General features: G+C 39.2%; 2 protein-coding genes across 6 annotated transcripts; one reads left to right on the forward strand and one right to left on the reverse strand.

The window, feature by feature from the left end:
• The first annotated feature begins 283 nt into the window (after positions 1 to 283).
• Positions 284 to 12,606, forward strand: PLAC9 (placenta associated 9). 2 transcript variants are annotated; one of them, XM_021526674.4, is made up of 4 exons: positions 284 to 579; positions 10,179 to 10,276; positions 11,155 to 11,275; positions 12,423 to 12,606. In XM_021526674.4, the coding sequence occupies exons 1-4, from the start codon at positions 522 to 524 to the stop codon at positions 12,431 to 12,433; spliced, it is 288 nt and encodes a 95-aa protein (XP_021382349.3). In that variant the 5' UTR covers positions 284 to 521; the 3' UTR covers positions 12,434 to 12,606. The 2 variants fall into 2 exon arrangements, with proteins under 2 accessions (XP_021382349.3, XP_085439532.1); XM_085583406.1 differs by lacking the exon at positions 12,423 to 12,606 and having other exon boundaries at positions 305 to 579; positions 11,155 to 12,416.
• Positions 12,607 to 13,530: 924 nt separating this feature from the next.
• On the reverse strand, positions 13,531 to 42,781 carry ANXA11 (annexin A11). 4 transcript variants are annotated; one of them, XM_085583405.1, is made up of 17 exons: positions 42,734 to 42,781; positions 39,449 to 39,571; positions 39,188 to 39,259; positions 25,402 to 25,462; positions 24,189 to 24,301; positions 22,674 to 23,048; positions 22,038 to 22,125; positions 21,593 to 21,687; positions 21,058 to 21,171; positions 20,780 to 20,870; positions 20,587 to 20,666; positions 20,373 to 20,429; positions 19,376 to 19,469; positions 18,622 to 18,717; positions 15,980 to 16,038; positions 15,309 to 15,431; positions 13,531 to 14,278 (listed from the first exon to the last, which is right to left on the reverse strand). In XM_085583405.1, exons 4-17 carry the CDS (start codon positions 25,451 to 25,453, stop codon positions 14,219 to 14,221), a joined length of 1,497 nt encoding a protein of 498 aa, XP_085439531.1. In that variant the 5' UTR covers positions 25,454 to 25,462; positions 39,188 to 39,259; positions 39,449 to 39,571; positions 42,734 to 42,781; the 3' UTR covers positions 13,531 to 14,218. The 4 variants fall into 4 exon arrangements, 3 of the variants coding, with proteins under 3 accessions (XP_085439531.1, XP_021382346.3, XP_085439529.1); XR_014956278.1 differs by lacking the exons at positions 39,188 to 39,259; positions 39,449 to 39,571; positions 42,734 to 42,781 and adding exons at positions 17,115 to 17,134; positions 31,375 to 34,222 and having other exon boundaries at positions 14,261 to 14,278; XM_021526671.3 differs by lacking the exons at positions 39,188 to 39,259; positions 39,449 to 39,571; positions 42,734 to 42,781 and adding an exon at positions 34,157 to 34,222.
• Between the last annotated feature and the right edge of the window lie 18,695 nt (positions 42,782 to 61,476).

Genomic DNA, 61,476 nt, shown 5'->3' on the forward strand with positions numbered 1-61,476 from the left:
CCCGAGGAAGATGTTTCTGCACACTTCAAAAAGAGCATAAAATGGTAAAAGCCCGATAAGCTCACAAGATCTGAAGATACTGTATTTTCCAATGCTTCTGCTTGCCCCAGATGAAATTCTACAGGGAAAGAAACATCCAGCACTCCTCTTTTCTCCCTTCTTTGCCTTGCCCCACTTGCTATATTTACAGGATCCAAACTTTTCATTGAATTCCATTGTAATCTGTGTAAATAAACACAAGAGTAAAAAAAAAAAACCACCTAATTTTGGAGAGCCTGGGCCACTTCCAGCTTGCCTGAATAGCTGGGCTGTGCATGGAGCTGGAAGGGTGTTTTTAAAAGGAGGGAAGCAGAAGAGAACAGCTTAAGAATCTTGGCTCAGGCTGGGCATATTTCCGCCTGACTCTGGCTAAACCTCAGCACGAAGGGCTGGACGAGGAGTCGATAGGAAGCCGGGCAGGAGGGAGGGAGGCTGCGGGGCTCTCCAGCACAGCCACGGCAGAGCCCGGGCAGGCTGGAACCATGCTTTTCCTCTGGGCACTGGCATTTGTTCTCGTCCTGCAGGAGCAAGATCCTTTAGGTAAGTGACTGTGAACTTGCGAAGCAGAAACTGGAGCTTAATCTCAGTATGGTCAAAGACTTTGCATGGGGTGGGAGGGGGAGGCAAATATTTGCTTAATTTCTCTATGGATTTTATGTGAAGGTGACACAGGTATCTGTCAAAATTCTCTGATTTGAGAGGTAAAACTTAATTTCTGTGACATTTAAGTCTGTCCTGTAGGCATATCGCTTTGGTAGATTTGAAGATTTTTTTACTTCTTACAGGAGATAGTATCACTCTACCTTCAGAAATTTAGAACCACATTAAAGTGCTGCAGACAGTGCTCTGAATTTCCATAATTACTGTTCTGGCAGCCATATTAATATCACACCAATCCACTCAGAAATGAGATTGAAGTTCAAGGTTATTAGAGAAAGATTCTCCTTTATTCAAAGCCGCCTTTTAAAATTTTCAGGTAAGAGCATCACCATTTTGTTTCTTTTGCTTTGGACTACTTATTCCTGAGATTTTGAGGTACATAATGAATTCTCCCAAAAGCCTTGGGAGAACAAAGAATAAACAGAGAACATCTCATAAGTCTGCATCTGAATACTTTCATTAACAAGAGATTAGCACTGAATAACCTGTAATCACATTGTAGTGTGACTGAAAGCGATTCAGTTTCACTAGTTCAAGGGTTTACAGTCCCTGTGTAACCACAAACCTGGCTTCCCAGCCTGTTTGCACTACATCTTTTCTGCTAGCTGAGCCTCAGGTTTATTTTCCCTCTAGTCCTACTTTCTTGACAAGACAATAGTTGTATTTCATGGCAGGGTAGTAAGAGCCTATTACATTCAAAACATTTCCTAAAAAACTGTTAGTCCCTTCTATCCCCAAGTTCTAGTCATTCTTTGTCTCCCTGACTCCCTTCTACTTAATTAGCTTTGTGATGTTTATCTCAGTGATGAACTGAGATATCAATGCAACACCAAGAGCACTCTGTTTTCATTCCACAAGAATTCACTGTCCTCTCACGAGTTTTGTGAGCTTCATTGGAATAAATGTGAAATAAAAGAAAATAACAAATGGCTTTGTCTATTCCCATAAAAGTAGGGTTTTGACCTAAAATAATTCGTAAACTCAGATAAAATTTGGTTAATTAGAATAGCACTTCAATAATAACTGCAGAGGAGACTAGTGCCCAGTCTCATGCCAGGTGGCAGCTACTCAGTCAGCAAAGCACGTTTACTGTCTTAGTGGTTTTCATGCAAAATGAGAAATTTTGTGTCTGTCATGGCCAGGGGAGCACCCTGCCAGACTGAAGGCTTAAAAAAGCCATCCCCACTTTCCCTCTGCTACCTTTGGGTTTGGAACATTTGATTTCCTTGTAGATCTCCCCATCCTAACTCCCACGAGTTCCTCTCAAAAATTATTCAGCCAAACTAGAATTCACATTTTAATCCAGCCATTAATATAAACGTTCTCACATTCAAAGAGCTCAGCCTCCAAATCATTCAGGGGGAGAGGCTGGCACGGGAGCCCTTCTGGATGCAACCATGTGCTCCTGGCACAGTTCCAGTGCTTTGCTGCCGGTGCTGGGTTAATTTGCGAGGCGCTGCTCAAACGCAGCGCACGGCGTAGCCTGGAGCACAATACCTGCCCCATTTAAGCGTGTTTCCAGGCGAACCGTTCCGAGGGGTGTGGCACCCCAACAGCGAAGATTTTGCTCCGTGTTTATGGTGGCAGAGAGGTGACCTGGAGTTCTGGGTAAACAAGTACCTGCCCCGCCACAGGGACCATTAGCGGAGCGCAGCAGCACCGAGCGCTCCGCCCGGCGCAGCCTCCAGCGCTGCGCCGTGACTCGCTGCCAACAGCGGACGTTTCCTTCGGTTTAACTACAGGTTAAAGTAAACCAAGTGTATGAATGGCTCTCTTCATTCACCTAACATTTTTTCAATTCCCAAGATGTTTTGAAACCTCTGATATTCACATGCAATATCAAAGCTGGGAAGTTCTATATGCTAGGCAATTATCTAGAAACTGGGGGAAAAAAATCATTTCAGAAGAGCCAGATTCTTCCCCAAATTGACCAGTTGCTTTATCAAAGAGGAGCACCTTTTCTCTAGGAGATTAAACCACTACATTGTAGAATTAAAGCCACTGTAAAAATTTATTATAGATATCCTATTCTAGGCCAGATTTGGACTCATATTTCTCTACTAACAAATAAATAACGTTTTAACCTATACTCCATGTTATAGGTATTTTCTGTCTTTACAGAAAGCTATCAGCATTATTGTCTCCAACACAAGGATTACAGTCCTTGTAATTACAGCCACCTTTGAGCTCTAACAAAGAAGGAGAAATAAAGTTTGAGACAACAAAAGTGCACCCCAAAATAACTGTGTTTTTTAAGATTGTGAGGTAACTGGAGATCAGGGTTCAGTACAGAAGTGAGCATTTTATAAAGTTATTTTATCTATCTGTAAAGTCCTATGTTTTCTTATGTTTAGTTAAAAGGAATTTAAGTTCTGTGGACTTTGTAACACCCAAACATAAAGCGAAAATTAGTATCAAACTCCCCCCAAAAATCAGGAGTTTAGAAATATAGGACTCCTGTTGTTCACCTGCAGGATGTGGCTCTATCCATAAATGCAGCTGATCCGCTCTGGCTGAAGCAGGTGTAAGTCCTTGGCCTGAATGTCAGGATCTACTATGTATGTATGTGTGTGCATATCTGCCCTTCTCTCACTATTCTACTTCCCGAGTTGTTGCAGAATGGATGAACTGTCTGCCAAGATAAAATATATCTTCAGGCAAGTTCTTAGATTTGTTCAGATATTAGAAACAAACCTAAAATTATATTCTTTCATTGTACTAATTTCTTTCTACTATAATGACTTAGACATAGGAAAACTACACAATCACAGAGCTGACTAAGAAGTCACAGACTCACCTCGCCCACTCCCCTGACAATCATTTCTATTACTAAACACAGACCAAAAGCCATGTCCTCATAAAATTGAGAAACTCTATCCCCTGATACCACTACTTATCCTCAAATTGCTGGTGGAGTCCATTATTTATGTATCTCACATCCTCCACTTTCAAGCCACCCTTAAGCTCTCTAATTCTGCACAACTTGGACTCTTTTATAGAAGAATATATATATATTATACAGTTCCTCTTCTTCCTAAACAGCTTCCCCTTCTCTACACAAGAATATGCCCTCTACAGCTTCTAGCTATAATCCTTCTAACATTTAGCCTTGGTTTCAATAACAAAGATACATTCACATGAAAATAAATACATAATAAAGACAAACTTTTCTGCAGCCCAAAGCATCGTAAGATAAAGCATGAAATAAGGTACCTGCTAATTACATAGCTTGTGTCTCTTATTAATCCAATTCCCTGTAGTCATTTTCCATTGCAAGAGAAGCAAGAGCAAGAGGATATTCTCTGTCTGCTTGTTCAGGAGACCAGCATGCTGAAAACACTCTCCAAGCCAATAGTTCCCTCACAGAAACATTTAATTACTATCCTTCTTCTTTTGAATTAAAATACACAAAATTTAAGTGCATCTTATAATCACAGATGTGGTCAAACAGCAGAAAAAAGAAAGTAGTTTTTCAAGTAGCAATTTTGCTTCTCACACATAGCCATGGCAGGGGCCCAGATTTTTCTGTGCCTTAAAAAAATACACCACCCACTGGGAGCATGAACTATCCCTGGTCTTGTGCACTCCCTCTTAGTCTCCACTGCTGGATGAGAGATGGATCCCTTTATGAAAAGAGAATTACATGGGTCACAATAGCAAAAGTTGCCTGTAAATGAAAAGTTTTACACAGAAATATCTGCTATCTAGTCAGGAACAATTGCTATGAGGTCCCATTTCTGGTTTTGCACATTTCACAAGCACAAGTGATGTGTGGTTGGACCAGAACACACTGTGACAAAGTCCCACACCCAGGTGGATGGGACACACCAGGCAGACATGAGAACTCGTGGGTTGGTACCTGACTCACCTTCATTAATATATTCCCCAATCCCCGAGATTCCCCCTTTGCTCCTTCTCTTTCAGGTAAAAAAGAATTAAAACAAGTACAATCTTAACTAATGTAGGATCTAAAATAATACTCACAGCAGTATATTCTACAGCTTGATAGAGTACGAACCAGGTGTGCAATTTTGGAACTTGATTTTCTGAAATGGTTATTTAGCTTCTAAAATTAATATTAAAAACAACTAATTTCATAGAAGAAACTTAATTCAGGATGCTTCCCTTATCAGAGGATCATAACTCTTAGATACCAGAGAAATCCCTTGGATTTTTTATTATGTTTGAAACCTTTCCAGGACTTGACATTTAGGCAGGAGTTGAAGTATTCAGTGAATGTACAGATTACAGATTAATCCCTAATCAGGCATTAAAAACTTTCAATGTACCTTCTTGAAATTAAAAAACCAACCAAACAAACCAGAAAACAAACAAACAAAAAAACAGCATTCTCACAACTCCTAAATTTCAGATCTTCCTATACTGTCAGTTTACTGTCTAATATACAATGCCCGATTTCCATTTCCCACTTTGGATAAATCATATTGACCCTGTATGAAATTTACCTTGTTGTTCTGCCATGAAGCTAGAGCCTAGTAAAGGTGTGTGCACACTTAAATATTTACATGTATATATATTTATATGTGTATATTCTTATGTAAATATAAGCATACCTATGCAGTTGCCTCCAGTGTGAAGCATATGGCAGTATGTAAGTTGCTAAGGAATTTTAAATATTTATTACAATTCCAGCAGTCCTTATTGCAATCACTAAAGGTAAGAATTCCCTTATCTTTAAGAAAATAGAGACTAAACTCAAAAAGAAGTTCAGAGGTATCTAAATCACAGTTAAGCATTATGAATTACAGCCAGAAAGATGCTCTATGTACAGTTAAAGATATGCTTCTGAGTGGCTAAGAACCTGAAGGGAATCTGTGCTCCAAAAAGCATTTTCAGTACAACACTTGCTATCCAAATAAATTATTTTTTATGTCCTAACAATAAAATTTGATATGGCTTGACTTATATAAAACAGCTTAAAATGAATTTAAATGTACTGGTGATAATAAAACTGGTAGTGACACAAAGTTAATTCAGTACTTCCATATCCAAGGATGCCAATGTAATTAATTAAGAGCTGACATTAGTAGAAACTAACTTTGATGCCTTGAAGAATACCCCCTAAAATTAAAGATTACTAAGTTTTAGCTTAGTCTGTGGTCTGAAAGCACTAGTACTGGTAGTTATTAGTATCAGTTCAGGTTCAAAGCAATTGAATCTTTCCTGAAATCAGCTGCAAGGCATCTTCACCAATCACTCAGAAAATGATGTGATTTCTTGAGCTAGCATTTCAAAATTACATGCAAATTTCCAAGTGGAATCCAGCACTTATATTTAGAGAAAAAATAATTTAAGCAAGGATCACCAAAATCCATTCAGAAGTGTGTTGCATTCCTCCCAAACTGGTTAGTGAATTAATCATTTGAACTTGATCCTCCAGTTCATTACCTTTTCCCTGTTGGAACATAAATCATTACTACTGCCATTCCTTTTCTCATCAAAGGCTGTCTGGCCATATGCTATGTTTTAGGAATAAAATGATACTACTAAACCTAAGGCAGTGCAAACAAAAACACACAGCACAGCATGTTTTCTTGAAGAATTAGCCATGTTCTCCTTTATTCCCCTTGCTCTATCACGTGTTTTCAGGCTTCCTCATTTGCCATCTGGTTCCTATTTCAATCTCCTATTTCTTTCACTTCGCTTGTGGCCTGCTTTGTTTTATGCCTCCTGCCCTACTAAGCACAAACAATAATTTTATAGGTTTTAAGACCAGTGGAGAACATTGTGGTCACTCACCTTGACCTTCTCTGTAATGCAGACCAAAGAATCCAACCCAACAATTTCTAAATCAAGTCTGTAACTTCATTTGGACCACCAATGTGTCATTAGGAAGGATAATTTAAAAGACCTACCAGATCTGTGTGGTCACATACTTCAGTTCTGGCCATTCTAATAACCACAGAAAATGACAGCAGAGAGGCAGTTGCTCAGGTTTATTCTAATGTTGACCATTAGCAACTACTTGGATGATCAAAATGAACCATTTTGAATAGCACCTGAATAGAAAAAGCCCTCACAGTCCTAGAAGGGAACTTCGTCAGGGAGCACAGAGAAGCAACATCTTGTGGAGTGGGGGAATATATTGAATGTACAGGTGGCAGAAGAGCTGAACTGAGGGATATTCTTAATCTAAGGCCTCTGTTCTTAACCTGTTTAGTAAGGCTGTTTTGATTCTCACTTCATTGCTCTTTCTCTCCCTTGCTATAAAATCAAGTTCTCTACAGTCAGGTTGACCATGATACATAGATCTTACTCTCCATTGTGCTACTTCTTTCAAACTTTAGGCATATTTTTCTAGGAAACAGATCCTTATTAACAAGCAGTTCAGAGATGCTCCATTTCCCTGCCAGGGTCTGACTGTATCACAGCCCAGGGTGGTTGGAACAACCCAGATTTATGGGCACCATCTATGTAGGACAGAGAACTTAATAAAGAGGAAAAAACGCATGAGCATTTTCTCATCTTGAACACAAGAGTTCTGGCTCTTGATGGAAAATAACCACCCTATATATCAAATAGAATAGATTTCAAGAATTTAACTAAACACCTCACTTGTAAGAAACATCAGGTGGAAATTTGCAGATGGGACATTAACTGAAAGGTAACGTTCTCGCTGCCATATTGAAATGTTACAAGTGCCTGCATGAAATAATCTATTAAATTTCAAATGAGAGAATTAAGACATTGAAATATACCTCCTACACTTGTCTAAATTGTCAGAAGTTGCAAGCACCCACACATTTTAAATATGTAATTTATATGGTATACAAAGAACACTTCACTTTTAAAAGTGGTTAGCTTCAACACTTACTACCAAAGTTATCTCTATTTACACATGTGCTTTGAAACACAGACAAGGAAAAATTCCAATTTAAAAAACATTTAAAAAATGTTTCTTCATTAACTTCAGAAAGTAAGTACCTGGAATTATCCTAAGAAGTCATTAGTCTTTCGCTTACATAGTTTGCAGCCTTCGCTCTTTGCTTCCTTTACATGGTGACTGTTATTATTTTATGCAGTAGAGATGCTGCTGGAGTAAGGTCAGTGCCAAAGGCAGATAGTGTCCCTTTCTTCTACCAGCTGCAATAAAGAAGGGCAGTGCTCATAAGCAACATTCCATGTGCTGTCTTTGAGCACATGGAAATTACTGCTTTGGCTGAATTGCCTGACCATGGTGACCCAGATATGTGCCATATTTACAAGGGACCGGATGTGTCCTGTGAACAGCCCATCCCAGAGATAAAGCTGGGCTTAAGACCTAAAGCCAAACAACAGAATAACAATGGGCATTTTGGGAAGCCAAAGCCTCAAGCTAGGACTCAGGAAAAAGAAGACATCTACACTGACAAAGCACTGGCTGCCCAGCCAGCAGCAGCTGAAATAGCCTGTTCTGGCATGGTGGTGAAGGGTCAATTACAAGAGCCTGAGCAGCTCTGTTCTAACAAGACATGGACATGCAGTCCTGAGAGGGTTTCTCCTAGCTCAGCCCTCTCACAGCTCCATACTGTGAGGGCTACAACTAGACACGCTTTTGCTTATACTAACCTTTAGCGTTGCTAACATCAGCTGTCAGGTGGTTTCTGAGACACTTAGGCTTGGCCTGTTTGTCAAATGTTTAGGCACTGCACTAATTCTGTGGTTCTGAGTGATATCTTACAGCCCTGTCAAACCCTGTTTGACTTGGTCCTCCTTCAGTACTCCAGCCCATTACACCTGCTAAGGCAGAAAAGTGCTTGGAGCGATGGAAAGCTGCCTCCCTCTGTGTCAGGAGAGGAACCCACTACCCCAAGGAACCAAGAGTCCTGTGGCTCACAGCAACCCCTTAACCTCATTCTCTAGATGCACACAAAGCTGTGCAGTGCTTTGCTAAGCTCACAAAAGATGCAACAACCTTATACTGGCTGTACTTGATATGTATACATGTCCTTTGAACAAATATCAGTCATCCACCATATCTAACCTCCCCACCTACAAACACCTGCCTAGAGAATCAACCACTGCAATTTCAGTATTTCCACACTGTTCCAGTCATGATGGAAAAAAAACATGTAAAGAAGCAAAAATTTTGAGAAATAGCATGGTTCATTTGACCACTAAGATATAACAACACTCACAAACCACCACCACTAGCAGCAAACAGGGGGAAAAAAGAGCAACTGCAAAGCAGCTGCTGTTGAAATACCTGCTGTATTTCAGCACTCTTCTGTAGTCTTTGGGATTCTGTCCTAACAGCACCACCTCCTGGTGACTGCACTAAAAAAACCAAACCTCTGCCAAACCAATTTCTAAATAATGCCCCAGTAAGTCAGGTCACTGTGTAATTGCTCCTCCACCCTCCAATTCCAAGGATGCCATTCCAACTGAGAGTACATCTCTCATCCACCCCAAACTGCAGGGATCCTTACTGACACGTTTGCCATCACCTGACGCCTACACTTCAGAAATCTTGGCACAGGCTTGAGATAAAGCACAGCAGCAGTTCCAAAACACTGCTCTGGCACAGCAACACTGAAGACAGAATTAGTTACTGCTCATGTGTCTTTCTTTACAACACAAGCTGTTTTGTCTTTGTTGCAATCAAACAATGACAGAATGAGTTACTGCTGCTTCCTCATTATCATAGCTGCTTCAAGCATCAAACAAGAGCAAAACCTAACTTTAAATACAGGAAGATATGTTATCACTTTAGCACAGTTTAAAATATTCCACTACAGCCCTCTGCACACATTTGAAAATTTAAATGTTACTGAATGCTGCACAGAAGTTACGAAAAGCAAATAGGCTCCACTAAAGCATGGACACCAGCAGCTACTGACCCTTCATGGAACACAGCCAGTATAATGAAAAGTTCAAAGAGCAAGAGCTCATGAGTACTAAGAGGTAAACACAGATAACTGAGTTATATGTCACACAGAAACATGTGACTCTGTGCATAGCACCACATACAAGCCAGCAAATGTGCTCAGAAATGAAGCATTTTTTATTGCTTCCCTTCCCAAAGTCAGACTGTTGTGGGACAACTTTCTGGCAGAGCAATCATCAGCATCTATTTAGAAAGTGGACAAGCTTAGCTTTACCACACCAGCTGCTTCTGAAGAAAGTCTATGAGGAACTGTTGTGTAAGGCAGATCTTCCCAACAGTTAGGTTTTACACTTAAGAGAGACAAGAGTCACAGCATATAAACTTACCCTACACAGATAGAAAAAATAGATTATGTAAAACAAACACAACATAAACAGAACAAAACAAACACTGGTGGCAAGAGAAAACACCTCGTTCCAACCAACATGACGTGCAGGCAAGTACTGACGCACAGCTGCAGTTACTGGAAATGTTCATTTCCTATATTTGGCTCATAAACAATGCTGTGTAGCATGCAAAATACCACTTCAGAAATCTCAAAGACAAGGACTGCTATTAAACTTCTGCTAATTAACTGTGTCTATATTTCCAGCTGCTGGTGATCCTATCAGCATGGTACCTGAAAGTTCAGAAAGAGGAAGCTGGTGTAATGAACATATGATCCATGAACGCTTAGATATTATTGAAGAGGTAAGAGGGATTGTGCTGGCTCTTGAACCTTACCAGACCTCTGCCCTATCCTTTTGACCAAATAAAAGGGGTGTTTCTAGACAGTGTCCCTTCTTGACTTTATTCTAGTCAAGGTTGGACTACTTTTTCCAGATGCCATTGTTTATAACTATCCATAAAGCTATTATCACCAGAAATATAGAATCTTGGTGAATTCCAAAAATACGATTAACAGTTTATCAGCCTTTTCTACAATGTTTATAACTGTGCCTTTAATCTAAAAATCTCAGAACTGGTATTTGTAAAGTTTCACATTGGCTTATGGGTAGATGCAAGTCCTGCAGGTGACTCCAAGATAGACAGATAAAGAAGTTTCTGTTCTGGGATTCCAGGAAAGCTGCAAAGTTTGATTTTTTTTTCCTGGTCTCTTAAGCACTTACAAGATACCTGCTATATATTCTCAGCTGCGTAGGTCCCAAACTTCATGCTGTGGTTCTCAAATGGGAACATTACCTCTCCTCTGCTCTAGTCCCAGCCCTCGTCTTTCCACTCCATCAGCTCCTCTCACTGTCCATGTAGATTCTTTTATTGCATTTAGTAAATTGCATTTCTCTCAGAAATGAGAAAGAATTAAAAACAAACTAATGAAAAGCTCCAAGAAGTCAAGTTCTTCTTTAGACAGGGGAGCTGTAACAACTCTTGCAAAACCAAGTGCTAATACTTGGTGCCACTAGAGGCCAGCAGAACAAAAGAAGTGTTTAAACCTGCAATGTGTATTAGACTAAAGTAGCTGTTGGCATTATAGGACATGAGGTTTGCATTTCCAAACACATCTGGTCCAATTCCTTCCACTTGACCCTCTACCTTCTTTCTCCATTTGTCTCCCTTGTTTCCATTAGAAGGTAATAAAAACAGTGGAGCACCTAGAATCAGAAGTCAAATCGCTCCTCAACATCATCAGTGAGACAACACTGAACATCCCCACCGTTCCAGGAACTCCACTTATAGATGTTTTTGATGGTCAGTATCTCATCAGGTATAACCTAAGTTGAAAAAAAGGGTTACACATGTTATTATTAAATATGCCATATTTTCTCTCTCAAGATGTGAACTAATTCAGCTCAGGGCAGCTAAGGCCTCAGAACTGGGGTCTCAGGACCCCAGCTGTGAGTCCAGTTTGGAAAATCAGATTTCAACAACCACTAGGTTAGGAGAAAAGGAAGCAACTCACCTTAGAACAGCAGGACAGATGAAGTTATCTCAAGGTCCCTTTCAGATTTAAGATCCTGTGATTCTTTAGCTTCATGTGTGACAAAATGAGGCAGCAACAAAAGTTTACAAAACTGGAGGTACTGCCACTTTGATATCCTAAATCCAACTTTGACATGTAAGCCCCTCACACAAAACATGCTCCTGGATAAACGTTTTTGGAATACATTAAACCACAACAAAAATTAGTTGGATGAGACCACCTATTATACCCACTTTCTTATAATGCTCTATGCTCTTCATCCTCTGCCTAAATATTTTCAACAGTGCACTTAAGAAGGCGAGACACTCTTGGTGGAAAATAAACCACTTGTGGATAGATGAAAGCATCCACAGACATGTTTATGAAGTCAGTTTTGTCAGTGCCCTGCTGTTTGTTCATTTAAGATAGCTGTACCTGGGCACACTACAGTGTACTTACATGATGGAAGTGGGCTTGAAGTAGACAGCAGTAGAGTTCATGCTGGTTTTTGGTTCTTGAAGTTGGCTGTATGGATCTGGTAACAATGACTGACACTGTCCTCACCAACTTTATTACCCATTGAAGTTTACAGTTTTCTGTGAGGGGCAGTTAACAGGTTACCAATTAAGTTACTCCCATACAATGGAAGGGGGTATTCCAGTAAACTGAAGAATATTCCAGTAAAGCATTGCAGTGAATTTAAAACAGAAATCAGCACAGTTGCAGCAAATCTATAGCAAGTACTACTCAGATCTTGCAACAACGGCCAAACTACTCAAGAACGACAGGTTGGACCTTCCTTCTATGATTTTGTGAATCAGTGTGACAAATCCCCACTTTAGAGTAGCAATATTCATGTTTTAAAAGAGATTTATCCACAAAGATTGATCCTGATCTCATAGCCCAAAATAATCACATCAACTCTTCTGTATACAGATACCAGCTGAGCACTGTGAAGACAGAAGACAGCTGAACGTAACAGTGTGGTTGTCATAAATATTTGCACTTGAGATCATTTAATAAGCTTGTGTTTCGAGAATGCATGCAGGGTGAACAATCCTCAGCTGTAGTTTGTCTTCTGTGTTGTTTGCTTTATAATAAAAACGTATTTGCTTTCAGACACAGTTTTAAACTTTGCATTCTAAATCTTTCAGGAGCCCTAACTTTATGAAAACCACCTTTCAAATACAGCATTGTCAGTAAGAAAACAAGATTAGATGGTGTTCAGGACTAAAGCACAGCTAACAAACTTCTCTTAATTCAAAAGCTTACTCATTCCCTTGCAAAGAAGTGAACTCTTGATATTGGTTTCAGCCAACAAAGATAGACTTCCAGCTGCAAATTCCTCTCAAGACATGATCAGATTTTCTGACAGAAATGAGAGGATGGTCTGCCTTTGTACATAGGACATCCTGCTGCCACTGGCCAAAATGGGAGTCCTGTAAGCAAGCCCCAGACAGAATCCATCATTTGGACACACACTACCATATTATTCTGTAATCGTTACATTCTCCTCCCTTGCCATGGTGACAAATGCAATCCAGAATTAAATCCAAGACATTGCCTTTTTCTTTCAAGACAAATGGCACTAGAACTTCTAGTAAAAAGGGCCTGCCTGACCCTTACACAACAGAGGGAAAACACTTAGATGTGTGTGAAGTAAGGTGAGTTAGCATGTTCTTGATTAACAAGCAGTCTACTTTCACTGAGCTAGTTTGAAAACCTTTCCCCTGCTTTGTACTTTTTACCTTTACATGTTTTTATTTTGAGAACAACAAGCTGAAGAGATGTCATCTGTGCTAGCAGAGAATAAAAATTCAGAGTTCCAAGAGTAAGAGAAATTAAAAAATGCAAAATGAAAATACTGATCAATAACTACAGATTACATGTCTCATGTACAGACAATTGCTACCAACAGCACACAACTCCCTAACTCCTACCAAAACAACAATTTTTGAATAAGCCTGTGGAAGAGAACTTCTATGGAAAAACTAAGTTAAACAAACTGAGTCATCACTCACATGTCAATATGAACACCAAAAGGCACAGTCTGCAAAGTCTTAGCTTTAATCTCATAATCTCTTCTTACATATATATATATTTAAGGCACAATCCAGAACATTTAAACATTAATGACAGAATCTTTACTACTGTCAACATTACTCCTGCCTTGTGACACTCTGCCTTAGCAAGAATGAAATGTGGAACACATCTTCCTTGAAAAGAATCAAGGTAAAAAAAAACAGAACTTGACAAAACTTCTTTAAAGCAGTCTTAACTAGATAGAAAACCTCGAGGCTGCTACCTCCACATATCAGGAAGTGTGCTAGCCCAAAACCAATTCTGAATACAACAGATATAAAACTTGCACTAAAATGGCACTTAATGTTTATACAAAATAACACCTTAAAATCATACAACTGTGATCTTTGTTTCATTAAACAAACATTATTTCAACATGATATAAGCAGAAAAGAAATAATGACCATTCATGGATTGCTGAGGGTACTATACAGAATCCTGAGCAGATGGCACATTAAGCTTGGTATTTTGGGGGGCTTGGCATTTATTACCTACTACTTTTGAACTGAAGATATATGCAGTATTATCTTTTAAAATGCAATTGCCTTGTAAGAAACAGGTCATTACATATTTACTTATGGAGAAAAAAAGATGCTCTGCAGCAAGTACATGAAAAGAGCAGCTTTTTAAAGAAAAGCTCAATGCTCCATTTAGTCATTTCCACCACACAACTTGAGTAGGATTTTCCGGTAGTCTCCTGAAGTATCACCCTGAAAAGGAACACAGAAAAAGAAAAGTTGAAGAACAACCAAAAGAGGTGAAGCTACAGTTGAAAAACTAAGAACTTCCTTTCCAGGGACATTTTTGGCTCTACTTATTTACAGAAATAAGCAGCAGAGTTTATATATACCTAACTGTGTATGTGCACACCCATATTTACTGAAGCCAGTCCATTAAATAGATATGGCCTGTTCTGCTTCTGAATGATAAATTATAATGCCAGATCAAAAGAGGAACAGGGGGAAGAAGCAATGCAGAGCTTTTCCACCAATGTCTCACTGCTTTTTATTCATACACAGGTGGTCACAGGGCATGCAATTACTGTAGAGGAAACATTTGAATATGCTAAACTCCAGAATCTACAGGATTCTTTCCAAACACCACCAAGTTACATACCCCTCAGTGTCCACAGCAGAAGGAATAAACAGGAGCTTAACAGGTTTGGCCCCTCATTACAAGGTAAATAAAAGTGGCACCACTCACTCTCCTTCAGCTCTTACTACCCTACCAGTGGCCAGGCATCTTCCTGGCTGTTGGTACATATAGCTCTTAAGAGCAGTAGGAGGGTGGATCAACTGCTAAAGAATCTGAAGTTTAGTCTATTTGCAAAGTCCTGTACTTACAAGAGAAAGAGGAGGCAATCCTTTAGAATATTTTTAGAAGCTTTACCTTCTTCCAACACAGATGAAGTAGAGCACCACTGTTACTCAATTGGAGGACTGAGTGGTTCCCACAAGATAATATAAGGAGATTGGGATAGAGGGGTCTCAGAAACCCCTCTGGACCAATTTCCCTTTCCTTCCTTGCTTGTTAGCTCCTCCCCATCTCTAGTTCATCTAGCCCCCATGCAAACCCAAGCGATCTCCACCCTGTGACCCTCAGCCTCCATGCTCCTGGCAAATGCAGCAATCCAACACAGCCAGCTACATCAGTGCAGGTAACAGCTGTTCAGCACAAGGGGCAGTGCTCTGCCAGCATAAGGGGTGTCATGGCAGGGCAGGTCGTGTCTCCAAGGCTTACACTGATATCTGTGTAGAGGGATCTGCCATACATCCGCTTGTACTCTGCACGTATGTCCAGCAGGTCAACCTCGCTGCGCGATACCATGATCCGGATCAGCGTCCTGTCCTTGGTTCCTGCTCCCTGAAACAAACAAAGCAGCAGTGCAAAGTATTGGAAAGTGTATGGTACAGCACTAATGAAAAAATAAAATGCCTATTTACTAGAATAACCCCACTGACTTAATAAGCTTGAACAGAATTTAGCCTATCATGCTAAAATAAATTAAATGCAGTGGTAGGAAACTAATTTCTCTCTCTCAAAAAAAAAAGGGGGGATTTACAGACATACAGGGGGGTCAGAAAAATTTGGTAAGTTAAATGGCCTACTTATTTATTTCTGCTAGAATTCCCTACTTAAAAAGTATCCATTTCAATGAGTTTCAAGCATATTTGTGTTTTACCAAGTGAAGATTATTGTTTTATGCATGATTGTATGCATTGCTCTGTTAAACTGGATCAAATTAGCTAGATTTTTCCATCCTTTCATAATAATGACTGCATCATGACTGTTAGTCATCTGCCCACTGAAAAATGTAATCCCTTCAGCTGCACAGTTCCTTCCCAAGAGCTGTACAAGCATTTTAAAAAGCTCCACACTGTAAGTTTATGTAACTTGTCACAGACACCTACCTTCATTGCTTTATGTAACCTCTCTGCAAAAAAAGCTGGTGTGTTCTTGAGACATTTAACTGCAAAAAGGAACAGAGGAACAGTATTACAGAAGTAAGGCACTCCTCAATAAGAAGTCAATAATTTTTTGCGTTTATCCGACATAGCCACATGCTTGAATTTTACATAAACATACTCTTGATATAATGCAGCTTCTACTCCTTCCATGAGTCACTGAAATTATTTTTAATCCAAACAGTAGCTGCAATACAGTTAAAAAACCTACACTGCATGGCTCAAAGCAAACATTTCTGTCACTAGAAACCATCTCGTGTGAAGCAGCCATAATGAATCTTTGAATTCTAATGACCAGATTCTTGTTTATGAAGGGACAAGAGGGGATGAGGAGGGGGCAGAAGACTTGAAGGAGTACATAGGTAGCAGTGCTCCTGGCTTCTTAATTCTAAATTTTTAGGCCATGCATCTGCAAGGTGTGACAAATGCAAGTCCCGCCCTAGTTCAAATTAGGAAACCACCTATGATAGCAGAGAATCTTAGGTGGTTCCTTCTCGTTAAGGGTGAGTCATCACAACCCTTATTTTAAAGTCTTATTTTAGCCACAGAGTTCATCAGGACTCCTGAAAAATTTTAAACATGTTCATTTAGTAATGACAGGATGTTATACTTAATTAGCATAGTGCATCAGAAATCTGAAAGAGCAAAATCTAAGTCAAATTACTGTCATGTTAATCAGGATAATGAAAGAATCCTCCATCACTGATCAGAATTAAAATCTGTATCTTGATGCAACATTGTTACAAGTAAACAATCATGCAAACTGTGGCAAACTACAGAGGAAACAGACCACACTTGACATTTAATAGCACAGTAAGGTATCAAAATCAATCACACAGAATCTAAAGGTGTAAACCCAGACATGTTTTTCATAGCAACACACATTCTGTATAGGAGTAAGTAATTTTCTCAGTAGGAAAATGTAGATGAGAGATAGCAGTTCACCACAAAACTGTCAATGATATGTACAATACTATTCAAAAATGAATGACAAAATGAAATGCATGTTTCTGTATCACTCTATTTAGCCAACACAACACAACTGCATTCTAAGATGCTTAAAGATATTGTTGTAAGTTACCAGTTGTACAATCCCGAAAGCTTTAAAGAAAGCAAAATTAAATATTTTCAATTAGAAACCCCTTTTTTCTTGCAAGTAAGGTTCACAGAACAAATGATATTAATATAATTTACTGATATAGATAAGTATGTATATACATCTAAATAAAAAACCCCACAGAATCTATTTAATAAAGAGAGTTATTCAGTGGATATTAATGACAAGCCCTGCTCAAAAGGCTATTGACTTGTCTGCCAGCTAGTCTCAGTTTTGAATCTGGATCTGCATGGAGACCTGTCAAGTCACTATGAAGCTCCACAAAGTCAAATGCCTTCTAAATGCTGAACAGTTTCTTTACCAAGGCAATATTTTTCTACAAACAGAGACATATCTTTTCCATGAGTTTGGTTTTCTAACAATAGTTTTTGAGGTGACAAAGTTTGAATCCTGGAAAAGGTTTGCAAAAGAATCAGACACAATGAGCTAGATCCAGTTTGTGTCATTAAAAGATCAGGGCAATTAAAAGATCAGTACAATTAAAGTGAGGTCAAGCAGAATAAGAACAATAGTTACATAGTCACACATGCACAAGACAGGAGTGAAAAAATGAGGCTTTTAAAATTGCTTTTCATTTTGCCAAGATGTTGTTACAAACTTCAATGAAAAAAAATCTGTTGTGGTTGAACCAAGTATCCTCTCCTATCTCATTTCCAAGTGATGCAAAGTCCATTTTTCCTATTTTAGTAAGAGTTTTTGGGTTTGGTTACATTACTACCATATTCAAAACCAAAGAACAACACTTTTAAAGCTGGAGCTTCAGATACCACAGTATATTTACAGTAATAAACAGAGAAAAAAACTGAGATGTAAAGACAAAAGACAGGAAAGTGGGTCACAGTTATATCTATAATAAAGCATTTTAAATAAAACTACTGCACAGCAACTTGAGGCCTTGTCCCAACCTCATGGAAACAAATGACTGCTTCTGAAGAGACAACAGTAGACCTGAGGTAATAGTTTTCACTCCTCAGAAGTACTGGGAGCAATTAAAAACAAAGTTTAATAAAATTGTAGCCACAGCAAATGTGAGGAAAAAAATCCTTTGCAATGAAATTTAAAGTTTCTTTCTTCTAAATAGAGGTAGAAGTAACTAATTAGAGGGTTAATGCCTGTATTTTAATTAATGCTGGATTTCCAAAATTGTCCCAAATATTTCATTCTCACTGACCCAGGAGTTGGTAAAGTTCACTTCTTAAAAACAGTGTCAATTATAGTTAATAATCTCTCCCCATTTTAACATGTGAAATTTAAATTCTGCAGTTGCCTGAAATATAAAAGCTTCATCTATCATTTTGAGGTGAATTAAGTGCCCCACTTTACTTATCACAAATGACTTCACAGAAAGCCCAACATAAAAAGCAGAAGACTGGAATTACTACTAATAAGAACATCCTTAGCTGAAGTCAGAGGTTCCACCTGAAGCAGCTGCAGCAGAACAGCAGGAATGAACTTGCTAAGTAGCACATACCTACTGCCAGCATGCCCTTCTCCAGGTCTCCAGACATCTCCCGGCATATGCTGCTTTCGATGTCCCGGTTACACATCCTCTGGTACTCGCTGAAGACTGCAAATGGAAAAGAAAAATTTCAGCTCTGCAACAAGAGGTGGCACTGGAATGTGCTAGGTGGCTTCATTTCAGTGGCACTTCTCAGCTGGACACTACAGTGTACTCACACCAGTCTGAACATCTCAAGGATTAATGCTGTGTTATCAACCATGCTCCTTCTAGCCTGCCCAGATATGACCTTCTCATTAAAGGGCTACACCAAGAAAGCATGGCAATTTTTTTAGGAAAGCTTTGCGTCTCAATAAAGTCAAGAAGAAAATATTCAGGTTCTCATATACACCCCTTTCCTTCATGTAAGTACCTCGCACCCCAATAGCACAATGTGAAAGTTCTACGTAGTTACTAAAACACTTCCACGACAGACTGATGTAGCACCTTACATTAGTAAGTAACAAGGGCAGACACAAGTACACAAGACTGAATTCTAGTTTTTCAATTCTTTAATCAGAGGATCATTTGAACAAGTCTGACCTCTACCTCCTCTGATACCAAGAAAGGTGACTTGCTTTTCCTCAGCAGAATTCACCCTGCTTTTCATTGGTATTCTGTTGGGCTCATTTTACAGATGGAGGAAATTCAGGCACAGAGCAGTGCTGTACATTTTTATCATTACAGACAACAGAACCAAGTTACAGTTTACGTAGGACATCATTACCTGCTCTAAGGTGGGCCCTGCTTCTTGCACACAGAATGGCATTGAATTTGGATTCATCAGTTCCTAGACGGTTCTCTCCAGCTGCATACAACTCCTGAGCACAGAAGGGAATTCACACTTCATTACTCAGAAAAGTAGTCAAGCTGAACAGCCAAGTTACAGATTTGCTTCCTTGCTGCCTCTTCTCCTTTTATATTTCTTTCTTAGCCTATGTACTACTGCAAAACAGGTGCAAGCAATAAATAGCAACTAGTTCTAACCTTCCTACAATATGCTATGCTTACAGTCTTCCTAGCTTGCTGATGCGTAAGGGCTCCAACACAAGAGCTCCAGATTACTAAAGGAAGGGACATTGTTCAAGAGGTACCTGAAAATTGTTCTTCCTAACAGTCCTTACATCTAGCTTTTCTTCTGCAATTTTAGGTGTGTTCTGGGATGTTTTTGTGTTTTGGCTAAGGCACACTACGTACAAAGCTAATGACATCACTATTTAAATGACACTAGTATGGCTAAAACAATCCAGGGTTTTCCCTTTGCTTTGTAGTGAAATGGAACATACAGAAAAAGAAATGGGGCAAGAATTACAAAGTCCAAGTGCCTTATTTGCCGCAAAACTCCAGACTTCCTTGAACAACATGCAAAGGCTAATGCAGTTGTTGAATAGTTTAAAATGTAATCCACATATCACCTCCAATCTCTTTGGTCAATTTCCTTAGAAAGCAGCACAATCCAACACTTGGAAAAGCCAAAGACCTGACAGAACGAGAGGTAAAATATCCTACAGACTGTACTCCCAAGAGCTTTATCTCTGTATTGCACCTACATGGCTCTAATGCTCTGTCACAGCTTTTTATATCTCTTCCATCCACTCAAATAAAAGCACTGCATCAGAAGTTGTCACAAGGTGTCCAAAACTAACAGTAAGCAGAATCCACAGAGCCAAATTTCAGCATATTCAGTTGACTATACTTAGAAACAGTGAAGCATTTCTACTGACCTGTACATCTCTTTGGACAACAGACATGTCAACATTTGTACTTTCATCTCTGTTTCCCTGAAAGAATCAGAAGATCCAGAAGTGTTACTGGTGAGCTTTGATGGACTGCCTTTTTTTAAAATAAAAAAAAAAACAACCAAAACCAAACCAAACAAAATCCACACCACCTACAGACACACAACAAAGAAATTTCAAAATCCCAGCAGGCAAGTACCTGAGCAAGCGAAATTAAAAGCCTCTGGAAGTGCCCAGATGTGTCACTTTTTATTGCCTCCTCCAGAGTTTTCTTATATTCTGGAAAAGAGATGATCATGAATCCTCATACAATCCTGCTCATATCCTAAATTCTTACTATCAATCAGTGATTGAGTAAGAAAAGGAAAAAAATTTGATGCAACAGATCAAACCTGCTTTATAGACCCTGCTGAGTTCCTGAATATGCTCATTGCTGCGGGAAGCTAAGATTTCAATGAGACAATTTTCATCTGTGCCAACACCCTAAAACAAAGGAGAAACACTTCAGAATCTTGATTTCTACAACCTAGTACAAAATAAATGTAACAAAATTATATAGAAAGTCAAAGCAAGTAATCTCAAATAAATCCAAACTTTTAAATGGCAACCAAGTATTTTATCAGCTCAGCTATTTCCTCTATGCTATAAAATTTGTATCTCCTATACAAACCTTTATAGCTTCCTTGATTTCATAAGCATCAAACATGACAGGTGTCTTCATCATTGCCAAGATTGTCCTCTCAAAGTTACCCGAGAGCTCAGACTTGAGATCCTTGATCAAATCCTAATGAGAAGGAAAAACAAGGGAAAAATAAGACCAAACTGGAAAAAAGCAAGCACCAAAACCACACATTTACACACAAGCACCAGTAATGTATGTTCAAAGTAAAGCTATTCAACTTAACACTAAAACCAGCATAATGGTATGTGTACATATTATTAAGGTCCAATTAAATAGACTGCACAGATCCAAGAGTCAAAGGAACCACTTAGAATACAAACTGCTGTACATGTTTCATCTGCAATACTGCATGAATAAGTCAAGCATCAGTAAAAGTAGCTCTGGCTACTGGCTATTACTTAAGAACCATCTTCCCCTAATGCACCTTCCAATCTTTCTTTCCCAGCACTAAGTCTTCTGACTGCCACTGAAGGCAGATGTAGGCTCTCATTTCTTCTTCATTCTGTTCTCACTACATACTTACCTTTCCATAAGCTGTTTTGAAGGACAGGATTATCTGCTGCCGTTGCTTGTTTGAACGACTTCCAAGACAATCAATGATCGCCTGCTCATCGGTTCCTGTACGCACACACCAACACGACAGAATGAGCATCACTTCATGTGAGCATTCAGCTTTCTATTTCATCCTGTTCTAAACCCAGCAGAAGGACATTAATGCCTTGAATTCATCTACAGTATCTACTCTTGTGTTCAACTACAGAACTTTGAGCTCACAAACACACTAAGAATACAAAGAAAGCTTCAACCAAACTCATTATATTGTTTATGCCCACGTGAACTTCCAGTAGTACTTCTGATAACCAAGGAGTCAGTCCCACTCAGTACAGACATAGCAATAGAAAAATATCAGTGCTGAATGGAGATGCAATTCTACTTTTTACTGAAATGTAAATTATCAGACTGCTCACCGAATCCTTTCATGGCCTTCCTTAAGACTTCTGCATCCTTCAGAGGGTCGAAACCTGGTGCATCAGTAATTGTACCTCGGTTTCCGTGCTAAAATGAGATCAACAGTGTTAAACAACAGTAGTCTTAACAGCATATTAGTGTTAAATACTGAAATACTGTGGTTTACTACTTAAGAAAGAGGATCACTGTTATCAGTTTTCTTTTTGTGAGAAAAGTAAGAGAGAAAACTCAAACCAACCTGCCTCAAGCAATTTATTAACTTCTAGACACAAATTACAAGAAAATGCAAGATTAAGGTTTGCTGACATTAAATCTGCTCTCGAACTAATTAAGGTTTGATGTTACTGTATATACAACTGGCAATAATTGGTAAAGTTAGGAAAGGCAAGATTAATTAATTTGAATTTATATCAAACCTTTTTTTTGGATACCATGGTAAAACATAATTTGTTTCAAGACCGTATGAGCCTATAGTGCTTGCATTTGAAAAGGTTCCATCTCTCTCTTATTACTCAAACTTTGTTTCATAACTTTCTTTTCAATTTTGTGATAGGTTTACACTAATACACACAAAGAAAATTCAGAGAAACATATATACAGTCACACCTCAAAAGAAAAGCAGTGAATGCTCTTACTGTTACAGGAGTGACTGCAGGCCCTGTAGTTCCTGAGTAAGAGGGCATAGACGGGTTCACAGATGGACCTGCTGGATAATTTGGCATGGGCTGCTGCCCTGGGTAAGTTGTTGGAAGTCCTGGGTAGTTCATAGGCTGCTGCCCAGGAGGTGGTGTGGGCTGGCCTGGCACAGGGCCGCCTGCGTATCCTGGGTAAGGCGGCATTCCAGACGGGGGATTTCCTCCAGGTGGAGCGTACCCTCCATACGAGGGCTGTTGTCCTGGTGGGGGCTGCCCAAAGCCACCTGGAGGAACTGGTGGATAACCCCCAGGTGTGGAAGGATACATGCTTTGTGGTACATTTGTCCCTCCAAAAGTCCCTGCAAGGTTGGATGCCTGCAATGACAGCAATAAAACAAGAGACAGGAAGGAGCACCAACAGCTGAGTTTCAGTAACATACTTAATACAATACAACCTCCCTCCCCACCAACACAGACAGCTCTTTATCTGCAAAAGATAGCAAGCAGGATGGAAAAATCTGCCTAAAGCTTTACACCAAATAATCCTTTGCCCATGGCTGCCTTGTGTGATCACAAGGGTGCACCTGGGTGCAAGTACTTCAAGCAACCTTTGGCTGTTTTATGACATGTTAGTAGTTTACAACTAGAAGTCCCTGGACTACATTTGGAAAGACTTCTGCAGAAACTGAAATGAAGATATTCCACTCCACATCAAAATCTTATCACTGAAACCCCTCTTCCAGAGAGAAACCAGAAGCGATAACGGATAACTGTCAGAAACTAGCTGCTGTGGCTGCAGCCTCATGCATCCTAGAGAGCTTGTTCAATTTGCCTGCTGGCTGCTAAATCATTTCATTTATCCACTGCCTCAGAAAAATATCTATAATGCAAATATCTTCATACAAACTGCATTCGTTATGCAGCATAACAGATTTCTGAAGACTAAAGTTGTCAGAAGTGTCACTCACTTCTGCTCTATGAAAAAAAAAATCACATTGGAAACGTCTACATTTTCTTCAGTTAATGTAAAAGGTTTTTACTTCCATCTGTTAAACATCAGTGTTTGTAAGAGACTGTTGATCCCACATTCTTTTCAAGGATGAATCATTGATACCTCTAATTGTACAGCTTTTTTCCTTACTCTGACTGGTCAAAATCCAGGTAAATAGACAAAATCCAGACTGTGCTTGCCCATGTGAATATATGAACAGTGGATATTCTGTTAATTAAGTTCCCTATTCCTCTACACAGCAAATGCCAAGTTGTATTAGTCTTATGTCCATAACTTTTGAAGTTAGACTGTTAATAACATTTAACTAGTGCTCTGTTTTCCTAATATAAGAAATAGCTTGCAGTAACCATTTTCCTCAATAGGCAATATTGAATGCTCAATACCTAAACAGATTAGACATACAGGCACAGAATTCAAGTGATGAACCTCTCAGTGACAATTCCAGAAGCACAATTTTGCCCTTAAGGACATCACAGTGGAACATTAAATGAAAGCAAACTCACCATTGCAGACATGTGGCTGGGATTGAACTGGTTGGCATAGCCAGCCACATTTTCCAGACCAATTGGAGGTGGATTTGAAGGTGGATAGGCAGCACCACCCCAAGGACTGCTACCTGAAATCAAACACAGATGTGCTGAAACAAGAAACTATGCCTTTTAAAAGTTCTTACTGCTTAAATTTCTAACGTAATGTATTTTCAACACTACCAGGGAAATCTACTGAAGAGGTGCATGGTAGCAGTGCAATTATTAAAAAGAGAAGTCTCACTGGGTATTTCTAATAATGTTAGTTAACACTGAATCTGTAAGTTCTCACTTAAAACAACTCTAAACCTATTTGAAGGTTAACACTTAAGACTCTTAACACTGTATTTTGATTTGAGTGCACCTAAACTACAAAGTTGTCTGGGTAATCCAGTAGGAAGATATTATTAATTCTACTTACTTTGCTAATTTGAGAGGTGTCCACAGACATTTAGAGGCACCAAAGCCATAAAACCTGTCTGCACATAGCAGTATAGTCTTAAGGCAGAATACCCAGCTGAGAAACAGGCTTTATCCTCCTAGCTAGTTGGGCTTTTCACTGTACACTGCTTCCGCTTCCTGAGCTAACCTGCCTAACTCCACATTTCACCATACCTGCATGACTCCAGTCCTTTCTTTCTGCCTTACAACAACACTAACAACTGTAAAGTTCAGCTTGATAACCAAGGAGTGGATGAGTATTTAATCAGCTTTATGTTATTATTAACTGCTACCCTTTTTAACAGCCCCCTCCCTTTTGTATGCAACCACTTGCCTAAGAATAGTGAATTAAGGATAATTTCCTATTTCTTTGGGGGATATGGTTGTCAGCTGTTGAATGACTTCTCCCCATATTCACTTGACTCACTACCCACCTTGAAGACTCAGTATCAACCGGATGCTGATCCTTGTCATTTATTGGATTTGGTCAAGTTAAGACCATTTCTAATGCTCTGTGCTGTATTTGAGATTAATGAAACTGGACATTACTATATAAGCACATGGCAGAACACACATATTAGACATATCAGAATCCCCAACCCAGATAAAACTGGATTTAACAAGCAAGTACAGAAAGCTTTGGGGAGTCAAGGAAACCCTCCACGGTCTTGTTCTTCATCCATGCCATGTTTCCACTCCAGAAAGGACCACGACTGCATTTAATGTTTACTTCATCTGAGTAACTTACCTGGGGCAGCTGGTGGATATCCACCCGCTGGGGGATAGCCTGGGTAACTCATTGCAAAGATCTGGAAAGTATGTGTGATACAGTTATTTTCTGTAATGCTTCACTCATTACACTACATAACACTAAGAGGCAACATGTATGCAGTAGCCAGTTACCAAAATTTAGACATAACCTGCACACTTTGTCCCGGCTTTTCCCTCAGAAACCGCTTCCCATTTCTGGATTAATAAGCAGTTGCAGAGTCACTATTCACACTATTTTTTTTATTTGTTGCAGTTGCTACTTACTGCTTGGTCTATTATGCTGTTAGGGATGTATTACTTGAACTTCCTTCCTTTACTGTGCTATTAAAACCTCCAGAAGTTTCCAGCCTATACAGAATTATCTTATCAATGAAGAGTAGAAAATCATCTGACAAAGAAGCTACATCTTCAAGTGAGTAGCTATTAGAAGTTGTTAGAAGGCACCTAAATGCAAACGTCTGCAGAAGTGCAAGGTCAGAGTTAGAAGCAGAAGGGATACACTTTCATGCTTACAGAATTGCCATAAAATATGAAGGGTTTACTGATAGGATAAGATCACTAGAACAAAGTGAGTCTCTCAAAATGGATGCTGCCTCTGTCAGCACAGAAGTGCACAAAGTCATTAGCTGTCCAAAATAGAAGTAGAGGTCAAAAAAGGAAGAACAGCTAAATGAAGGACAAAATCAAAACTGAATACATGAGCCTTATTTTAACCAGAACAGCTACCAGGAAGAATGGTAAAAGTAACTATGAAGAAAACTATCTATAATGAGTGTTACCTTTTTGAAGGTTATTTTTAATGACAAGTCACATTCTATTTTTAGAATTGCTGTGTAAATTATCCCTTTTTCCACCCCCCTCTTTCCCCTAAAGCACTACCTTTTGCATCTGGCATGTTTTGCTGTGTTTTGGGTTTCGGCTGTGGAATTTTGTTTTGGATTTGGTTTGAGTTGGCAAGAGTGCTGTTCTTGTGAAATTGTTTTCATTCTGTATGATCATGTTAACTTCCCTTTCTGGTTTGCATGGCTCTATTACATAGCAACATTGAAATGGAGAAACACCTTTTTTGTGGTTTTCTTTTTTAATAAGGAAATAAAATCAGGAAACCGGCAATTTACTTAAAGACTGTTTGGACTTCATGCTGCAAATACTCATTTAAATTTAAAGAGCGAGCAATGAACTAACAGAAACTGCAATGAACAAGCCAGACCAAAAGTCATAACCGTTCTACTTGCACTCCAGTATGCAGCATCTAACAGAATCAATAAGTGAATGCAGCTTCTCAGAATTCGAAAATCAATATCTGCTGTTACCCATACAAAGATTGACCCCAAACTCACGAGGCTGAGAAACAAACCAGTAAAATTCTCCCTCTGCTGCTGGGAAAACGAGTCGGCAGCTTCTTCCCTCCTGGCCCCACCATTGCCAGAGGCTGGAGCTGCTGGGCCCCAGCCCACACTGCCACCTCCGGGCAGGTACCCGAGCATGAAGTGCAGAGAGGCCAGCAGAACAAAAATAACATTTAAAAACTCAACATAAGGCAGCCCAGCACACTCCAGAGCCTCTCTAATTCAGAAATGAGCTTTGCGTAATAAAGTACAGAAAATAAAAAAGAGCAATTATTATAATGTCACTCAAAAACCAACCAAAGAACACTCACAATATACATTCTTTGCATGCACAATGTCAATGTGTATGTTTTTAATATACAAATTATTACAACACTGAAATTAATGTTATATCTTCAAGTACAACCATAATTATATTTTTAGTTATTTTTTAGATTTACATGTAAATACAATTAAGACAGGGTACTCAAAAAAGTGTAATATGCCTTTTTCGATAAAGCTTTAGGTACAAATTTAAGGCAAAACCCCTTTTTTTTTTGTGGTAGAGAGTGAGAAGCAATGGGATAGGTTTTGTTTTTCTTAGCAAGTCTGCTTGATTGCTTTTAATCCCATATAGAACACTCATTTCAAATCGGAAAACACCCCAAGATTAAAAGAGCCTTTTGGCAATGAAAGCTGAGGTTGAGAAAAAGCAGCCAGCTTCAGCAACCTGAAAAAAATGTTAGTTTCTATATAAAAATGTTCCAATTGCTTCTTTTGAACACTGTATTTATCCAGGGCTTTTCCAAGGGGAAATTTTCCCAGACTGGTTTGATTCCAGGCAAGCTAGAGCTGCAAACACACCGATTTCTCATGTTCAGAAACTTCCCTGATCACCATCTTTTCCACAGTTCATTTGAGCCTCTGTTGGCCAGTACTCTAAATTTAGAAATATTAACATAAAAAGTTACTTTTCCCAACCATTCCCTCAACCCAGCCTCCATTTCATCTTCTAATCTCATCTGCCACACTTTCTCCTGCTACATCCACAATATTTTACTGAAATTGCTCATGATGAGCAGCACTTGCCTGCTGATAACAAAGGGTGACACAGGCAAGGGAACAGAAGATATGGAAATCCACCCTGCTGTACAAACATTGCGTGGGAGGACACAGGAACAGCAAGGTCTCTGTTTGCTCAGTCAAAAAAAAATGTAGTGCATAAGACAAGGGAAAAATCCAAACAACCAAACTGCACACAGAAGGAGGGAGTGCCTTGAAGAAAATAAAGAACAACTACTGTCAAGATCCTCTCCCCATTTCCAGTATTCAATCCCAGAGGTCCACCTCAGACCTTTAAAGACCTCAGGTTTTACTCCCACAGTGAACATTGCTATCATGCTTCACCTACAAGCTATAAACCATTCAGGCTCTTGAGCATTTTCCTGCTGCTTGGCAAAGCTAAGAGGGAACGGACCTGTTCATAAAAGATAAAATCTGTGAAGACTTTCAACAGGAATCTTGAAAATACGCTTCTGTAAGATACAGTACAGAAGGAAAGGACTACAACTTGAAAAAAAATTGTAACAAAACTACAAATTCCATAATGGCAGAAATAAAGAAAACTTCAAGGCTGCCAGAGAAATTTTGTTTCAAGGTGCAAAAGCAATAAGCTCAGCCACTGCATTCACACCCATTCCTGGAATTTATTTAGTGGCTGCTGTTCAGGCTCCAGCTATGCCATGGTACAATAACTTGAAGACAAAAAATCATGAAAAACCATAACATTTATTAGTTAAAAATTATTTGTTTAATTATGCCTATTTCACAGGGATCACCAAGTAAAGTAAAACCCTTGGCCTTGACTCCTCCACAAGGTTAATTACCAGGATATAGCAGACAAAGCAGCCTGAAGCTATAAATTACAGTACCTGCTTCAAGACCGATCTCTGATTGTGAAACCAGAACAGAATTTATCACCTTACAATAATACACTGCCATTTTTCATCAGATATGAGCTCAGGCATCCACCACTGTGCTTTTCCAAGACAAGGACAAACCAGAGTCAGCACTGAACCAGCTGCTATGTTACCAGCCTGAGCAAGATTTACCTTTGACTCATGCACTGCAGCATACAAGTTGTCCTCTCCTGTATTAGCTGTAATAATTTCCATCCTGATGGATAAATAGTCTGGCAATTTTGTTTTATCATTAAGTCTTCTGTATATGTGACTCCTGGCTAGCCTTCCTTTCACTATGAAAAAAAAATAATTTAGTAGAATGGGTTTATCTTCCAATAAGCCTGAGTTCAAGACACTCAGGAAACCTCTTTGACACAGATCACCCTTTGTTCAAACAAACTTTTACTGGACTTCATCCAACAATGTATATTTAAGGAGTATTAACCCATCATCTACTTTCTACAAAAATAGCTTCCTTAACAAAAATCCCAAACCAACTCACAGCTCTGAATAGATGGTAGAACAAACTCAAATATGAGGCTTTTCTAAAAACTATCCATCTGAATTGCTTGCTAGTATTATGACTCAAGAGCTCAGCCAGTTTTGATGATCCTTCTGATACAGTATCATAATCTTTTTTATTACAGAAAATAATCTAGCACTTTTTGACCTGCTGAGGCAAGCAGGTGAGAAAGGTAGCACTTGCAAGCTCTATTCAAAATAAAATAGAACTGAAAAGACATGCCATGTCCAACAAAGAAAGGCTGAATGGGAAGACACACCCATAAGCCACAATCAAGCTGTAAAAATATTACTAAGAAAATATTACTAACAACATTCCTGTAACCTTTCCAGTGACAGAAGCCCTACGTATATACTCAGGGCTTCAAAATCCAAAGAATTCAGTTGAGCTGTATGGCCTTTCAAGATCTATAAGCAGCAAAAACTTGAGTTAATTCCAAGAGGTCAGTTTCATTTTGGATCCCTACTCTGCCCTGATGCAAGTGCTTCCTTTTGTAGCACACTTCTTCAACACTCTCTTTCAAATATATATTTGTGACAATACAGATAGACACTTTCCAAACAACAAAACAAGCAAGGAAAATAAACCAAATTAAGGTTATGAGATGTTTGAAGTAGTAATGGAATGAGGTTGTTATATTTCAAACTCGTAACTTGTCGCAGAATATCATTTGTTGCAAAAAAATAATAAGACTATAAATAGTCTGAACTATGTTCTCAACTGACTAATACCTCAGGGATTTATACTCCTCTATTTTAAGTTCCACCATAAAAGAATAAATTTTCACACCATTAGTGCAAATCAGAATATGTAAATACCAATTACTCCGTGAACTACAGCAATAGTGTGGTATTCAGCACCTTAAAATAATTACTAAAAAATATCTGATTGATCATTTCTCACCAGCAGTTTTTAATTAGTTGCTGTGGCCGAGCCTGAAGCGCAGAGTCAGGGAGTGGCCCAACTGCAAAGGCAGAGGCAACAGGAAGAAAGGGACAACAAAAGGCTTCCATCAGGTCTGCAGCTGTTGGGGCTGCAGAGGCGCCAGGCTGACACCAGGCTGCTCAAGTGACAGCTCCCAAAGTCAGGGACACTGGCAGCAGCTGCATGGACAAACCTGACACTGCGATAAAGCCTCTCTGCTGACAGCCCGGGGACTCCCCACATCAACCAGAGGTACAAAGACATCAATATTTTCTTAACAGGGATGACTTTCGCACTTTCTGGACACATTTGCTGAACACATTAACCTGTCCAGCAACGCTGGGATGGTTACTACCCCTCCGTGAGCAAAATGGACAAACCTTCATTCGTTCCAGACTATAAGGAATTATTCATTCTCAGTTGATTAATTCTTTCCAGGAACAGAATTATTAAAGAACCAACTTAGAATAGTAAAATAGGTATTTCAAAGCAACCATAAACAAAGAATGTGAAAAGAAAGCAAGACTGTAGCCTTCAAATCTAGACTGCACTTGAGATCAGCAAGGTCTAATCCTTAAAGCTTACTACGAGAAGTATTTTTCCCCTAAATCCTGGTATTTGTAAGATGCATTTATTCTCCTAGCTAATAGAAAACCAAGTATTTTTAAAACACTACCAAGCACAGGCAACAACCAGTTATTTTGACTATAGTTAAGTACACTGTTTACTGAATAAGTGCAAATTCCCATGCTTAAAATTGTTACCTCTAGCAATAATAACAGAAACAGTTACCCTGTCTGCTTCAGGCAACTTAAGCACTTAATTCAGAGCAACTTACTAGGCCAAAGTCCAAAATCAGACAAGTTTTTCTAGCCAAGCCAGAGGTCTTCGGGGGTGCAGGAATTAATCATAGCAATTATCACTTCACATACATATTGACTATATGGCTACAGTAAAGTTTAGCACAAACAAGAGACCTTCAGAAGCATTAAAACTCATCTGGATCTTTAATATGGAACTGATATATTTGACAGTTCTTAAGATCACCAGAAGTTAAGATCTAAAAGCCTGAATTGGAAGCCCACCTCTCCTACTGGTGAACACTTTCCCAATGCCCTCAAAAAAACCTTTATCACTCACACTTTGTGGTAAAAGAAAAAAAAAACCAAACACAACCAAAGCAATAATTCCAAAAGACTTTTAACCTTCCTTACCAAGTAAGACAGCATATTCTCTCTCAAACAGACAGCACATAAGGGAAAAAAGGAGGCCACACCTGGGAAGAACTTGTTTCCCTTTCTTTGGAGGTCTCAGACAAGATCATTGCTACTAACCAGACGTCACAGAGACAGGCACTGCACAGGGAACAGCCAGGGAGTGGCTGTGGGGGCTGTGTTTGTTTTATTCAGTTACCAAAATCTAACAACTGGCACTGGTCCACAACCAGCATCTGTGACAGCTGAACATTATGGATACAGTTGCACACATACAAACAAAAAACTAGCTGCCAAGCAAGAATCACACAAGAAAGTGTCAGAATTGTCTCTTAGAAGGACACCACTGAGTCCCAGCTCTGTCCTGTAACTGATTCCAGGTTACCCCATTCAGGATCTAACTTCTTATCAAGCTTATCTAGTGAGTGCTGATAAAATCTGGAACAAACACAGAGCAACAATAGAAGCAATACACAGTAAAAACCTATTGCTGTTCTTAGGTTTGCATATCTACTTTACATTGTTCCCATCTTGGGGACCTGGGAAGGAAATTCAGCATTTATACCAACCACAGTCACTTTCAAATAAACTGGCAAAAATAAAGGGACAACTCAAGTTTCAAACAGGTCAAAGTGCTGTTTGCTGAGGGGTAAATGTGCAGCCTTTTCTTTCCTTTAAAAAGTGTTTTGCTACCTTCAAAAGAAACTCAAAACAAAACACACTGCATACAGCTGACAAGTCCCTGTCCTTATTTCCAACAGTTTACATAAAACACTTTAAAAATATATCCAATAAGAAATATGGGTCAAGGTAGTAAACAAAAATAACAATAAACAAAAATCATATTGGTGCCATTACTCAGTTGAATATTTATTGTAACAGAAACCTCCAACCACAATTTGAAGCTGACAGAGAAGTTTCTACAAATTATTATATAGAGGCTTGGCTAAAAATAAATGAAACTTTCAGTTTGTTCAAAAGCCCTACTATTTCTGTAGTCACAATTAAACTATCTGCTATATTGTTGCTTTAACTAGAGCTTCTTTTTTTAATACCTCCATTGCTATCACAGAAGTAGAATTAAGTCAGCTCTATCTTGGTTTTGATTAGTGCAGTGCTATTGAACAGACCCTATGGAAGCTCTATCTTCCAAAATTTGTTAGAGGTCTAGGAAACACCACTTCCTGTAACCTTCAAATCAGACAGACTTCTTGGCTTGATTTTTTTTTTTATATAGCAGATCAGGTTATGTATTTTAAGTTGTTATGTAACACTATGTCTTCACAATTCTGACTACATAAACACCCCCATGAAATAGCTCCATCCCACTGCTGGTTTTGTTGTACCTTTTAGTGACGTCTGACATTTCATGGAGTTTTCAGTCTAACAATTCTAAACTTCTGGGGACTACAAATAATAAGCTAAAGAAGTGACAAATCATATGAACGAATGTGATGGCTACTCCAGGAATTTTAAGTACAGACAGACATTTTGGCCTCTGATCTTATACTAAGGTCCAGCAAGAGAAAAACCAAAAATATCATAAATATTGTTGACATAAAATAATTAGGCACTCAGCAGAAATGCAGTGGGGACAGGGCTACAGGCAAACATGTAAGCAATGCTCAATTCAAGTTATCTGCTGCATCAGTGGGAGGAGAGTGGTCCACATGACTCTTACAGCAACCCAAAACACAGGAAATTATAAAAATAGCCAAGCTATGGGGAAAGTGTTCATACACTCAGGCTTTACAGCAACCATACGCTTGCACTGCTTTTGTGCTGTTTCTGATGTTACCATGGGTGATCTAGTACAACACTGACTCACTCCACGGAAAATAACTATATGCTGGGGGAGGTATCAGGGAATGAACCTCCCGCCTCTGATAGCAGCTGGGTTTTCATGTGCATAACCCTCATAATCAGCTCCTTCATCAAAACACACTGCACCAGCACTTCTCCCCTCCCTCGCCAGTCTGCTTTCTCCGCTCCCCAGCCTCCTGTCCCCGTTCCAGGCTGAGATGCCTTCCATGCCTCTGCCACTCCCTTCAGAACGTTATTTCTCGACAGTTCCTCCTTAACAGGAAGAAGCTTCCAGGAACTACTGTAAATATCTTTAAAAATTAAAACATATTCCACAGAGGTACTACCTTACTGCCCAGAAACAGGATGGGGACAAGAAGGAATTGCTTTTCTGAATATGGAGATATTTGTGCTGTGTTCTGTCACACATATAGCTGCAGCATAGCAAGAGTTTGAAGAGTTTCCTTTTAAGACAACTAAAGTGGCTTGAAGACACTTAAAGACACTTAAGTGTCTTAAAGACATTCGAAATACATATGGTATAAGAAAAGATAGAGTGTAATAAGTGCAGTTTAGAGAAAGGGGCCTTCTGGATTTAAAAAAAAAAAAAAAAAAAAAAGGCAAAAGCACTGCGTAATGGCCAGCCTACCATCTTAGGCTGCTTCCTCCTGACAACTGTACACATCAAATCATAAAGTCAAGATAAACTACGGACTCGGCCAAAGGACCGAACTGCGACTACAACAGCAGAGCATGCCCTCTCCCCTGAATCCACGTTTCCCCAGGGAACGGGCGTCGCTCCCTGCCGGCGGCGGAGCTGCCGCAAGCCCCGACCTCCCCGGGTCGCGGGCAGCCCTTGAGCCGCCGCTGTCACCCCGCGGGCTCCTGCCGCCCGGGATCCCGGCCCCGCGGGGACCCGGCCCACGGCCCCGCCGCACCGGGGCCCTGGCCCCTCGCCCCGGCCCGAGGTCGCGCCTACCGCAGGTCCCGCGGAGCCGCCGCTCCCACCGCCCGTGCCGGTGCTGGCGGCGCTGCGGGCGGGCCCGGGGCGGCAGGGGCGGAGCCGCCCGCCCGGCTCGCCCGGCTCGGCCCGGCCCGCCCCGCCGCGCGGCGAGGAGGGCCGGCCCGGCCGCGCGGAGCCTGCGCTGTCCCGGCCGGACAGCCCGCGCCGGCCCCGGGGAGCCGCGCAGCAGGTCTGACCGCGGGCCGGCTTCAGCGAAAGGCCCATTGTATTGAAAACACAGCACTCTAAGAAAGGTAACGCCGCCCGTCGCGGGGCAGCCTGGGCATTCCCCGAGAGCACAGCGGCGCCTGAGGGACCGGCTGGCCTGCACACGGCAAAACCAAGTCCTGGCTCAAGTCAAGCTTGTAAGCGTTCAGCACAGCATCGGATTTAAACCCAAAACCACCCTGACTGTCCTCACCAGGAAACACGGTTTCCAGACAAGGTGGTACAGAAAACACCCATTTAGTATATAATACAGTTTTCCCTAAGTAAAATTTCACAAAAAAAGTCAAGAGGAAGCCTTTTCTAGTACAAGCAGTAATAGCTACAGGCTTCAATAAACATTTTTTCTTTCCTACATGCATTCTTTAAAGATGAGTGAAGTTGCTCACATGGAAGCATTTAGAGAGACAAACCAAGATAATAAAAACGAAAAATAAAAAGGGCTAGCATTTTCCAATTATATTTCCTTTGCCAAGACACTAATAAAAATAGCAAACACAGCATTATCTAGCTGAGTCACAGCATTATACAACTTGGGTGGGGAATGAACTTGATGTTGCAGCTGGGAATTTTGTGAACAGGGTCCAGAACTGGGTAGATGTGTTCACACTACTCAAAGCATCCTGTTCAACCACCAATAGCTTTCAGTGGAGGACCTGGGCTTTTTCTCCTCCATACAACTTTCACGTACCACAATGGCCAATCATTGTAATACAACAGCTGTGACTGAACTAAAGAAAATAAATTGCCATTTTTCCCTCTCCAAAATTTTAATTGGCACTGCAGAGGCAAGGCTGCACTCATGGGAAACAGCTACATTTAAAGTAGTCTAAAACAGGTGAAGAGCTATATCTGAGTATAAGAACAGCTGTGGTGCTTTAACCCCAGCCAGCAGCCAAGCCCCACACAGCCTCTCTTCCTCCCTGGCCAGTAAGATCAGGGAGAGAACAAAAGAGGTAAAAGTCAGAAAACTTGTGTGTTGAGATAAAGACAGCCTAATAGGAAAGCAAAAGCCATGCACACAGGCAAAGAAAAAGGAATTAATTCTCCACTTCTCATGGGCAGGCAGGTGTTTAGCTACCACCAGGACACATAACAGTTACTTGGAAAGATAAATGCCATCACTCCAAATGTACCCTCTGCTTTCATAGACTGAGCATAATGTCACATGGTCTGGAATATCCCTTGGGATCAGTTGGGGTCAGCTGTGTCCCTGCCCAACTTTTGTGCACCCTCAGTCTCTGTGCAAGCCCTGTTCAGCAATAACAAAAACATCTCTGTATTATCACCACAGTCTTCAGCACAAATCCAAAATATAGCCCCCCACTAGTCACTGTGAAGAAGATAAACTGAATTGCAGTCAAAACCAGCACGTTAGCTTATTGTGATTTAGAACAAATTATAAATTATCTTAAGATACCTTAAGCTTCACTGATAAAGACGTTGCTCATTAATAGGCAAAGCTAAACATCAACACAGGTTCTGATGCAGAGTGTAGCCTGATGTTCACTCTGCAGGCAGATGGAGAAATGAAGATGTGCCCAGAGTAGCTCAGGTGGAAAGAAGGCCAGGGATCTTTGTCCTCTGAGTCTGCTGGTATTGCTTCTCTTGGGATCTAAGCTCCTCTCACCTCTGTCAGCCAAAAGGGGCCACATTAGCTCTACACAAGAGTTCTGTTAACCAGAGTAACTTTCACTGAAACAGGTTAGGAGCCATTCAGAGGAGCTGCTGCTCCCAGCAGATGAGGACACAGCAGCTTCTACAAAGCATTATTTCTTCTTCCAGAAGGATTTGGAAAAAAAACCAAACTCATATTTCTACAACTTTAATACTGCTATTTTTTCATGTAGAAAAGCCCTTTGAGTATCAATGCCTAGGCTGGAGGGGGTGTATGAGGAAGTGTGTACTGCTGCAACCAGCCTGTATTCATTCCAGACCAGGTTGTGCTCACTTTGAAGTCAATTGCAATCCTCCATGGGTTTAACCAAGGTCTAGATTTGGCTTAGCTCTATGAATCCCTCTATTTTTCCAGGCTCAGTGACTGGAAGTCTCACACCTTTGATGCTCCATTCATAAACAGAAAACTGGACTAGCTATGGCAGTATATGGAATGTTCTTCTCACAAAGAAATCATTGTATGGAGACCTCACTACCTGCCATTTTCAGACAGTCAGGGACTGAGACATACTTTATTTCTGGAATTTTTTCCACAGGAATGATAACCTCTGAGCCCATGGTTTTTGTGACCTGTGGCTGGAGTAAAACCTTTTTCCTGCAAAAACTGCTACAGGCAGCACATGTACTTACAGACAGCACATGTACTTGTCAGCATCTACCTAAAGTTCTAGGAGTTTTAAAATCTTTTTATTTCTCCACACCTTGGGTTTTAATATTTATGCTGGTATTTAACCAGGACAGAACTCCAAAGCACCACATGCTGTGCAATTGAACAAAGGTTTACTTTTACTCATATAAAAAAAACCCTGTCAGTCTGTATTGGCATTTCAAACCAAATTCATACAGAGAGCGATGCCACAGTCAGAAATGAAGCAGAAACAAGGCCTAGAATCCTGGGTGTTGGGATAGGTGACAGTTCGCCTGTCATCTCAAGCATAATCATACTGCTTTCTGACATTGTGCCAATCTGAACCAGTACCCATTGAAAGAGAGAAGCCTTTGTGGGAGAACCCACAAAAATCACAGCAGCGTTTCCTGCAAGCAATACATTTTCCTAGTGACCCTTCCAAGCTTATGTGCTCCAGCCTTGCAGTTTTCCAAGTGGATTTGTGCCATTATAACACACAGACCAGAACTGAGTGGTGGAAACTAGTACAACAAAACATCCACATGATTTCATAGGTACTTTGTCCTTCATTTTTCCATATTCATTTTACAGCATTTCATTTCTATCAGTAAAATATTCCATTGTTGAGAACTCAAAAAGAAAAATCTCAAGTGTTTTCACAGTAAAAGCCAGCAGAAAATACTAAACAAAGCATAAAATAAAACCTCCAAGTATTATAACACAGCCTTTCAGACAGTCTAGGACCCATGAGTACCAGACAGAGTGAGATACATTTTTGGGAGGTCTAGCCTGGAACCCAAATGGTCCAGTTACCCCAGAGGTTTCCTTCATGAACATGATGAGGTTCAGACCCCTGAAGGTGTGCATACATACAGCCTACATTCATTTTGAGCCCTAAGGAACTGATATACATCATTTGTCAACTCACTCTCTTATGAGAAAGGGTGTTCTCTCACAATCATGCTGGGTTGTAGTCACTTTTTTACACTTCTATTGGTTGATAAGAGATTTTAGAAAGACATTTGCCTGAATCCTTTCACTCTGCTTTAGCCACAAAAGACATTTATCATCCCTCCTTGCTTTTTTACTGCTCCTGAGCATTCTGTAGATTTTACACATGTTTTTGCACATAGTTTTTAACTCCATCAGCTTGCGACTCTTCTATGCACCTGTTTTCCTTCTTCATAACTAGGCCTTCAGTTAAACCAGATCCCTGCAAGACAGTATCACGTGTTTGGATTTGCCTCCCCTGCTTGTTCCTCCACAGGTTCTTTGTATATGCCAGCGTGTTAGACTTGAAGATAACAAGCATTGATGGTAACAGCATTATCCTCAATCTGTGTTACACTCCTGAAAAAATTTTACTGCTTAAAATCTATTGCTCGGAGGCAGGCTTAGCTGAAATGACCTCTGCACTTCAGCTTTGTTTCCTCAGTGCATTTTTGTTGCAATAGGAGGCTGCAATGTTTAATGTCTGCTCTGCCACTAGTCTGGAATAAAGGTAACACAGCCTATGGCTCGACTTGCTGGATGCTGAGGAATGCAACACTACAGCCATTTCGTAACTGGGCCAGAACTTGTGATGGACTGTACAAACTCTGTTATCAAACTATCTGCCTTAGACCTAGGTAGGTCTGTCACATAAAAATTTTCATGAATTAAATTTATTGCATGTATCTTGCATTGCCCCCCCAAACCATCATACTGTGAGCTTTGATCTGTGAGGCTGTCAATCTGAGCATTTTCCATTGTTACTAAAAGCATTCAAATTAAGTTAAGAGCAAATTGGAGCCTGCATTTGTATGTAAACCATTACCCTTCACATATAGCCTTGAAATAAACATTTTCATCAAGGAATAACAGATGGAAGTGCTTTAGTTTCCATTTTGTATTAACAGAAACTTCTCATTAAACTCTTGAAGCGTTACAATTGGATAGCTCTGTATTTTCCTGCTTGGTGGGCATAGCCTGGCTGACTTTGGTGGGCTGACACTTTGCCACATACACTCATAGAAGTCACAAGTTCACAGCCTTTACAGATCATATTTTCTACCATTTGTTTAGATTTTCTGCTTTGCATTGTGCCTTGTGTAAAATTGCATCCTGAACTCCAATCAGCATTTAATTCTAAGTTAACAGAGTTAACCAACAGGAAAAGGAACTCACAGAAACAGACTGAGCTGGCCCTGGCATGCACACACTTCACCTACACCTGCAGAGTTTAAGCTCCCAGTATGGGGAAAGAGATAAATATCTGCTAGTATTTTTAAGTGCTGCTGAATGCAATTCAGTTGGTTGACTGGGAATCCCATCTGAATGCATTCTGGATGAGCCATTCATCCCAATGTGTCAGCTGTGGCAATTTGTAATACTTTTGTAATACCAATCTGAGCTGATTGTGTCATTATTGTAAATGACGTTCCAGCCCCACAAAGTTTCTGGGTGGAACTTAATATGATGTAAGGACAAATACCTACCTATTGTTTTCTCTTCCAGGAAGCAGAGAGCAAAGCAACTCAGGCATTCAGCAGTATCAAAGAGTTTTCAAGCTATTGAAAGAAGTCATTATTGTAGGGTTAACCAAAAAGTTTCATTAAAGAGTGATTTAACGATGATGATTAAACAGTTACTAAACAATGACAACAAGGTGGTCAAATGCTCTACCACTTACCACACTTATAATAATTAAGCTAGCTTGTGTAGAGTATGCTTTAAATTTAACATAAAATGTTACTGACCTTGCTGTAGATTCCAGATGCCAGGCAAGTGATCTCTTGGTCTTGAGGCGTAGCCTTGGGAGGCACTCCTGCTCAAGGGGTCACTGCCATGCAGGAGAGCTCAGGCTCTGGGACTGCAGATACCTGTAGTGGAAAGTGATTGGTTTGTAGTCAAACTCCTCTCTGATGGCAGCCATAGAAGTTTGAGATATGTTTGGTCTCAGTTTAGGCTGGTCCTGTTAACTCCCAGTAAGACCCGAATTCTTTAGGTGAAGAGGTACTGCTTAGCATAATTTTGCACAGGTTTTGCACAAGGTTTTCACAGCAGGGTTGGCTTTAGCCAAGCCTATTTGTTGGTGATGCCAACAAATGGTGTACCACTCACTCAGAGCAGGTGTGCCCATTACACCATAAAGTTTGAGAAAGGATTTGGGAAAGATCTCAATTCTTATATTCCTTTCCCTCTGATGTAACTATTCACACTTCTGGCTAACAGCAATGCTTCTGTTGTACTCCTAATAGAAAAAGGTGGGATTTGGAGTCACTCACAAAGCTACATTTAGCTTTGATTCTGGCTTTGACACCTTTTAGCTCCTCCCACCAGGTAATGAACCTGCAGCTTTTTACCTTTACTGTCCTATTTACTAGAACTGAACCCTCTCCTATATCTTGTTCTGCTCTCCTCACCTTTAAAGCCTATGTCAGAATACACCATATTGAACTATTCTTCTTTTCCTTCATCTACTATATGCCCCTCTTTCATATTTGTGTGGTAATTTTGTGAAGAAAGGAGTGCCTATAGATTTTATGTGTATTAAATACATCAAAACAATCATGGAGCTGAAAACACGACTACTCAGTAAACATCAAGATCTGGGTAATTTTAGCTTACTGTATGTGACCTAGTATGTGACTTTAGCCTGTTCATTCTTCAAATTCCCTTCCTTAACACTAAAAATAAATACTATTAATCAATCCTCAGTGCAATGATAAAAACTAAGAGGGCTACATAAATATAAATATCCTTGATGTACAAGACTTCTTTGTAACTATTAGTCAGAATTGAAAGGCTTAATAAAAAATTCTCAAGACTACAAAAAATACAGTTCAAACTGTAGTTTAAAAAGTGTAACTTTCCAGAGGTTCTGATCATTAATGCCTGTGGGGGTCATGTGTGCACAGCAAGCTCTGAGGGGCTTCTTCACCTCACTAATGATATGGGTCAGCACCTCCTCAAACCATGCCTCCAGCTGCAGCAGCGTCCTGCTGTGGCAAAACAGTTCTTTGGGACATAACTCTTGGAACACAATAAACCAAGTCTCATATGGAGAAGCAGCATAATCTTCCCATGACTCAGCCCTGACTCACCAGGAGCCTTTTCCACATGTAAGGAAAACCATGTAATTCAAGCCATCTTTAGCACAGATGACCTTTTAAGCAAGATTGCTCAAAATATTTTGCAACTATTAAGAAAAGCAAGCACTGAAAGTTTGCCTTTTTTATGTGTCCCAGCCCAGCCTTGCTTGCAGGTAAGCACCCTAACCACAGACTAAGGATTAGATCCTGAGAGAGCTGGACAGCATGGTATTTAACCGAAACTCAACAGAGTCGGGTTTGTGTTTGTGGTATTGACAGCAACTAGGCAGCATTTGTGTAAAAGGAAGAAGGCAAATTCAGGTCTGAGTGAGCTTTTTTCCAGCAAGTATTGCCCACCCAGCTGATACTTTCAATCAGCACACTTTTTGCTTGCCTTCCAATTGCGGGGAGCAAGTCTCCTGGCGGTGTAGGAGTGCACAGCAGTGCAGCCTTGGGTGGCCTCGTGGCACAGGTCCCCTGCACCCAGCACCCCAACAGCTTCCATCCCTGCAGCTCTGCAAAACACAGGATCCACTGCAATGGTCATCCACCCTTGCCAAGGAAATCTCTTTTCTTTCTCCAGCTCACTCAGTCCTAGGTGATTGCAGTTGACCTCCAATGCTTTTTGGTTCGCTTTCGCCTTTGAAGTGTTAAGGAAGGGAGCCTCATTGCATCCTGAACTGGACTTTCATTTTCATATTTAGAAGCAATTAAAAAAAATAGAAATTGTTGTTTTCTATAAAGCAGTTGCTGTCAGCAAAGCCTATTATCTGAGCTGGCTCAAAGGAATGACAGCTCAGTGCAAACATTTAAGATTCAGAATTTCAGTCTATTTTAATACATTCTATGATGAGTCAGAGCCCTCTCCTAGAAATATGGAAAAACATTTTTTCTTTTCTTAAAATAGTTGTGCTATTTCACCTCAGAAATACTTAACACCCATAAATATGAGCCACTGATATTCCTGCTTCCTTCAATTTTAATTTGCTTATACAGCACAGAATGCAAAAACGCGTTAAGAAAAAAAATTAACAATGATGCACAGATGTAAATAGACCAGAATTATTGAAGTGTGTGAATTAACAGTTCAGCTGCAGATTGTAGCTAGTTAGTTTTATTTAAGCACAACATTAATCAAATTGCTGAGGTTTCACAAAATTCAAGCATCCCAGGAAGATAAACACACACAATAATTCTCATTTATCTCTCAGTTACCCATAGATTTGCCAACAGAGGGAGTCCTCTTACTGTCTACCAAAGCTTTGTTGAAGTGACGGTGTCCCTGCTGAGCAGCTATCATCGCACTAATAGCGAGGATGAAAAAGGTTTGCAAAACAGAGTCACCTCAGGGTATTTAGCAAATCAAAACATGGGGCAATATCAGACATCCAATCACTAGAAGTGCACTGGAGGATTCAAGTGGTCGTTTGTGTTATTACAGCAATTATATCTATGGGCAGAGCTATGAAATATCTATGAGAGTAATTATTCTTAAATACATTGAGAAAAATTATGCCAGATAAACATATAGTTCCCTTATGTCTGCAAATCAATGTTTAACTGTAAAATTCCTTTGAGTTCTTTCCTGTTGTTATGGTCATAGCTTGCCAAACTAATAGCAACTATTCTGGCTGTGGTTTGGAGGAAACAAAACAATTAAAAAGAAACCAAACCAAACCAATCCCCACCCCACCCCCCCCCCAAAAAAAAAAAAAAAAAAAAACCAACCAACCAAACAAACCCAAAAAACAAGACTTTCTTCTACATTGTGATTTCCTTAAAGGATCATGTAATTTTAATCCCAGCCGAATTAACTTGTATGCGGTAAGACTTTCAGAACTTGATTTGCTTTTACATCAGAGAATAAACCAAACTTCCTTGTGAACTATGGAAGTATTAATATAGTATTTTATAGTCACTGTTTGGATCACTATGGTTTCTGCTACTTACCCCTTATTTGAAGTGGCCAGTTCCCCTACGACTTGATGAAAGGATTTCAAAAGCTGATGGGATAATGACATGAATCACATTCCAGATTAGCTTGGACATAGCATTTTGGCACATTTAAGGGAAAATTAAAAAAAAAAGAAGAAACAGCATTATACTTATTACATCAAAGTAAACACTTTATAACTACAATGTGTTGCCAGGGCTAACAGCTTTGTGAAATATTAAGTAACAAGACCAAGACCTGAGCAGCAATCAGGTATGGTGATTTCCTAGCAGTAGCATCAGGACAAAAATCTTGAGGTTACAATCCCATCTGTGTGACAGTAGCTCCTTCCTTCTCACAGAAATTGCCATCTTTACAGTAGGCAAGACTGAAATGCTCATGAAGCAACTCCTACACCTCTGGGTTTTCTCAGCTTGATATATCCCAGAGAGTCTTTTAGAAAAATAAAAATACAAAATCATTATTACCTCCATCTGTTCCCTTTCGTCCTTTTACTGGGACCTGGATTTACACTGAGATTCCAGCAGCAGTCCTAACCTCAACCAATTATCTTCTAGAGCAAGTTCAGGATAGGTAAACTAGTGCCAAGGAAACTCAGAAGTGCAACTAAATTGAACCTAATTATTGATGGGAGTAAAGTTGAGATTTTTTTTTTCTCCATTTTCAGATGAGTGAAGTTCTTTGTTTTCTACTTCTTTTAACACAGCATACAGATCAGCTTTGCAAGTTTTGGATATCTGGCCATTTTAGATAAACATTCCAACCTTTTAAGTGTTTACAGACTAAACTGTAGAGCTAAATGTTTATGTTGCACTGAATAACTTCAGCTTTGTATTTAACAGAAAGACAGCTGAAGTAATATTGTTTCAAACACTAGGTGAAGACATATGCTACTGAAATAACCAAAATTTTAAAGGAAGATATTATTACTAGTCCGTCCATAAATATTTAATACATCTCTATGCAATAAGCTTTACAGTTGGAATATATAAAACTGCCAGAGCTTACAGGGTTTCTAATTTTAAACCTACTCCCAGACCCTTCAAAAACAATTATTATAGCTATTAGCTTCTAAAACTAGAATGCAGTTTTTGGGTTTCAAATAGTATGTTCCTCCCCTAATTCTAGTTTAATATTAAATGAATCCTTGGTCATGTATGTCAAGGAACACGGCCTCAGATATTGCTCACAACAGGGTTTGGATCCTATTATTGTACCTGTGCAGGACAAGAGCTTACCCTGACACATGCAAAAATACAGAGAACTGGTATAGTCCAGAAAAGAGAATTTCTGTACCAAAATATCTGTTCTCAATCAAATCTCAGTTTTAAATAACAACCTAGCTGTTGCCTGTTAAGATGAATTAGAATCATGTCTCTCTCTCCTTGGTATTTACATTTTTCTTACTCTTTGAGGATACCAACAATATCTAATATATCAGAAAGTATATCATTTACTCCAAAATACCACTTTGCTTGCAAAATGAAAACAAGCTGGGGTATAATGCTTCTAGGAAGAAGGAAAACAACATGAAAAGAGTTGCAGTGGCATCAGCTTGCAGGCTGTGTTACTCATTGCTCAGCTGCTCATGTAGAGACTTTCCACGTTAAAGCAACAATGCAGATGAGGATATTTCTTAACTTCTGTGGTTAACTTGTACGTTTCCATTTCACTGTGACTTTTGGCTGGATACGTTTTCCACAAGGTCAGGAGAGTTTGCCCTGGACCGGCTCTTCTGGGGATCATACCATTACACATTTCCTGTTTTGCACATGACAACACAGTAAGCTTTTTCAAAGACACAAGCTGTATGTGTAAGCCTTCTGAGCAGAGTTACTACTGTACTACTGCAAGAGTAAGACAGTACAAAGGAAAGAACTCTTGACTGAAATGTTTCCCATCTTTCTATCGAGTTCTTCACAATCTGAATTAAAGCCCACTGCTCAAACAAGTTGAATTCAAAGAGCAACCACCTCAGGGTTTAACCTGGGTTTTCAAATGCCTGAGTGTAAAGTAATCAAATATAGCACTTATGTTTTTTCTTTTGTCCATTGCTTAGGCAAGTCAGTTTTCACTGTGTCAGGGTAGTTGCATCAGCACTTCTCAAGTCTGGTAAGGTGAAGTTACCTGAGACTCAGAACACATACACCCTTTCTAATGAATCAGGCAGCAGCTCCTGAACCAGCTCATAAAAAACTGGCATTACTATTCCTTTTTTTCACAAACTGCTTCATCTATGCTTAAACAACTCCTTACTCCAAACAATTTTCTGAAAGTTACAAATTATTTAGAAGTTGAACTCATGCCAAGTGGTTTACAGTACCTATGCTGTATTGAAGATACATTTAGTGTTTTCAGAGGAACTAACATCTACAAGAGCTTTCTGTTAATAGGTTGTTTTGTAAAAGGATCTTTTTAAAGACATAGCAACAGTAACAGCATGGAAATTGCAAAGCAAAGTGTAAAGGAAACAACTATCAAGAAACACAGTTTTGAGGTTTTCTTAATCAGTTTAAGTGGAGATGCAATATAGACACCCATTTGAAAGTCCTGGTGATGATCTACGAAACTGAGGGGAGTGCTGTAATTTTACGATGGTTTATATCAGGTAAGTATCACTGAAATTATACCTGAAGACTTGACATAGATCTCACTTTTTCCTAGACTGCTGGAAACACAGTTCAAACCAGAACACTCGTGCACGTTTCTATTGCTGCCTGGCCACAGAGCACCTCTAGAGCATCTTAAAGATAAGAAAGAAATTGTCTAAAATGGTCAAGTTTGTACTGACATGATCTTGAAATAATGCTGTTCTCCATACAGGAACAAATAAAAAGGAGGACTTTTGACTAATTTAGAGAATCTGATAGTCCTCAAAATCAGGACTATTATTCATAGTCCACAAGACTTTCCTGTGAGAAAATACTTGCAGTATGTAGGACAGAACAGCAGGAGGGGATCCATCCAGCCTTGGATTTTGGGAGCTTCAGGCAGCAGGGAATCCCAGGTGTACTAGGACTGAGAGGGAGGCTGCTGTGTCCTCCCTCCCCCTCTGGTGATTTCTGCATTATTATCATCCCAAAGGAAGCTCTGCCTCGGAGGAGCCTGGCTTGCCTGCTCCTGCAATCGGGAATGGAAAGCACTGACAAACATGAGCCAGAAAGAGTGCATTGTCCTGCCGGATATTGGTATCTGAGCTTAACATTTGGGAAAACAATTCAAAGGAAGAATTTAAGAAAATACATAGAAGCATCATCATTCCTTTTTGGCATTTCCAAGGAACATAGTATTTCCTCAGTAAGCCAGTAGCCTGTTCCAGCTACAAAGATAGACCACTTCACACACAGTGAAAAATGGATATAGAGAATATCTGATGCCTGCTTGAGTCCCCCAGCAAGATCTGTGGGGATAGATCCATAAACAGTGTTCAGGGGCTGCTTGCATGAAATTCAGTACAGGACTGGAGCTAAATTCTCTGTTCTGTCAGCTGTTGGTAGCATGCAAGACCCCAGCTAGTGAGCTTGGATCAAGCCTCAACAGGCATATGGTCACCTCTTAAAATAGTACAGTCTGGCAATAGATTGTAAAAAGGCAAAAATACTCATGCTATAAAACCTAATTACCATTGCAGCCTGTGTCATGGCCTGCCATTGCACACCAGGCACAGTAAAGGAAGGGTTTTATGCAGGACTCTGACAGCTCAGCATGGTGGCTTTCCACCCCTGGAGTACCTTGAAAAAGTATATCAAATATTTTTCTATAATTAAATATTTTTGAAGGACTGAAATTATAGATGCTAAAAATGGGGAGCAGATGCCATTGATTCATCTAGTTGTATTCCATACCTAAACAAATCTAATCTCAACTGTGTATTTATGCATGCTCCAGCCAAATTACTCTCTATGTGAAAAAAATGTTCCATTGCCTTAATCTTTGCAGTCACCTAGTGTTCACCATCAACAGAGTACAGGAATTTCCCTTTCCTGACTACAACCTGATAGTCTCCGTTTTACAATTGTTGAATAATTCACTCTGCAATGTTTGAGTTCACCAAGTATTTTCTGGAATTTACCTTGAATTCTCTGTAGGGGGACTTCAGTTCTTTGAGGGTTTAAAAAAAATTACATTCTCTATTCACGCCTCTACTGCAGTACTATATGAAGTGCTAGTTCTGCACATATTTTCTAGTCCATGTTTTCAAAATATAATAACTGGGTCCTGGCTATCAAAAAAATTGCCAGTTTTGATCACTACCTTCTGCACCTACAACTCCAAACTGGCATCATAAGTATTTCCTTGCCAGAACATGAAATAATTTGTTTCTTATTCAGAGATCGCATTTCCACAGGTATTTCTCAGCTCATTCTAACATTTACAGTTTCTCGAAATCTGGTATTATATTACTATTTTACTAATATGCTGCTACTATTTTCTTTTACAATAGGCTCCTGATGTACGTTCAATGAAAGTATTTAAATCAGTAGGTCATCTATGTACATGAGAGTAAAAAAAAAAGAATAAGCATTTGTTCAGTGTTATCTCTCACTATGCCTTGCATTTTCCATCTATTGCTTCTAACCCTGAGTTCAACTCTAAATTTATTAAACTCTAGGCTTTTAAAATTTGTTCAAAGCTTATCAATTGAAACTCTACAGTCCTAATAGTGGAAACTTAAGAGACAGTTTACTTACCATCTGTGTCAAATTAGACTCTCACCTCTACCTCTGTATCCAGAAATAGAAGAACTGAGCAAACTCCATTTTTAAAATCCTTTTTCTAGCATTTGAGGAAAGGTGGGGGGAGGCTTTAATAGTGCAGCCACTTAACCAGATACAAGTTATTAAGAGGATTACTTACCTTCTTATATATATATATATATATATATATATACACACAGATATAGAGATATATATGAAAGGATTTATTAAAAAAAAATAATCTAGTATTCATATCACAGAACATGTCACAGTTGAGATGGCCACAATACACAGAGTATCACCATATAATTTCAGAAGGCTTTAAGCACTCAACCTTACAGAGCAGCACCCTAACCCATCAGAAGGCTTCAGGTGTCTGGTGCTCTTTCTTCAGCCCAGCCTTTCATACCCCTGATTGCTCACGCAGTGCCCCTGTGAGCCTCTGCTCCCTTTGGTGTTGGTCAGTGCCCTGGGCACTCCCTGGCTCATTGCTGTCACTGCTGCTCACCTGCTGCTCACAGCTGTGCCATGGGGATGAGGCTGGGCCAGCCCCACCCCAATTACCTACACATTCATATTAGCTACAAGTGTCGAAGAGATTGACGTGAGCAAAGCATATAAAACCTAAGATGAATTACATGAGCGAGATAACTTCTTCAGAATATTCCACAAAACAGTGCCTGTTGTTTTTGAAAAAAGTTCACATTCAAAATACTCTTGGATTTCTAATCAGGAAAGGCCCACTGAAACAGGGCAACTCTTCCCTCAAGATAACCCTTTAACAGGCTCTTGTTGAGAAACTGAATATGCAGATGGATAAGAATAGAGTGGCAGAGAATACTTAGAACAAGAGAAAATAGCAGCTGCTACTATGACTGCAATGCACTTGTGCTTGCAGGACAGATTGAAAGTTGCAAGGGACTAGAAAGCACTACTAACTTAAGAAAAATAAAAATAAAACCTCTAATTCAGTGCCTAATTTTGTCTGTTTAATTATAAGTTCTACTGAATGATCAGCTGAACACAATGAAACAAGGACAGGTTAAAGAGAAGCACAGAAGATTTGGATGGGATTTTGAGCAAGGTTCTAACTCTGCTTCCAAAGGCCAGTGAGCTCTTACTAATCCTGTCCTTAAAAAATTATCATTTAAATTGACACAACTACTGATCCTATTACTACTTAAGTAAAAAAGCCACTTTATATATGTAATAATTCCACAAGCACTGAGATTTCCATTCAACAGGCCGTCTAATGTCTGCAGTTCAAGACTGGGGCACAGCACTTCTGGCAGGAAAAAAAAAAAAAAAAGAAAATTCAGTCCCCAGTGTAATCACACTAAACTGATAATTAACTGCTTAACGTGATGTGTAATGAAAGGTTGAGGATAAGGTGAAAGAAGTGACTTTCACCTCTGCTACAGTTTGATAGCAGGGAGATTCCTTTAGAACCTAGAGATACAGTAGGTTGTCGGTTGAAAAGGAAACATTGTGTAGATTTCTTTGAGGCTTCTGTGAGAGGCAACAAAAGTTGTCCTTTCTGAGAAATGTACCCAGAATGAGAATATCTCCTGCTGGACAGCTTGGACAAAGAGCTGTGACTGCCAAAAGCTGTGGAAAGCTGCCAAAGGACAAGGAAGAAAATAAAGCAAGAGAGAAGGGCTAACATTATATCAAAAAAACCTTTAGGGTAGGGAAAGGCAAACTTATAAATACCAACAGTCACTGTACATGAACACCCTGAAACAGGAAAGAGCAGAAATTCCAGCTGGGGAGCACAGTAAAAAATTTTGCACAGGAAATGGGGAGATCATATTACCATCAAAATGTTGATTTTCAGAGAGGGCCCAGACAGACAATAAAACAGTTACAGTCCTATAACTCCCTTAAATACTATGAATAGTAAAAATGTAACATCTAACCTGCAAGAACCCCCATGGATCACCATCTGCAAACAGCAGGAAATAGTCATACCCTTCACTTGCTGAAGTGGGATGCAGGCACATCAGTCTACAGATATTTTCAGGTAATATTTCACTGATATTCACCAACATCTGAGCCTCTGTTCAATCATTTCCTGTGCTAGAATAAAATTTGTGTTAATTATTGCATTAAAATAAGGATAAGCAATTAAAACTCGTATGGAAGACTACGTAACAATTGAGTGGCTGCAAAATTGATTATCACTTCAAAAGTAAACCAAACTCTTTTCCTCCATATCCAAGATAAGTAGAAAAACCTCAGAAAATCTTCACCAGCATATTTCTAGAAAATAAGGTCAGTGACATAATGCTGGCAAAGCAAGAGACTATTTAAGTCCTGTCCTCAAACTGATTTTTCTTCATTCAAGCAAGCATTCTCACACATGGTTCTACATGAGTTTTGGGAAGGAATTTTAAAGGAATATCTTCAGGGTTTTTTCTGTTCTCATGTAGTCAGGTCTGACTTTAAGAAGAAGTTACACCTGACTGTGGAAATTGAGCTGCTGCATTACTGCCACAGAGAGATTAGATATTACTAAAATTAAGATCATGGAGCCACATGTCATGCTTTGCAGCATAGTTGCTTCTCTCATTACAATCTTTAGCAGATACTTCTTCAGTAGTATGCAATTTAGTGCAGCTACACAGATTATGTGCACTTGTATATGTGTGTGCATTCTATGTTCCAAAGAAATATGACTGCAACCATATATACCTGCTATTTGAGTTATTATTTTAGCATTAGTTGCACATAACTAATGGTATCCTGCTTTATTGTTTGGAAGATGCATATAAAAAAATAGTAAGAAAAAGTAGCATTGACTTATTTGCATGATTAGTGAAAGCAGTCCTGTGTAAGGATTTCTTGATTACCACAAGTTGCATAAATTTCAATAAAAAGCATTCTGTAGCTGGCACTGAACTCTATGTGGCAGTAATGTACCAGCTCAATCTGTACAGTCAGGGCTTAAAATAGGTAGGGATTACATGTAGCAGGTGTAAATTAGGAAAATATTAGGACTTAACCCTGTGAAGCACAAGAAAAAGTAACAACATGTGAAACTAATTTAAGGAATTAATAATTGACCACAATTTTAGGAAGGCATGTCCCTCCATCTCCTGCACAACTTGCAAAAATTCCCCTTCATCTTTCTGAGAACATATTCATGCTTGCTAAAGTCTTAAAAATCTACTTATACTTTTGTGGTCATCCTGTCTGGCTTTGTAGAATCTTTTGGAAGAGAGCTCTACAATTTTCCACCCTATGATATCTGATAGCTACACTAAAAATAGCCCCATGGCAATTCCTCTCTTGAAGATACACCTACTGGTATGTGTCATGTTGATCATAGTTTAGAATCCTCTTGGACATTCAAACTACTGCTGATGTCCCAGGGGCTGTAACAGAATGAGTCTCACTGTGCTCTTTAAACAATCATTAATAACTTATGCCCATAATAAACCACATGAGAGTGTATCTATTTTCTGCACATCGAGTACATCAAACATAGTGTTCACTGACCATGTGAGGGGAGAAGGGGATGCAAATCAGTGAGTGAGGGAGAGGGTATGGAGAACATCTTAGCATTGTTTGCATTTGCACAGCTGTGGTGTCATGTTTTCCTCTTGCATTACATTTTTCAGTATTCCTGTCCCACACAGTTAAATACTCCACAAATATCAAACAATTTACCTCTCATAATTAATTAAGAACCAAGAGTCATAAGAGGTAGGCAAAGTCCTATTTCTATGGATATCTGCTCCTCTTAGAGAAATGTGAGCTAGTCTCTCACTAGGGCTTTTCCTGAAACCCACCTCACCAAGGTTCCTAGGATGCACAGCAGTAACTCAGGTGCCTCAGGAGAGACCTCCAGAGCTTCCCTATGGCTGCAGGTAGCTGCAGTGAATGCTCTTGCAGCAGGAATGCTTCCTGACAAGTTCTGCTCTATAGTTTTTTCATATACATCAAACTGCATTCTAAAACAAAAGAATTTAAAGGCTAGAAAAAGTGCAGCTTTAAAAGTTAAGTTCTCCTTTAAGGAAGCTCTGTAGTATCTAGGTGTTTTTCTGACTAAAACATCTCTTCTACCAAATTCTGGAAATTATAGGCCTCCATTTTTGCACTGCTCTGTGAGCCAGCACTTTCTAGTTTATTGCTTGAAAAGACATTCCTGCTTTTTGTCAACTGTTAAAATGGAATTTCTGGGGCAAGTAAACTGAATTTAAAAAAATAGAATAAAAAATCAGTTTCCATTATTCTATATTCAAATTAGGCACTAGATATCTATGATCTTGCTTTTCTTTTATGTTTTTTAGCAGCATAATTATTTCATAGATTAACTTTCCAAATAGAAACCTACAGAACAGCAATCAGGTTTGGCAAAGTCTAGCTCATTTTCCTCTTGCAAACAGAACTTTCTAAAAATTTCTCATTGATGAAACAGAGAAACTGAGGCCACCTCAAAGCATCAGCAAGAATCAAGCTACTAATGATACTGCTCATAAGCTAAATTGCCATGAAAAGTAATATGCACCAAAGGCAAAGAGAGGAATGGAGTAGGTAGAGTGAGGGGGAAGCATATTGAAAAGTGAGAACATGTTTGATAGGATCTCCCCCTAAGGGGTAGAATATCACTCCTCTGCCCTGGGAGCCTTTCATTGCTCCTTTCCAACTGCTGGCTTCAGCCTTGACTCAAGTCCTGTTACCCACATATGCACAGTTCTGGTCAATTTATACTCCAAGAGTTACTTCAATTCAAATTTTATAAACATGAATATGTTATAAACCTAACAACTGTTACAAACACAACAGTGTCACAAGTTAACAACAGCAGGTACTGCAGTACATCATTCACCTGCCTGGACTTCCATTCACTTCGTGCAGGTGCAGAATTCAACATGCTATTATTACCTGGCCTTAAACTAGTAACATGGAGGAGGTCTGTCCTCAGCTTTGGGAGTACAGGTACAGGGAAACAGGAAAGTGAAGGAAGTCATTAAAGGACTCTGATTCTATAGACTTAAACTTCAAGTTCTACTTTAAGGTTTTTTTGAGAAGTCAAATGATAAAAATCCCTTAATTACCTGTAGAAAAAACTCCACATTCCTGCAAGTCCAAAAAGGTGCACAAAATATGATATCCAAAAGCAAGTGATGCAGTTGCAGTTCATATTGAAAGGAGTTTGGAACCAGCATGATCCTGCCATGTGCTCCAAGAAATCCAGTTTCTTAGATATACAAACAAAAGCAGATGTGTTGATTTTTAGTGGCAAAGTGATTTATCTCTATATATGGTATCAGTACTAGAAAACTGTGTACAGATGACATCCACATTTTAATAAGACCAGATGTAGTTTGGAGAGCAGGGTAGCAGGAAGGAAACACTTCAAAATTAAAAAAAAATCTAGAATAATTTTTAAACTTGGTAATAAAGGGCCTCAAACAATTTAATATAGTAAAATGAAAAGGCAATATGATTATGGAACAAAAGAACCTTCAGAGAAATAAAGCACCATGTAATTAGAAAAACCGAAACCTATGGGCCTGGAGTGTGGCACAGTGTCAGCAGAAAAAACTAAACTCCACCCAAAAATCTGATAACTAGCAGCTGAGGACAATTTTAATTTGGAGAGTGATTACACACTGGAGCTGATACCCTTTCTGTTGCAGGGGTGTTTTTCAGATCAAGATGATGATCAACAAGATATTTTTAGCCAACGATACTAGAAAGATTATACAATTCTTGGCAAAAATTACTATCTTGCTCACTAGGGTTGTTCAGAGCAAACATTTCCATAGCCTTTTCCAGCTTTAAATTCTGTGAAGAGTTAGGCTTTCAAAACATTTTGAGGTGAAGGCTCTTTTTCAGGTTTTTACACAAACTCCTGCTATCCACTAAGGTATCTTGTAACATCAACTGTATTTTTAACAAGGTTGCTACTTCACAGAAGTAGAAAAGAAGAAATATGAGCACACACAACAAAGCTGTTAAACCCAGTGCTAAAGTGCAAGCTCAAGTGAAGCAAGCCATGTTCCAGCTGTGTCTGTAGGGCTGAGTAGTCATCTAATTAGGTAAGTATTTCTGTAAACAGCTGGCAGTGATATAACAGGGATTTTTCTTCCTATTCCATTCCAAGAGAAATTGAGTACATTGAATGGGAATAAATCACATGCTGCTAAAATACACCAGAAAACACTCACGAGGAAACTCACTGTTGAAACCTTTGTGCCTGCACAAAGCTCCGCACTACTGCAGACACAGAGGAAAATAAAGGAAATCATTAAGAGTATGTATTTGAGATTGGAACTAGGCAGAGATCCATCATGAAGCCTGCTTATAGGTTTAAAAGCTCTTTGCTAAGAAACTGAAGAAACAAGCAAGAGGCAAGAAAGACATATATTGCTGATGGCCACCTCCTTAACACCTGCATTTGATGACCAAAACTCATACATTTGTATTTTTTGGGTATAATATATAACGTTCCCTTTTTCTTTTGCTCACCGTATTTTTCTAGTAACTATTTCTGACCTTGATTCTTCTATTTTTTGGCTGGAGTACTCATTTTTATTTGGTTTTGGGATTTTTTCCAGGGACAAATTTTGACTTTTTTTGTGCTCTTCAGCATAGATTTGTTTTTCAAAGACCATGAAATTACTCTGCAACATCCATCAAGCCAAGGAATTAACTTGAAAATAGTTAAAATAACATATAATTTTTGCCTCCTATTCCTCTACAGTACAACCAATATAACAATAAAAACCTATTAGGCTGCTTTTCCTAAAGTAATGGACACAGGGGATGGAGCTGTGTAGATAGGACCACTCTGTCCAGGCAGGCCTTGTGCTGAGCTTGGCAAAAGAGAACAGAGGACAAAATATCCCTAGAGAAATGTCCACGAAATTTAACGCCCCCCCCAAAAAAAAAAAAAAAAAGAAAGATAAATGAAGTGAACTAAAAGAAGTGAAAGGGTTTTTCTAATGCCATAGCGGCTGAACAAGTAATAGGAATACAGTTCTTCCTAAGTTCCCTCTATTGCCCTAACCACAAGATGTGCTGCTGCATACCAGCGATTATTCTATAAGATCAAGACTTGACTGTGTATTGATTCACTGTTTAGAAGCTGAAAACAGACAAACAGTTCAGAAGTGTAGTAAGAAATCAATGGATCACTGTTAATTTCCTTTCCAGTATCCATTGTTTGCTATGAGATGCTTCCACGCAGCATTTATGCGAGCTCTCTCTAACCAACAATGCAGCCCTTCTTAATCCAAGCAGTAACATACTTTTAAAGTTTCATTTCCAAGAAGACACTTCAGCAGCTAAAAGGTTTAAAATTTCTTAGCTCTTTGTCAGGCTTTTTAAAGGCACTGGGGGAAGGAAAAGATTGGTAGATTCAGCAGTGAAAATAAATTCCCCAAAGAAGAGGAGAAGTTTTGGCAATGAGTAATAAGTGGAAAAATGGTCAAAACATCAGTGAAAACTTAGACTTAAAAAATGTTTCTACAAGGTCTGAAATTTATTTACAGACAGTAACACATCTATAATTACAACAATCTTCTGAAACAGGTCAAGATAGCCTTTTCCCTGCAGATTAGTTATCCAAGGCACAAAGAAGATAACCATAACATTCCCATAGCCTGACTTGATGCAAAACTAATAAAGCCAGGTCACGTATTTTCTGGTATTGATATAAAACTCATTCAAAACAGCAGGCTTTACTAACACAAAATGCTTTAAACACCCTGCAGAGGAGCAAAGGGTTTGTGTTTTTTGGGTTTTTTATTGCAGTCATTTAGAAACACTGACAGTCCTTTATCAGAGGCCCGCTGTAGTAGTAGTGACATCAAAATTCAGTTCAACATAAAAGTACTGATTTTTACTCACCCTGGTTTTGCTTATGAATGTAAGTAACTTGTACTTCTATGGCAAAGTAAAAAGAAAGAGAAGTTAGATAAAGAACACATGAGCAAGTCATAATAGGTAATTAAAAGAAGGTTGCATCAATAAATATTTTACAGCATGATTAATAGGTGTATAGAATAACATGCAGCCAAACTAATTAAATGTAGAAATTTGTTGACTATTATCCACTGTAGCTAAGGTTAAAAACAGGTATTTTTAGGAAAGTGGTCAGAACTCCAAGAGACAAGTGCCTTTGCATTCAGCTGGCTCAGTCATACTGAGTCATACTCTAGGCTGTACAGATGCTGTGGGACAAACACTGTCAGAATTACATTATTTTCTCTTTAGACTGGAAAAGTGTGGTCCTACAGAGTAAGACTAAGGTTTGTGGTTTACTGATTGGAAAGATCTGCTGTGTCACTGTCTATATAAGCTGCACTGTGGCCAGCCCTTGGCCAAAGGATAAATATATTATTTCCTATTCTGCCAAGACATAGGCTCCATTGACACGTATATTTGAAAGCCTAACTAAACTAACACCTTCATCTCAACATCTATGCAATTTAGCAGCATCTCAAATCTATAGCTAAAATTTCAGGCTTTTGTGTAGCACTGAGAAGTTTTAACCAGCGATTATTTTCAAGACAGTAGAGCAAGACCTGCAAAGAAAAAAAAATTAGGTCATGCACAGTCATGTGGATAACGAATTCCCTTATGTATCCCTGGAGATTCCCAAGCTGGCAGTTAATGCAAGGGGTTTTGAAGAAATTCTGCAAGAAAATCTAGCTTAAGGTAAATCTCAAAAATATAAGAGGTGTCAAATATTAGACAGGATAATCAAAGAAGAAAAATAATATTTTAGTAAATTGTCTTTGGCAAGATACTACTTTTCTCTTAAAAAGTTATACAGTCATATTTGTACATCATTTTCCCACAGAATCTGACGTAATCAGAAGTTACTGAAAAGACAAAAAAGAACCACAGCCTTTTACACTTATACCACATTTTCTTTTGGGTGAAAGCTGAAAAGGAATAGCTGTGTTATCTGCTAAAAGATCATCAAAAGCCTTCCAGAAAATGAACTTACTGTCCATGAACAGCAAGCAACAGAATCACTGGGTCTTGATTAATCACTGGTTAAAATAAACAATGGGGAAGCACCATTCCAATAGCCACTGCTAAAACCTGAAAACAAATAAATTGATAATTGTAATAACTGCTGCTGGAAAAAGTCTGAGTGATTATTGCTTTATTCTTAAGCCAGGTACAGCCTCAGCTAGGAGGCAGCAAATTCGGGTATTTCAAAATATACTCCTTCAAAGCAGAAGGTACTCTGTAGGATTTTTAAAAAAGCAAATAACAGTTAAAACAAACCCCAAAACTATGCTAATAATGCATGTTAAAATTTAGTAGCTGCTTTAAATTTTTAATTTGTAATTTTTTTTATGAAGCGTCATGAGATAAATGCTGGCATCCTATGTTTCATTTTGTTAAATTTAGAATAAACATGATAATTTTTTTTATCATGCAGGAATTGAGACCTGTACCCCACACTAAATTCTTCTTTCTTCATGTTCCTTCTGTGTTAGAAAGAAAAAAAAAAAAGAAAAAGCTAGAGGTAGGAAGTCTACTTGGAGAAAGTTTCTCAGTGCTACAGTCAACTCAGAGCCTTACAGTGTACAATAGTTGAGAAGTTCTAGCTAACCACAGACTATAATAAATAATTCCTTTTTAATAATCATTAAAATTTTACTGGAAAACTAGTGAAAAATTATTGGAGACAGCTTAGTCTACCATTGAGATAAAAAGCAATAGCTGCTCAGACAAAGCAGTGTGGTTCCTTTAAAGAAAATCTGTTCCCTCCTTCAACAATTTGACTACACTAATAAGTTAGTAAAATAGCCAGTAATATGGTTTTATGTGCTTTTTTCACAAGGCATTGTGAAGAGCTGTCTCACAAATATTAACAAGGAAAAGAAATAATTCTGAGCACACATGCATGTAACCAGAGACATTCACATCTCTTCCTGCTAGGGAAGAAATGATATAAATTTATTCTTCAACAGAGGAAGAAAAAATAATACTGGAATAACCCAATCTCTATTTATTAGAGATTGGAAAGCATAAGAGTCAGGAAATGAGGGTGCTCTGAATAAACAGGCAAAGGAACTATTTTTTTAAAGAGAATTAGAGGAATAAGGGGCATCAAGAGGAAGAGTATATTCTAGTTGCCTTATATTGAAATACACTATCAATACTTAAAATTTTATTACACAAAAAGGCAGAGCCTAGTACTATTAAATATATTATTTTAAAATACGATTTTGCAAGAAAATGTTAATGGGCATCAAGTGTAAATAACTTTGTTTTATATGCCAGTAAGAACTTTTAAGTCATGAACATTTATACAGGTATATTTGAGAAAGTAAACTTTGAGAAGGTATTTATAACATGCAAAACTATGCACTGTGGTTTGCAGAGCAGATGCTGGACTCCTCCCAGGATGTGGAAGCATTCCACATAGAGCCAGGATTCTAGGAGTGATTATGGCAGATCCAGAGCCTTCCATCCCTTATAAGAGGGTGGCTTATTAGTTCTGGGAATCTGTCACAACCAGCCAGTGGAAAAAAAGGGAGCTGGATATATTCCACTTAAGGTATAGCAAAAGTGGTTTTTTCACTGCAGGCTAGGGGGTTTTTGTTGGGTTTTGGTTTGTATTAATTCTAACAATATCATCCAAAAACACCAACATCCCAGTTTAGCCTGTACCTATATTGCTGCATGAACAGAAGTTGAACAGTAATAGAAGAACTTAAAGTGAAAAAAAAAAAAAATGTTTAAAGTGCAAAGCTCATAATAAATTCTTAGCTTACACTTGAAACGTCAGGGTCTGGGCAGGCACTTAAAAGCCACAAACACACAGGTGGCCAGAGAAACCCTGGCTGCTGCAGGCATCCAAAGCCACCGCCCAAGGTTTGGGGTTTCACCGCCTGCTCTTGGCGACCTGTTGAGCTTGAAGGGATATCAGAATCGGCTGACATTGTGCAGTGAAGTGTCTGTAACAGACATAATCGATCATGGGCAGAACAAGAAAACCTTGTATTTGTTCCCCACAAGTATTCCACAGGCAGTGGGCGGGGTTGGCTTTTACAGCCTTTCCCAGCCCGAACGCCGAGGTGCCAAAGGCGGACGGGCGCTTTAAATTCACTGCTTTGCGGTGAGGTTGTTTGCCTTAACAGTGGTGCAGCTTTACAGCACTGTCTGAGTGCTGTGAAAAGAAAGGAGTAAGTTAAATGGAGGCTTTTAGAGTTCCCCAGTAGCTTCTGTCACTCAAAACACAGCCACTCTTAATCCCAGTTCCAATAAACAGTGGAAACCATTCCCCTGAAATTCATGTGGCAAAGCAGCCTAAAGCGAAGGGTTCAGACGACCTCCTTGCTCTCAGGTCCTGGGGATTGCCAGCAGCTTTAGTAGCCAAGTCAGCTCGTTAGAAAAGGCAGAAAACTAGTTCAAAGGTAAACAAAACAATGAAATAAAAGACAAATATTCTTCATGTGTCCAGATTCTAGTCAGCCCTTTAAAGAGGACTAGAATTCAGTGACAAAAGTTCTGGAAGCAGACTAGCTGACTAGGATTTTTTTAACTGAATTTTTTTCTTATTTCAGAGGTAAAGGCAGGATAAGATTTCGCATCCCAAGTGTAGACCATTTATTCAAGGAAGGGGATGTATTTCAAGAATACCCACTGTTAAAACAGACTCATCAAGTCCCTGCTGCATGGGTGAGTGATTGGAGCTAGAGATCAGAGCTTTGGCTGTCTCTTCCTGCTAAGGGGTCACATTTATCCACATTCAAATCAGGTCCTTGGTCCAAGTTTATATACCTACAGAGTTTGTTTTAATAACACCTAGCAAATGGATACACTAACCCTTATTTAATATTGATAAAGGACTTAGCAATTCAAGAATACCATTGAGTTGAAGGTTACTGATGAAAAATATTATTTTAGAGCGCGAAAATAATTATACAGGGCCATTTTCTTTTTCCCCTGATGGCTGAAACTTGTCTCACACCACTGATAAAATCCTGACTTAATAGGTGTTTAGTGTCCTGTGACAAATAATACATACTTTTGATTCCATTTCAAGCAAATAAGTAAACATCAGTACTGCACTGGGCCACTAAGCCTCACAAAAAGGATAAATAGCCTCCATAATGAAAGAAACATAAAAATAGTACAAGTAAAGACAAACTCTTCAAGTATCACAGCATGAAAACCTTTTGTAATTCCTGAAATGCCTGTATGGCAAACTTTCATGTAATATTCTGTGCTCTTCAAAAACACAGAGGGGGGTTCATCTTATCATTTGAAACCCTTGCTAACAAAGATGCTTGGTTGAGAGCTGTCTTTCATGCCTCCACAGAAAAGAAAGCCTAAAAAGCTGTGTAACTGGGTGAGGAAATCATCAAGAAAAAAAAACCCCAAACAAAACCCACAGAAACAAACAAACCCCCCTCAAACAAAGCGCCAAAACAAAGAAACCCAGCAACAACAACAAAAACCCCACACGAGGGGGAGAACTACTATAACACATCCTGAATGGATGGGAAGGGGAAAGGCAGGAATTCACATTTAGCCCCAGGACCAGCACAGAAGTAACAGAAATACCCTTCATTTTAAGGGCAAGGAGGAAAGCCAGAGGAACAGTGGAGTTCATGCTCTGGTCTCAGGTAGGTTCACCTGGAGAACATTATGCCAATGTTTTCATCCAGACCAGGACCAGTTCCTGCCATAAATATTGCTGAGGCTGTTCTCACTTGTTTTTATGCACATCTCACAGTATCCATAGCATGCGCTAAACAAATCTGTGCTCCTATTGCTGGTCTAGATGGCAAGACTATCATCTTGCCTTAGGGAGAAAAAACCACAAAAATCTGTAGGTTGGGGATTCATTCAATGCCAGATTCATTGATCCTTTTAAAAAAAACTAAATCACTAACACAGATATAACCCTATTTGCTACCCACCCCATAGGCTGGACTGTTACTTCTCCAAACAGACATTCAAAGCAATAAGCACCCAAACTATTACAGGTCAAGAAAAAGAAAAAAGAATTTAGTGATAAAGAATAACTCCGTAAGGAAAAGTGAATGATTAGAGAAGCAGATTGAAAAGAATTACGCTTTCCCCCCCAAACTTTCAGAATTACCAGAAGCCAAAAATTTAAGTCACCTAGGCAGGATATATGACTCTTTTCAATTTCTACTGAGTTCTGAGTGATTTTCAAGCTTTCAGTGGAATATGCAAGTACTACAGAGTCATAACAGTCTGATTAAAAATGCATTCTGGAACCCAAGGAGGCTAAGCTCTATCTCTGGTAACTCAGTGGAATTTATTAGTCCTTGCAGACTGGCTGCTATTATGACAAAAAGCAATTATTCATGTTAAAGTATGACTGTTAATTTAAAAATGTCCCAATATAACCAAGTCTCCTGCTACCATAGAGCCATCAAGCCATCCAGAAAACAGATCTTTATGAGGTGTAGCATGAATTATTTATTTATTTATTGGTCTTCTAGAGTAATTCTTTATGAAAGAATTACAATCACGTAGCTATGATGGTGGAAGGAAAAAGAGAACCTTTGAAATGTAGAAACAGTACAAGATAAATGTATTTGAAAACAGAGAATAGAACCAAATCTGAACCCTGTTCAAATTGTCCAACTACAGCTGAAAATTAGTTATGATTTTGGAAGTACTTCTGCAAATTGCTACTCCAGCTGACACCCCAGCCACAGTTAGCCACAAATCAGAGCCAAACCACAACATTTTACTGGAGATATTAGTTGTCACTGTCAGTTCTTCTCAAAAGACTTTTTAAAGAGAATCATAATTTTGGAAATAACTGCAGCACAGTCATATTTTCAGTTCATCAAGGGGAAAATTTTAAAAGAAGTTAAATGAAGGAATTTATTTCTAATATATCGTTGAATTCTCTACTAAATTTAGGTAAGCTTAAGACAAGTGAAACATTTTGGTAACGCTCAGTTTGCCAAGAGATGCCTGATATTTTTCTGCTGACACAATAAAAACCACAATACAGATAAGTGGTTGTGGGTTTTTTTCCTAGCTGCATGAATCCTCTTATCTTACCTCAAAGC

The sequence above is a fragment of the Lonchura striata genome, chromosome 6, assembly GCF_050655825.1.
Source record: "Lonchura striata isolate lonStrDom1 chromosome 6, ASM5065582v1, whole genome shotgun sequence".
In the NCBI taxonomy this organism is placed as follows: Eukaryota; Metazoa; Chordata; class Aves; order Passeriformes; family Estrildidae; genus Lonchura; species Lonchura striata.

Excerpts from the sequence above, each read along its gene's own strand:
- PLAC9 (XM_085583406.1), top strand. The coding sequence starts at position 522 with ATGCTTTTCCTCTGGGCACTGGCATTTGTTCTCGTCCTGCAGGAGCAA. Across the intron at positions 580-10,178 it reads GCAGGAGCAAGATCCTTTAG|CTGCTGGTGATCCTATCAGC; the intron begins GTAAGTGACTGT and ends CTATATTTCCAG. Across the intron at positions 10,277-11,154 it reads GCTTAGATATTATTGAAGAG|AAGGTAATAAAAACAGTGGA; the intron begins GTAAGAGGGATT and ends TGTTTCCATTAG.
- ANXA11 (XM_085583403.1), bottom strand. Across the intron at positions 21,172-21,592 it reads TCAAAACAGCTTATGGAAAG|GATTTGATCAAGGATCTCAA; the intron begins GTAAGTATGTAG and ends CCTTCTCATTAG. Across the intron at positions 20,430-20,586 it reads TTTTAATTTCGCTTGCTCAG|GGAAACAGAGATGAAAGTAC; the intron begins GTACTTGCCTGC and ends TGATTCTTTCAG.